Raw genomic sequence first — 72,089 nt, forward strand, 5'->3', positions numbered from 1 at the left:
CTATACCTCTAATATTCCAATATATGCACCTCATTGAGAATATTAGATATTTATTCTGGTTGATGTTGAAAGTCGCATTATTCGTCCCAACCCTTAGTCCTAGATCTTGATCTGGACCTGGTGGTTGGAAGAGTGTGAGACTGTAACTACCATTGTGGTTTGTATCTTTCTTTGCTGATTTGAAGTTGATCATCCACTTCCTCTTCAATCATATCACTCCAGTTCGATGATTGCGGAGAGGTAGGATCAGGAGGCTTAGATTCAAGTTCCCTCACTTGTTGCTTTTGCACCAGTAGGTGCAGCACTTTCTCCGCTTCAGAGTCTGCTATGTTTAGTCCCACTGAAGTCATATGGATACGAGATAGAGACTCTGAAGTAGAGACTCCTTTCTCAAAAACCGGGCTGTCTCCATTGCGCGAGATGATCAAATTCTCCTCTCTCAAATGAGGTGATGGTTCTGCTGCTGCTACACTCTCAGTTTGATGGATCACTTCCTCCTCTCAAGTCTGCCTAGGGACATCGACCTCTAGTCTGCCTAGAGCCACCGACCTCTCGATTCTGCCCAGAGTCACAGACCTCTCGAGTCTGCCTAGAGTCACAGACCTCTCGAGTCTGCCTAGAGACACAGGCCTCATCTCCGGAACCCAGACATGCTTTCCCCATAACTTGATCTGTAGGAGAGTATTCCTCTCTCAAATGAGGTGATGGTTCTGCTGCTGCTACTCTGTCAGATTGATGGATCACTTCCTCCTCTTGAGTCTGCCTAGGGACACCGACCTCTCGAGTCTGCCTAGAGCCACAGACCTCATGATTCTGCCCAGTGTCACAGACCTCTCGAGTCTGCCTAGAGACACAAACCTCTCGATTCTATCTAGAGATACAGGCCTCATCTCCTGAACCCAGACCATCTTTCCCCAGAACTTGATCTGTAGGAGCATTTTCCTGCTCTCTATCATATTGCTGCACATATCCATAATCTACTTGAACACCCTGAGTACCCCGAGTCTCAGCGTGTTGCTCATGACCAGGAGCTTCTTGCTCATGCTGAGAAAATCTAAGATCAGGTGCGGAACGTGTAGGAAACTTTGCTGCCTGGTCAGAGACCATATGTTCCTGATCCTCTATAACATGAACCTCCTCCACTTCTCCTAGCCCGTCAAACCTGTTCTGGACACGTTTCTAGATATATACTACATTAGTGCGAGTTATGCAATGTACCTTCATTAATTACATATTTGGTTTTCCCCATTGCCTCTTCTTCTCTATCTATGGTCTCCTTTTTGCTTTCTTGTATAGAACAAAAAGTATTTATCATTTTTCTCTTTCCTTTCTTGCTTCCTGATAAGAGCCCAAAACTGTAGTTTTAACCCTGTAACAGTCATACTTTTAGACCAATTATGTGAGTAATAATTAAGAGTTAACACTGATTACGTGTTTTTATGCATTTCAGGCTTCAAAGTCCATTATGTGCAGAAATGTGCCACTTTAGCGAGATAAAGAAGCAAAGGTCGGTTGCTAAGGAGTTCTGTGATTAAAGGCCAAGATTCAAGGAGATAAAGCCTTTCTAAAGCCCGGTCAAAAGCTGAAAAGTCAACGCGGGCAAAAACAGCACACAAGTCAGCAGAACTTCCGAAGGCCGTATCTTTGGACTCAGACCTCAGAATGGGGCTTACCTTATGTCAAAACGACCAGCTCGGAAAGAGCTTTCCAATGGTCCAAGCCTTGACCCAATCAGAGGAGCAAAAGTGGACGAAAAGTCTGTTGAAGCCAACTGCAGCTGAAGAGGCCTTTTTGGACTGAAAGAATTGGGTTTTGGGCCTGATTCTCTGGCCCAAAACATGGCTCCAAGCCCATGCACGATTTTTGGATCTGAATGTATAAAAACCAAAGCTTCACTCTTTGTTAATGGTAGATAGTTAGGTTAGAAAATAAAGGTAGCTTAGAATATAAAGTAGCCATTAGAATAGCTTCTAGATCTAGATTTAATTGTTTTTAATTAAGTTTAGTTTCAAATCCAATTCTTGTTTTAGATTAAACTCTTAGAATAATTATTCTTAATTAGTTTGATTAATAAAATAGCTAGTTTGTCAATTTCGATTCTTGTCATTACAATTGTGTAGATCGAAATTCCCTTATTACGTTGATAGCTAGACTTAGATTAGTTAGATTATTAATTTAGTATTTGGATCATTGTTTTATTATTCATTAGATTAATAAAATAGTGTTCTCCATAAGTTAGTTTCATTTCCATTAATTGTTTAGTTTCAATTCGTAGATTTAAGTAATTGTCATTACTAGTTTAATTCAATTATTGCATTAGTAGTTTTGAATTGGGTTTAAACAAGCAAAGTTTCAATCTTTATATCATGTCTTGTTTGAATTCCATTGGGAATGATAGCGTGATGATTCTCGGCTAAACCTCCATTGAGGGGGTTGAGAAGCCTTGATGAAAGCTTGATTCCGATTATCGTAGAGTCGTCGTAATTTCCTTTCCACTCTAGAAACGATTAGTTCACCATGAGAATGGGTTTAATCGTTCACATACTAGTTATAAATTGGTAGGAATGCCATGTGTAATTAGGGATTAGGTGTAACCATATTGTTCTGCGAAGCAGTTCAATTCGGATTACGACGATTCGTCGTTAGTAGAATTAAGTCGAGTTAAGGTGGAATCAATCCCCCTCTAACTCCTTATCATAGAATCAACGTAACATTCCCATAGTTGTTCTAATAGTCGACTAGTTGCATCTTGTGGGTAGTTGCATCGTAGTCTAGTTGTCACTTCGTAAATCTCTCATTAGACTTTAGAGTTAAGAATACTTATCGTAGAGAACACAAATCTTGAAAGGACTAGGAGTGGAACGAATCACTCTACTCCACTATATCTCATAGGATTGAGAGTAGAAATCTTTGATAAAATATAGGCACATAATCTAGTTTTAGTTTACTTACGTTTTGAGTTCATCGTTCATTTCGTAGGTAAACTTTATCTTTTTAACGTTTATCACTTCCTCTCCTCCCCCTTCACTCTTTTCACCATTATAGATGGGCTAATTATGACTTTTCACTTCTGCATTTCCTCTCGAATAAGAGGTTCTTCTGTCGTAATTGGGTGACATTCTGCTTCTTGAAGATGTTGTCGCCCCTCCTCTTGAAGTTGTGGTTCTTCTATCACCGAGGCACCTCCTTGTCGCAGATAATCCACAATTTCGGTGGGTACTTCCACTGGAATCGAGTCTGTACTGAAACATTTAGCACGAGATTCATCTGCGGGAGTATCGAAGTTGGGGCTGTCATGATCCATCAAACCTCCATCTCCCACATTCGCACCTGTTTCACCCAAATAATCTTCTTTCCTCTCATCTTCAATTTCTTGTTCTTTCATCATTGGGTCACTATCATTTTGTTGCAAATTAACCACAATTTGGGTGGATCCTTCCGTCGGTGTGAAGTTTGTACCGGGGAAATCATCGTGAGTATCCGTGACAGGGCTATCATCATCCATTAAACCTCCCTCTTCCATGTGCCCACCTATTTGACCAGAATCATATTCCTTGCTTCATTTTGTTTCAATCAGCTCAAGGTAATTTTTCCAAAGTCGCACATTCTCAGCTCGGGGCTTTACCAGTTTTCTCCTCCATATCTCTAATATAGTCTCAATCTCTTTCGGTTCATACAATCGGGTTAGAAGGATTTGTTCATCATCGGCGATATCTCTGAGCTCCTTACTAACTTTCAAGGGAATTTTGGCCTAAAAGGACACTTAAATTCAATTAAGAAGTTCAAATTACATACTCCACAACTACATCCCATTATTTATCATGACTAACATATAATCCATAATTTTATTGATATATGCCATATTATTGGTATAATAATTTATGTTGCGACTGATCGCAGAAACGTGCAACTACAACTAGATCAACCACCAAAGGCGTGATCTTTCACACAAGACAAAAGTTCTAACAAATAACTCAAGCATTAAACCCAATCAACAATATCAACAAACAAGCTTAAACTAGTGTAGATACTATGTAAAGAACCCACTCACACAAGAGGAGGATTAATTGTGGTTCAGCAATGTGCCTACATCCACACGGTGAGATCAATGATTTACTAGATGAACAAGATCGAGGATTACAAAGAGGAGCTCTCACTTCACTCACTTGGAATGATCTCTCTCACTCACAAAAAATGCTCTCACAAATCTCTCTTTTGTTCTCTCTCAAGGAAACCCTAGAAAAGTTTACTTTAACTTTCTCACATAGAAAAAGTTATTTCACTATCTCTCTCTTTATCCCTTATATAGTGCGTGGGTTAGAAAACTAACTTACAATTTACAATTCAAGTTATCAACTTACATGCTCATCTTTAGGGGCTAACTTATCAAATACAAAACTTACCTTTGCTTTACTCTTTTTGTCCAGCCCCTCACCTACTACTTGTGGGAACTTGTGATTAAGCACACTCAGATCCCACTTTGCGCACCTAGGGTATTGCGTTTCATAATCCTTGACCGGTGAGATGAAGTTCACTGTATGCTCACAGAACCAATACTATCATTGAAAAAAATGAAATAAAAAAAACACAGTTATTATTCAATCACTCAATAATAAAACCTATAATACCACTAAAGTGGGTTAAATACTTACAAGTAGTTGTACCACACATGTAGCAGTGCTCATTGGGCTTTTAGCACTGTGTTTTATAATCTGTTTCATCATGTGGTCGGAGATTGTTGCTGCCTACGACACCTTATTCATTTCTTCGAAACTGTAGACGTAGTACACGTATGTTAAAGCCAAACTAAAATTTGATTTTGTGAAGAAGACGGAGTTGAGAATAAACAACACCATCAACTTGGCAAAGTCAGCTATTGACTCATTATCTTCCTTCTTCACAACTCCTTCTAGTGCACTCCGAATTTTAGAAGTGGTGATGATGCTAGAGTTGAAGTATTTAACTTTAAAATCAAGTGCATCCCCACTCAACAACTTCTTGTCTGGTTTACTTACTACTTCAACAACATTCTCGCCCTGCTTTGGTTGCCCAAAAGTCAGGCTCACATCCTCTGGAGTTAGTCGCACACTAACTCCGTGTATTACGAAACACCCCTCCTCTGCGTTGAATGCTTCAATGATAGTCTTGATGACTTGACTAGACTTGAAACCATCTTCTCAGTCAGCTTCGAATCATAGCAACATTTGAACAGTGGGAAGAAAGGGGTTTTCTTCATCTCTTCCAAGTGACACTCTTTGATTGCACTTTTAAAAGAGTGTTCACCCATAAGCTTCACCAAAGACGACATTCCACTCCGGAATGGAGTTACCTTTCTCTTTTTGTTGCTCACTACCTCTTGCTCTTGCTCATTTGCTTTGTCTTTCCCTCTAGATTTGTCTTTTCTCAGTTCCTGATATAAGATATTTGTTGTGAACAATGTAATGGAAGACATAAGACATGGGATAGTTTTGTAAAAACATTGTATACTACATAGGATAATATATACACATGGCATAATATATACGGTGCATCATCCGTCATACAGCATATAACAAATCGATGACACTTAAATTCACAAATAAAATCTTACAAGCGTGTTGCATTTAACACAACTCATGCTTGCTCTGTGACATGCACAACATATAAAGATGCAACATAAAATAATCAAATGCCGATAAGAATGCATGAAACTAATAATTAAATCAAACAGATGCAAAGACAAAAGAAAGACGGGAATAAAATCCTAATATAAACAAACTAAGTATAATAGAAGCTCACAATCGCGAAATAATTATAACTGGATATCGGTGTAGAATGTTGGGACACACATTAAATGAAGTATAATGCAAGGAGTCAACTGTATGACATTTAAGGGCCACGGAAGATGCTCTTTAGGTAGCACTCGAAAGCAAAATCTTCATGGCTGCTAAGTCCATTAATATAAGGCCAGACGTATAATTGTTACTGGTTTGTGAGAAGTGACTATCGCGTGACAATTTGCCCCAGAATTGCAAATTGCATTTTCCGCTTGTCAATTAAGTTTGAGTGCCTATGAACCTTCCTTTCAAAACGAAGACCGACCAGCACAAAAAGGGATAGTGATCAAAATCATGCACACCCAGTTGTTAGATGCCCTTCAAGGGAGTTCAATGTACTTCTACATTCTGCATTGAGTGTGTCAAATAAGTGGCCTAAATTCTCTGTATATTCAAAAGGAAGCACATAACCCCATTGGCAATCCCGGAAGGTCAACTAAGTAGCATAGTGGAGCAGTCCAATCAAAATTTCTTATCTGGAACCACCTTTTGGATGTGCTGTGAAATGTTAGGAAAATAACGCAAGGATCTAACACTCTAACATATGCTATTTGATTCATTTGCGTAGACCTAACACACATATATATCTTTCCAGAACATGGCATTTCAAGTTGGATTTTGTGAAATTTATATAAAATTTCAACCCATATATGCAACAAAATCTTCAAAGTTTAAAAAAACAACCCATATATACAACAAAATCTTCAAAGTTTAAAAAAACAAGTTTATAAGAGATTTTACCTGTGACCGATGAGATGATTTTGGAGATTTAGAAGTGGATGGTTTCTGTAATTTATCTACTTTAGGACACACCTTCATCCTCACATTTGGATTTCTCTCCACGACACCCTTTCCCATCTCCAAAGTTGCACTTGCTCTTTTGTTTTTACCCATTTTTGTTCAAGGACTTAATTTGATTGAATGGAAGTTTTGTTTTTGAACGTGGGGTTGGACTAAATAGAAGCGTGTCCCGTAAGATTTTGGTTTAAACTAGGGCGGCAAAATACACGTGCAATGCATATGCCAGGGCAGTTTTCGATTTGTTACATTTCGTAAGGAAACTCTTGAAATTTTCAATTTTCGCTTTCTTTTGTGCTCTTTTTTTTCGGTGATAACCCTTTGATATTTTTGATATATAAACCAAGGCCCAAAATACCGTCGAGATTTGAGGTATGTGATTTCATTCGTCTTTATTTGTGATGAGTTATTTAATATATTGGATTATGGAAAATTTTATGTCGAGATTTCCAATTTTTTTCTGTAATTGCACGTGATCATGTGTCTATAGTTCCTTCCGAATCGCCCGACCCACACCGTATCAAAAGTTGTTGACCCAACCCCGTTGATCCGCACAATTTCAAGACTCCACTCTAATATTTTTGAATTTTGTTTATATTTTCTTTTAACTTTTGTAGGAATTTGGGAAATAAAAAACTTATGAGTTCAACATCAATTTAAATATTCAAGTTTGAACATTAGGCAAATATCAAGAGTTCAAATTCAACTTTCGAATTTTGGAGAAGATGAATCATTCATTCTTGTATTAATTTTGAAATCTTTCAGTTTATATTTTATTGTTTTGTACCATAAATCCTCGCTCCCATCTTCATTTTATCATGCTATGGAAAATAATTAATTTACAAATGGTAAATCATGATAAAGAAAATTCAAATTTTAAGATATGGCTTTAGGTTCAAAATTTTTTATTTTTGTTTATTTTTCATTGATCGATTCTATTTTTTTTTCTATATGTTGTGAATTGGAAAGATATTATTACCTGCAGAATTAGAATTATAAAGTTTTTATTTTTGTAAGAAATAAAGATCTTCGTCATGAGAAGTGAGAAATCAAAGCCCGAGCCCATGAGAAGATGGCTATTTAAAGAATCAATAAGTGAGAGCTCATAGAATAAATTGTGCTATCAAGAATGGAAGGAAATCTACAAATTAAGGATAATTGCAACCACCTCCATATTTTATTACCATTTTCACATCATGAAAACGATTATTTTGTAAAAAAATTTATTTTTGTTGATTGACAAGTTCTATACAACATAATTAAATATTCAAACAATTTTGTGTAGCTTTTCAATGTAATAAAGAGCAACAAATTGGTCTATTGTAAGTGCCTTCTAGCTTAGTTGATAAAACCTTTGGGTGGTGACACCATAGGTCTAGGGTTCGAACCCCGCTACACACAATTGAGTTACTGGATCTCTTTAAAAACAGGCTTGCCCACTCATCAAAGGTCTGGGGATCAAACCCTGTCAGCATCAAAGTGTTACTGAACTCATTTAAAACAAGCTTGCCAATAATAAAAAAACAAAACAAATTGGTCTATTTATTTATTTCGAATAAAATAAGATGTCTAGATTTTGGTTAATTTTATGCCTCTGTGTTGTGTTATATTTTATTGCGATGATACATACTATGTAGCATACATTTGTAAGGATGATACATACTATATACCATCCATTATTATAAACGACCCCAGAAGATCGTTTGGCTCTATAGTCCAACGATCTGAGCCGGTCGTTAAGGCCAATTATGTCTGTATTGCCAAAGTATGGATGGTACATACTATATACCATCCATTATATGGAATGCTACATACCATATACCATCCTTGTGAGCACCATTATCACTTGGTTCTCACCATTCTTACTGGAACTTTTAAATTGCCAAAGTAAGGATGATATATACTATATACCATCCATTATTATAAACGACCCCAGAAGATCGTTTGGCTCTATAGTTCAGCGATCTGAGCCAGTCGTTAAGGCTAGTTTCGTCTATATTGCCAAAGTATGGATGGTACATACTATATACCATCCATTATATGGAATGTTACATACCATATACCATCCTTGTGAACACCATTATCACTTGGTTCTCACCATTCTTACTGGAACTTTTAGACTGCCAAAGTAAGGATGATACATACTATATACCATCCATTATTATAAACGACCCCAGAAGATCGTTTGGCTCTATAGTCCAGCGATCTGAGTCGGTCGTTAAGGCTAGTTTCGTCTGTATTGCCAAAGTATGGATGGTACATACTATATACCATCCATTATATGGAATGCTACATACCATATACCATCCTTGTGAGCACCATTATCACTTGGTTCTCACCATTCTAACTGGAACTTTTAGACTGCCAAAGTAAGGATGATACATACTATATACCATCTATTATTATAAACGACCCCAGAAGATCGTTTTGCTCTATAGTCCAGCGATCTGAGCCGATCATTAAGGCCAATTTCGTCTGTATTGCCAAAGTATGGATGGTACATACTATATACCATCCATTATATGTAATGTTACATACCATATACCATCTTTGTGAGCACCATTATCACTTGGTTCTCACCATTCTTACTGGAACTTTTAGACTGCCAAAGTAAGGATGATACATACTATATACCATCTAGGTCATACATAACCATAGAAAACGATCTCCATATATCATTCACTGACGAAACTGGCCTTAACTACCTCCTCAGATCGCTTGTCTATAGAGCCAAACAATCTCACAGGGTCGTTTAGATCAACTTGAAGAAGTCTCAAAAGGTCGTTTAGAGTGACTCTGAGAGGTCTGCCCAGATCGTTTAGAGTGATTCTAAGCGATCTGACATTATCGTTTAGAGTGAAATTCAAATTCAACATCGCAGTATCCTTCAACTTCAAATTCAAATTCAAATGTCATATTCAAATTCAACGTCAAATTCAAATGTCAAATTAGAATTCTTCGTCAAATTCTAATTCAAAAGTCAAATTCAAATTCAAATTCAAATTCAACGATATTTGTAGTGTTGTAACATTGAAGGACTCTAATCCCGAGGGCTTACGTTGCCCAACTCATCAACCCCAAAGGGAAACATGAACTAAATACTCAAAACTTGATATTAACCTAGTAACTAGTTTGATATTTAACCCCATCAAACTTGATACTAGCTTAACATGTCAAACTTGATGGGGTCAAGCACTTTGGTCTGCCAAAGGATGATACAGACAATGTATCATACATACCTGTCATTCGTTTCTACAACATGTGAGAAAAATGTATCTACTTGGGTAGCCGCCTCTAAACTAGGCTTCCTGTCATACAAATCCAGAGACATGGTAATTCAAAGACATAAATCCAACAAGTTATGGCATTCCAAAGACAAATAATTCCAACAATTCAGTAATCCGAAGACACACAATTCCAACAAGTCATTGTCATCCAATGACAAAAATTTCACCAAATTCGTATAGTTAATTACATTAAGCAACAAATAGTGAATTACTTGTCCAATTCTAAATCACGAAGTTGCAGTAACAGGTCGCGGCATGCACTAGCACTTTCCTGGGCAACACAAATGTAGCATGCACACAGGCTTCCAAGTGACATCCCATAAACTTAAACATTTCTTTCTATATCCACTCATAGTTAGTGCCTTAACCTATGCATACAAGTAGTCCAATAACCCATGTACCTTGATTGATACTGCTTTCTTCTCAATGTGTGTCCAGATCCATTTATACTATAACTTGTGTTTATACTGAGATTATGGCATCAATTTGCATATAAACATCAAATACACGGATCTCCAGAAGAAACCCAGATAAATACTATATACTATATTGAAATACTAAAAACAAATGAAAGAAAAAAGTGAAAAAAAAAAAAAAAAAAAAAAAAATTTTAGGCCTGTCGATTTAAAACAAACTAACTTGAAACCAATAAGAAATAAGAAAAATCTAATACCTGTCATGCTGAACCCCCTCCTAAAACTCGATGATTGGAATTAGGGATTTGAGACGAGAGTGTAAAGAAAAGAAAGAAAGAGATGATGATATCTTTATAGAGCTTCTACTATGCGCAGGGTGGTGAAATTGATCAGAGAATGCCGTCGAAATTGAAGTGAACGGTTGGATTTTCTGTTTGACCGAAGGGAGAACGAAAGTAGCGCTAAAGTGGAAAACTTTTTTTTTTCTTGTTTTTTTTGTTAACTTGTTTGACAACTTATTCACTCATTCTTCCGGTTTTTCTAGTAGATAATGCTAAGCTATCACTACTTGTTTAAATCGTTGTTTTGTCCTACTGAAGACCAAAACAAGGAGATAACTAGATAAGACTATGAATTAGTCTAGATCATGACTGCTTCAAAGTAAATACACAACTTGACATACTCATTTGAGGAACTGGAAGAAGTAATGTTCGAGTTATATTCACTAATATTCAACAGTTATTTGGTGATGAACTGATGATAGAACTGGAAGAAAAACTCCTTGAGTACTCGGCCGATTAGGCCCAATTTGTTGATGAGCTGAGTAATTGTGTTCACTATTTCAACTATTTCAATGTTAAACATTGAACTCGACATTTCGCCGATTCGACCAACCCTCGATTCTGTAAAGTTCTACACTTTAATCCTTTTTTTTTTTGTTGATTGATTTGTTTTAATTGTTTATTGATTGATTGGGTTCTTAATTGGCTTCATTATGTTGGTATTTCAAAGTTAAATATATTTAATAATTATTTGTAAAAAAAAATAGTGTTATAAAAAATCGTCCAATTAATCCTGATTAATCCTCGACCGATTACACCTACTCGCTACTCGCTCTTCAAACGAGTAGCGATCGAGTAGTGATTTAACTGCACAGATAATGCCTAAAATGAAGGAAACTAACCAACTGATGGACTATAGATATTAGACCTATGATTCTAGATTATGCACACATAACAGAAACAAACACCCAATCCCAACAACCAAGTAATGCTTAAACCAAAATGAAATCTTAAACCAAACAATCCCCAATCAAACTCATAGTTTCTAAAAGAAATCGACTGAAATAGTAAGTTTAACTAATTGCCACAAAACAAAACAAAAACCAACTGATTCATGAAGAATTTGGGTTAAAGAGAGAGAGAGAGAGAGAGAGAGAGAGAGAGAGTACCTTTTGCGAGCAGACGGTGGGTTGATGTGGCAATAACACTCGTTGATTGGAATTAAGGATTTGAGAATGTAAGAACACTAAACGAAACTAGCGATAAAGTGGACATTTTTGTGTTCTTTCTTTCTTTCTTCGTTAACCTGTTTTGGGCAACTTGTTCACTAATTGTTCCGGTTTTACCCTCGCACAACATGTGGCTGAGAAGGTTGCGCACCACATCTATAGTGCGGCATGCGTACTCTAGAAGCCCTATATAATATATCTAACTACTTTAATGATCGCGCCCCCAATTACAGTATTTTCATACATTGTTTTTCTTTTTTCCGGTTTTGCTCTCTCTTATTTCTCATTGTTTCGATTTTGCCCTCGCCTATTTTTCTTTTTCCAGAAGATATTCTCACGCGGGAGATATAAAGAAAAACAATCACCGACTCTTCCTCAATATCACCCCCTCCTAATGTCACTCCCTCAATATCAGGTGTGTAATTCTTCTTACTATTCTCTCCGCATATGTTTATTGCTCTCCTCATTAATCTTTCTCATTTCGGTATTGATTTTTGTAAATTGTGTGAGTGGTTCTCGATGCACTTAGACTCTTTTCAATTTTCGTGTACATTGATACGTGATTATGTGTTCTTATGTGTGTTCTGTAAATATTGTGGGGTGATTTTTTTAGGTAATCGTATTTTTATCTTTAAAACACCATTTATTGCAAACGTTAATTACTCTCCCCGTAGAGACCATTGAACATGTCAACGACTCAAACGCTATCTGCCAGCCTTGCCAAACACTATTATTACAACCCATGCCACAGCCATGCCATCCGAAATTTCGACAATTTTATCGGAAATTTTGGACAAATTTTCACAATATTATTACAACTCATGCCACAACCTATACCATTTGAAATTTCGACAATTTCAGCAAAAATTCTGGACAAATTTTCAGAATTTATTTTTTTTATAATTTTTTTTAGGGTGAACTAGTATTACCCCCTAGATGAGCCAATTAGAATTTCCTCCCCACTAGATGGGAAATTAGGGTCTTCCCCCTAAATACACACAAAAAAAATTCGGTCAACCCACTTTGACTTTTTTTTTGTGTGTATTTAGGGGGGAGACCCTAATTTCCCATCTAGTGGGGGGGGAAACCCTAATTGGCTCATCTAGTGGGGGGTAATACTAGTTAACCCTTTTTTTTTATCCTGATAAATTTAACATATTTAGTCTAAATTAGTGGGTTAATGGGACCTCTTTACATCTATAGCAACAAATCGGGTCGGGAATTAAAAATTTTAATGATCAATTCAAATTTGAATTTTGGAATCGGGGTTTTTTATTAACCCGATTGATTTCGGTTTCGGATAGATAGCATAAAATAAGTATGAAAAAAAATCATGTCGAATAGGTTTCATTTCGATGAGCGATGAAGTATGCCAGTATATATATATATATATATATATATATATATATATGCTTGGAGATGGAATCAATCATAGTATCAGTGTGATTCTAATGATATCCATGTTAGCTGCAGTCCCAGTTTTGGCTTGTAGGATGAATGATCTTGTTAGAGTAGTTATGCAGTTCAAAGTGGTTCATATTTACGTCGCAAAACGTTGAAACTTTGGGCGGGTTAAGGTACATACTAATTCATTAGTGCCACCCACACTTCCCTATCACATCTGTGACATCAACAGAGTAGTTTCTATCTCAGCAGCACAAGCATTCTTTATCTACTCAAGAGCATTTGAATTTGAAGAAGTTCCATCACGGCTCTACAACAATATCTATGCTTCTAATTTTGTCAATAAAATATAGAAGATTGGTGCAAGACAAAAGCAACAATTTTAATGTTGTGTGCTCCTGCTCCAGCAAACAATTAACAAACTCTGCATAATCCCTAGGACATAAGAGCACGTTAATCTTGTGATCGAACAGATGTACTCAGACATAATACAGAGTACTCAGGCTCACGGGGCTAAAATAGTTTCTATGTCGTTTACAAATAGACAGCACAGTACAGACATAATACAGTAGTTTAGCACATAAGGTGTGTATTTTCCTGTGGTAAATTCGTCCATAAACTAGGTTGAAAACACACTCAATCTAGTTTATGAAGAGACCTGGAAAGATATCATTCTACAACGAAATAATCACCGTCCAACCACAAGATGAAATGACAGGGAGAAACTCTCTAGGACAGATCGGGAAAGAAAGTAACTCGTAAGAGCATTTGCAATGCAGGTGATAGTTTTCCCCCCCCTCTATCACCGCCACCTCATCACTTTTCACCCCCCTTTTCACCAACCCGGTGAAAAACAAGGTGAAGTTATGCAATGCAGAGGTGATAAAAAATATTTCGGACGGGATGTTGGATTCCGTCTGGAGGTTTTTGATACAAGACGGAATGTAACATCCCGTCTGATGGCTCAATATCAACAGACGCAAACAGGCTCCATTTTCACTTCATTTCCAGCCAAAACTCCGATTTTGTAGCCTCCATTAACAACCTTTTAACACAAATTTCCATTCATAATGACTTCTCCACCCCCCAACCCATCCCCACCAACCTCACCACATGAAGAGCATTCCCGATGGTTTGGAAATGTTAAAATTTCCAAAAAAAATGGGCAAAAAGGATCGTCGTCGAGAACACGTAATGTGGGCGAGGAGGACGAAATTGAACTTGGGTTTAATTTTCCACCGCATTGTGAAATCGAGGAACACCCACCATTAAGCGTCAACATCGGTCCGACCGTAGCAAAAATCGAGTGGCGGAGTCTCAAAATAAGTTTTGATTTTTTTTTTTTTTATGTTAATTATTATTATTTATGTTAGTTTATATCAAGTTTGTTGTTGTGTAATTAGTTTGAATTTGTCGCATTATTTTAAAAAAAAATAGTTGTAATTATATCGTATTATGCGTGTTTGTTGAATGTAGGAAGTACACTTATGGAAAGTCGTTGTGCATTTTTCAAATGTTGTGTCGTGGTGGCGTTGTATGAAATCAAAAAACGGATCCTAATTTTGTCACGGTTACCGATATTATATCCGCCACACCATTTGGGAGTTTTTGAATTCTAATTTGGGACAAAATGATTAGGCATTGTTGTTTGGGATAGTTGAGCGGTGGTGGCAAACTACCCACACATTCCATTTCCCATGGGGTGAGCTTGGGATTACCCCTCTTGATTTCACAATGCTCACGGGTATCCCAATTGGTTATGGAGATGCCGTTCCTTTTGATGAAACTTTAGAGGTTTTTACTACGGCGATGAGTTTCTTTGAAGGTTTTGATTTGGTTGAAAATGATGAGCAAGACGAGTTTTTGAGATTATCGGCCGAAAGCGGTTTAAGGGATGAGCTATAAATATGAGTTGGTTTACTTGAGATATTTGAATAGACTCAAGGAGAAGCCGAAAAGACTATCATATTGGTGAGGAGTCGATCCACGAGTATGTCACGTGCCTTCCTCTTCTACTTTGTTGGTGCGGTATTATTTGGATATGCTGATAGTTATTTACGTATCGGGTGGATGGCCACTGTCTCAGACGTAGAGAGGATGTGGGATTATGACTGGGGTCAATCCATCTTGGTATGACTGGGGTCAATCCATCTTGGCATACCTTTACCGCTGGCTAGACCTCGCAGTTGAGACGAAAGCCGCTAAAGGCAATTTATGCGGCTTTGTTTGGATTATACCGGTAAGTCTTATTTATTAAGTTATTGTTTCATTTCATTTATTTATCTAATTATTAATGTTGACATGTTTATATATATATTGATATTGTATTTTATCTATTGATGACAGTATTGGTGGTATGAACATTTTCGTGTGATGCATCCTGTGTTGAAGAGGTTGGAAGAGGATGAGACTCATGACCTGATTCCACGTATTCAAGCATGGGGGCTTCATCGTAGAAGGGGGGTATGGGGACCTATCGCGATAATATTCATAACACTCGTCGCCAGATTGAGCTTTTAGAGCTAGTCGAATTGAGTGGCAACCACGGGCGAGTCCTTCATCTTCGGACCCTTATGTGGATATTCCGGATGTTCCAGAGAACATCGAAAATCGTGAACTATCATATATGTGTCATAGAGCAAGGTTTCTTTCTCAGCGGCGAATGATACTTATAGGGTCAGTCACTGCATGGTACCTTGGGGACAGATGTTGGCGGCAAGTATCTGGAGAGATTGTTATACCTAACCCACCACCTATAGATATGACAGCCTCTGATATTCTTCCTGCTGTTCTTTCACACTATAGAGCAAACCCAAATGAGTGGCCAGACGCATCAGCTTTCAGTTTTACGGGCGACTATGACTTATATTGGAAGAGGGTTAGTCGAGGTCTCTTGCTAGGTGCGTTATACCGGGGCACCAATTTTGAAGGGGTTACTTCTGGAGCATTGAGGCCCGACATTCATTTCCAAGGAGGAGTGGAGTTACCCGCGATCCACCACGCCCGGGGGTGTTTCATGATATTCAGATGCCGCAAAGAACTCCACATATATTTGATGATGATGACCTTTGGCATTGGAGCATTGATTACTTCTCAGGGGCAAGATATGAGAATACCTATTCCACCAATAGATGCCACAGTGGTAGCAGATTTGTCAGTACAGTTCGAGCAGTTAGCCGAGGTTAGTATGATTTGAATTTATTTATGATTTGTTATTATTAGTATTCACTATAACCCCTAACTTGCATTTGTTTTGTTAAACAGGATGAAGTAAGGTCAGAGCTCCTTAACTACAGAACTCTCAGTTATGCCATGCGTGAGTCCTTCATGGAGTCCTCTCGTCGCAGTTTTGAGTACTTACAAGAAGAACGTAATCGAACTTTGCAGCTTCAGAGACATGTGCAAGAGTTGGAGAATACTGGAAGTGGAGTACCTCAAGCTCAAGCTCAACCAGAGAGGCGACAACGACGTAGGGGGGAGAGCTCTTCGACCGAGCCTTCTCGTAGGGGGAGGAGGTCTCAGTAGATATTTTTTTTGTAGTTTGTAATAACTGTGTGCCATTACTTGTCTTATGGCGTTTGGGATTGTTGTTTGTAATGAATTTTTGATTAGCAGGTTTTTCTTTGATGAGTTTTGGATATGAATATGTCATTAAACAAAGGAGGTTATGTCCAATTTTTTAGAAATTATAAGTTAGTTTTTTTACCGAGTTTCTATGTTAGACTTGGGTGTTGTTCATGATTGTTGTTTGTCTTATTTATTATTTTCAAAGTATATTAGCAGGTTTTTTATATGAATATGTCAATAAAACAAATGAGGTTATGGCCAAAAAAAATTAAAAATTTATAAGTTCGTATGTTTCCAAAAATGGAACATTCGTTTCGCTCGTTTCACATTCGTTTCGCTCGTTTCACATTCGTTTCACTCATTTCCTGTCTTTGTTGAAACAAAAAAAATTTAGTTTGGAATATCACTCATTTTTGCAGGTGGTTTGGTTCTGACAGGTTCTGACAGGAATAGTGTATGGGGATACCGAGATGGAATGTAACATCCCGTCTGGTTTTTATAGACCGAGACGGAATGTAATATCCCGTCTGGTTTTTAAGCACTTCTCACTACATTTTACTATTCCAAACAATGGAATTATGGATGGGGATGGTGGCCCATTTGGAATTATTGAGGGTACATTTGGATACACATTTGGATACAATGTGTTGTCACTTGGAGAGTGAACAAAAATCTAATAAAATGTGTTGTCAATTGGTAAGTGGAGCAAAATCGAAGTATCACATGTGACCTTATCATATGTGACCTTACCTTTCATATCTCGTTTTACTCTTCTTTCTTTTAGATCAAACAAACAACACAGCCATCTTCTTCCCCACAACCAAGCTAAAAATAGGAAAAATGTCTAGAGAAGAAAGAATTGCATATAACCAAAGGTTATGGGGAGGATCTAGTAGTAATAGTTAGATCTTACGGTTTCACCGTCGCCTTCCTCGTACTTCTTGGCAAGATGACTACATGGAAAGAGTAAGAGATGAGCATAATGATATGATGAGGCGAAGGAGGAGGAGGAGGTTGCGGTTATTATCCATTCTTTGGGGCATTAATGACTCAAGCAGCCATTGAAATTGAAGATGTGGATCTGGACAAACGCGGTGGATCTGTGAAGGGCAGAAAGTACACGTTTAGAGATGGTGGTGATTTCAGTAAACAAAAGATAATGAGGGATTACTTCACAACACCTTGTAGGTGGCCTCCTCATAAGTTTAGACGAAGGTACAGGATGACAAGAGAGCTTTTTATGTATATGTTGCATCTTTGTTGCATCATTCGACGATTACTTTAAAGACAAGGTGGATGGATTGGGTTGGCAAGCAATTTACGGGTTACAAAAGGGACTAGCTTGCGGTTGCACAATTAGCAACCCCGGTTGTTCTTCTGATTCAACGGATGAGTATTTACAAATTGGAGATTCCACAGCAAATGTATCTATGAAGCGTTGGTGCAAGGCAATTATCACGGCATTTGAGGAAGAGTACTTGAGACGACCAACTGAAGCAGACACTGCTAGGATATTAGCTGAAAATGCGGCAAGGGATTTTCCAGGAATGCTTGGATCAATCGACTGTATGCATTGGGTGTGGAAGAATTGTCCAAGTGGATGGGCTGGAACACATGTAGGGTACAAGAAGGAACCAACTTTGATACTTGAAGCCGTTGCAGACAAACATTGTTGGATCTGGCATTGCTTCTTCGGCCTACCAGGTTCGCATAATGACATTAACGTGCTTCATCGTTCTCATGTTTTTGAATCATTAGAGCAAGGTGAGGCTCCTGCTGTTGCATTTAATGTGAATGGTAATGGCTATGATATGGGATATTATCTTGCTGATGGTATTTACCCAAAATGGGGCACATTTGTTCAAGCCATTCGTTATCCAAGAAATAAGCATGAAAAGATCTTTACTCAACGTCAAGAAGCTGCAAGAAAGGATGTTGAAAGGACGTTTGGAGTTTTGCGGTGCGACGATGGCATATTGTTAAGGCTTCGCGTTGTCATAGTGTTGTTGTTCTTGGAGATATAATGAAGGCATGCATTATAATGCATAATATGATTGTTGAGAATGAACGTGAAAGTGGAGTTTGGAATTGGAAAGGTCGAGGAAAAAGAATCAATACCTGCTCTTTTCGGAAGATGATGGTTTTCATTTTGTCTATCGATGATTGAAGCAAGAAATAAAATCAGAAATGAAGTTACACATACTAATCTTCAAAAGGACTTAGTTGAACATGTTTTTAATTGGACCGGCATTGAAGAAACAAAGGAGATCCGGTACCAATTTATGATCCAAATTGGTCGGATCCGATATGAGGGAGAAGGAGGCTAAAATTTAAATGGAAATGAAAGTGTATTTTCTATGTATTTCCTAACATGAACTATTAAGTTCCAACGTATTTCCTATGTATTTCCTAATGTATTTCCTATGTAATTCCTATAAGTTCTTATGTGTTTAATGAGTTGTGTTTTAATGAACTATATTACAATGTATTTTAATTTTATTGGTAATTGTATTTCTATGAAAATAATTATATTGGACGAGAACATACATAGTGCATTAATTTTTTAAAAAAAAATTAGATAAAAATACATAGTTCATTAATTAAAAATACAATGAAATTAAAATACATAGTGCATTAATTAAAAACAAGAAAAAATTAAAATACATAGTGCATTAATTAAAATATATAGTGCTTTAATTAAAATAAAATACTAGATATTACATAAGCTTAGTTAGAGCTAGAACCACCTCTAGCCCTTGCCCATTCAGCACATATTTCAGCTTGTTGTTGCTCGATTATAAAAGCCGTATCGGGATGGAGGACACTTGTATCGGTCGCTAAAATCTTAGCTTCATATTGCATCTTTTGAAGCCGATTTTTTTCCAATTGAACCTGATTTTTTTCTGCTTGAATCCGATTTTTTTCTTCTCTTGCCATCACAGTTCTTTGACCATATGCAAGTTCCCTTTCCCTAAGTTCTAAGCATTTTTGTGTTTCATTTGCATCCTGTGAAAATGTATCCTCTAAACGTGTAAAGTAACCCTCCAACATACCAAATGATTTTTCTTGGTTCCTTTTGGACTTGGCTTTCTTCGATCCAAGAGGACGCTCCATTTCTTTTGGACGCTCTATTTCTTGAGAACCCTCCAATTCAACTCCACCAACACTTGGTGAATTAGAAGTTGAATCTTCACCATCATTTTTGCGACCTTTTCCCTTTGGGTGGGGCTTTTGACCTTGCCTCAAAAACGTTACTCCACTTTGGATTATCCTTGAGTATAACGTAACAATGATCAAGTGAAAAAGCCGATTTTTCTTGTAGTTGGTACGTCGTCCTTGCCTCGGACAACTAAAAAATAAAATGGTGGTAATTAGACTAAAATAATCACTAAGACTAAGATAATTAAACTAAAATAATAATTAGACTAAAATAATAATTAGACTAAGACTAAAATGGAAATAATAAATACACTAAGATAATTAGACTAAGACGGAAATAATTAGACTAAGACTAAGATAATCAATAAATTCCAAATTGACAACGTTATAATTACCCGGCTTTGTATTGTTGTACCACTTGCATGTCGAGCCTCCACCGCATTCACAATTGCAACAAATTTGTTCATCATTTTTGAAATATATTTCCACCTACCGCTAATTGAATCGGGAGACCTATCCGACCCACGTGCTTGATTGAACTCGTTTGTTACACGATTCCAAAATCCTTTTGCATTTTGGAAAGCACCAACAATAGAGTCTTCACTAGTTTTTATCCAAGCAAGACATAGAGCTTGATCATCGGACATGCTAAAGTGAGCTCTCGCTTTTGCTTGAGTGCTACCACTTGCTTGAGATGCTTGAGTTGATGTCATTTGATATTTGGTTTTTTTAAGAACTGATTTTAAAGAAGAAGAAATATGATATATGATTGTTGGAAGTGTGAGTTGAAATGAAACAAATGTTGTATATATACCAAAGTTTTTTATTTTGACCGTTCTGACTTTTTGACCGTTGGTAAACTAGCCGTTAGGACTCCGGACGGGATGTTGGATTCCGTCTGGTGAGTTTTGTAATCCAGACGGAATCCAACATCCCGTCCGGTTAACAAGTCGATGAAAAACTTCGGTGGAAGGTTTCACCTTGTTTTGAACTGGGGAAAATTATCACCAAGTTTATCACCCTGCATTGCACAGCACTTTTGGACCCAAGTAGGTGATAGTTTTCACTTCCCCCCCTCTATCACCTGCATTGCAAATGCTCTAAGGACACCTTTTGTTTTTTAATCACTCTGGCAAGTACCAGATAGATGAAAGTTCAAGAATACCCTTGATGTGAAATTAAAAACGGCTTGGGTAGATGAAATGTCAAGTATACCCCTAATGCGAAGGGGTATAAACAATCACCTATTTAGGATTTGAACAATCACTATTCATATCTCAATATAATGTATGATCAGTAAGAACACATATTAGAGTATCAACAACCATTGTTCATATCAACAATCATTGTTCATATCTATTTGGGGTATGAACAATCAATGTTCATACCTCAATATAATGTATAATCATCAGTAAGAACACCTATTGGAGTATGAACAATCATTGTTCATATCTCAACATGAGCTATGAACACTCATTATTCATATGAACAATCATTGTTCTTACTAATCATACATTATTCATATCTCAATGTTCATACCTCAACATGATGTAAGATCAATAAGAACACAATGTTCATACCCCAATATGAGCTATGAACATTCATTATTCATATCTATTTGAAGTATGAACAATCAATGTTCATACCTCAATATAATGTATGATCAGTAAGAACACCTATTGAAATATGAACAATCATTGTTCATATCTATTTAGGGTATGAACAATTATTGTTCATCTCTCAACATGAGCTATGAACACTCATTGTTCATATAAACAATCATTATTCATATTATTTATACCTATTTGGGGTATGAACAATCAATGTTCATACTTCAACATGAGCTATGAACAATCATTATTCATACCTATTTGGATATGAACAATCAATGTTCATGTTCATACCTCGACATAATGTACGATCAGTAAAAACACTTATTAGAGTGTTAACACTTATAGAAGATCTTCAACTAGAACACTCTGTATTTGTAAAATTTTATCTGACCAAGCGATTGCTCTTCAAAAAACATAAAAAATAACCATTAGTCAAAAAAGATATTTACTCAAAACAGATATGAACAATAAATGTTCATACCCAAAACAGATATGAACATTAATTGTTCATACCTACTACGTGTTCATACCTAAAAAAAATATAAATCCAAAACAGATGTGAACATTGATTATTCATACCCAAACAGATATAGATATGAACAATAAATGTTTATACCCAAAACAGATATAAACAATATGTGTTCATACTTAAAATAGGTATGAACAATACGTGTTCAACAGTAAAAAATGAACAGTCATTGTTCATACTTATTGGACTATGAAGAATCATTGTTCACACTGAACAATCATTGTTCATACCCTTATTGGACTATGAACAATCATTGTTCATACATCAACAATATGAAGAATGATCAATTAGAATACCTATTGGACTATGAACAATGATTGTTCATACCTTAACAACTATGAACTTTTTTTGGACACTTCTTTTGGAACTGAATTACACACTTGATATTTTATTCCCTGTTTGATTAACATTAAAAATTTAGAGAATCTTGGTGGATTTGAACCACCATCTCCTTTGGATATCTCCAAAATGCTCGACCATTTGAGCTAAAGATCCACCTTGTAGATGTATTGATTGTTAGATTTACACGTCCGACTTCATGATTTACACGATCTACATACCTTCCAGACCCTATAATCAAAATTTCTGAAAGAGAAAAGAAAGATGATTGGTTATTAACAAGTAACCTAAAGCGATCAATAACTTAAAGATGACGAATTGGTAATCGAAATGAGTACCGTTGAAGAGATTCAATTTGTAGTTTGATGAGGTGCGTCATGAATCAAAAAGTCTGGTCAGTTGGAGAAGAAAGGGGTTTTGGGTTTTCTCACTCATAATTTTGTTTATTAATAGGAAAGGGTAAAAGTGGTATTTAAGAAATATAAAATAAACCTAGCCAACTTATTTTGTCCTTGAGGGTTATTAAAATCAAGAAATTGGATTTGTGAGCTATTTCATTGATGAAAATGGTTTTATGAGTCATTATACAAAAAACTCTATCTTCTAGAATTGTTTTGAATCCAAAATGAGCCTTGGGACCAATTTCTTGATGAAATGATTTACTGGATCTTGAATTTTATTAGTCTCAGGCTCTCAGCCGACTGAACATACCCTACCCTGGCCAATCGGCACCAATTCCCATCATTACCTGCCACCTGGGAACAAATATTCCACTTATTGGTTTACTAAGGTGCCAACTAGCAAAGTCAATAAAATCTTTGGGTGATGATACTAGAGGTCTAGGGCTCGAACCCCGCCAGCATCAAAGAGTTACTAATCTCATTTAAAACAGGCTTGCCAACCAAAAAAAAAAAATCTTGCATAGGGCCACTAGACAACCGTAATTACTCCGGCATTGAGGTTGTGATCCTTCAAAGGTGGCAATCTTTGTCCCAACTAACGGTTAATCTTATGCACTGGCTGTTATTGTAGAGTGGTACAATCCAGGCATAAAGATCCACTCCTTCCAGACTAAACAGCTGGAGCCGCTCACTGCTCAGATCTTATGACCATAAATAGAAAGAAGCAAACAAGTCTGAAGGCAATGAAAAAATCCAAAACTGGTTCAAAGTTCATATGGTTGACTTCTCACAATCACAAAACTGATCAAATCTATAGATAGTGTCAAACTTATATTACGGTAAAGCATAGTCTTTGGTTACTAACAGCGGACAATAGCATAGAAATGCTTGAGAAGAATGGCCAGAAAAGTTGTAAGATAGTAAGAAACACACAACCGGACTGTACAAGGCTCCTCTAACAAGTATATATTGGCCATTCCTCTAACATTTTGCATTGCAAGGTCTTCTTGTCAAGCAATCGCTTACATCACTCATACGGATTCCTGAAATTCTTAAGGAGCTCTGGGATGTCGTAGCCCAACATATCATCAACAGCTTGTACCATCTTCGGCTTTAACTTCTCAAATTTATCAATGCTGTAACCACTCAAAACCTCTCTGAAGTGGTCAACACTTGGAAAGTCCCCCAGTGGTAGATGGTACTCCCTCTGGACCTGTTAAGAAATAAAGCGGGGAATGTAATACTTTTAAGCTTCAAAAACAAATTGCCAGATAAAAAATTACATCAAATACAATAAACACAAGGTACCTTTGCAAATTCATCTTCAAGATTATCAACGAGTCTCTGTTGGGCCTTAGCCTTGCCCATCATTGAAGGCATCTCCTTTTTCAGATGGCTCATTATGTAAGCATGAATCTTAGCAGCTCTAGCACGTTTCACAAATTCATTTATCTGCATTACAAAAAACAGCAATTATTCTGATATAAATCAAGAAGAGGGTAAGTCGGTAAAAGTAAGACCAAGTAGTTTGCCAGAAAGAGAGGATGGTAAACATACTCTGCGATCACAAGCCTTCTTTGGAATATCTTTCAGATCAGAAAGAAGGTCATCTTGCTCTTTCTCAAAAAGCTCTTTTCCAATCGGACCAACTACTGCTTCATTTACAGGTTTGTCATTGAATGAACTATATCAAAACAAAAGAAAATATGTCAGTAAATGAACTGGAAAACCTAAATCTCCTCCTTCGGTAAGCAAAAATTATTACACTGTCCTGAGTGAATACCACAGTCAAGATGATTAACCATAACCAAAATTTACTTGTAGTGGCTTAAGGAGTAGGTCTTAGGAAAGTAATTTGTTATTTTAAATCATAATTCACGTTAAGGGTAGATTCTAGGTCTTAAAATTCTTTAAACAATCCCCACCCAAATTTGCAATGAAACACGAACAGAAACAAAATAAATTAAACAATCCTAAAAGAAAAGAAAAGAAAAAAAAATGTTATGCTTGATGCTTCTAATCAGGTGAAACTATTGACAGCAGTAGCTATCAAATCATGTCTTCGCAAACTTGACATGGAACAATACAACATCGAATTCTTTTCAGAAATAGCCAATAGGAGATATCGCCACCTCATACATTCACACTTTTCATACATACCAGATTTTTTTAGTTGTGAACACATGGCAACTAGAAATTCACTTACAGAAATCAAGATCATACCCAATATAAACACGCATGACCTCTGGTGTGTTCAGAACTTTCCCTAGTGACCACATCAATGCCCCATAAACTCTCATCAGCTGCAGTGAAATGCCGACCAATAAACAGATCAGATCTTTTCACCACTACTCGAAATTAAGCTAAACAAACAGATATATAGACAATTTCTTTACTTGTTGTGTATCAATTTGATCTGCTTTATTCAGAACTACACGGATCTTGTCATCATGACCACGTAAAGATCCAATGACACGCTTGAACTCGTCACTTATATCCAATTTGTGAGGATCAAATAGAAGAAGTATGAGGTCACACTTTGCTGCAAACCAAGATGTCACTCCAGTAAAATCATAGCTACGCTGTGTACGTTGTTTTTCACCAGATAATACTCCAGGTGTATCCACAAATGTGATGTGCTCGAGAAGCTTCACAAAAAAGAAAAATGAGAATCAACAGAAACATAAGAGGAAGCTACTCATGTTTCAATTTTTCAAGTCAAAAAAATAAAAAACTTACTTGATGTGGCATTTGGGAACACTGAAATTTCGATAGAAAGGCAGATCCAAAAGTTGTGAGACCACTAAATGGCATGTCTGCTTGAACAGCAATAGTATTACCTGGTATACTCCTCTCATCAGGTCCCGACTGGTTAAGGTAGCAAGATTAGCAGTCACCACCATGAAGACAATTTTCAGTGAAATACATAACAAAATAGAAAGATATACATTAACAAATAGAACGGCGTCGAACTGTATGTCTCACAATCTTTAAGTGTGTGAACCATCCACACTCTTGTCCCATTCACTAGACAGGAAAAACATAACAATCAAACTTCAAAACCCAAAAGAGAGGGACAACTGGACAACAGTGTGGATAGTTCACTCAGAGAGTGGAACAACATCAAACTCATTTGTCTCACTCATAACTTCACACGTCTTTGCCTAAGAAAACATATAAAATCACAGATTTATTCTGTGCCTTAGTACTCTAAAACTTCATATGAAGACAAAGTATAAATATAATCTTTTACAATGTAAGAAGGATACGGTCCCACCCTAAAATGGTTACTACATTTCAAAGAGTATATACAAAGCTAAAGTTTCCACCCACCCTAAAATGGCTACTCAATTAAGTGCTAGCTTAGCCCTTTATGTATAACACTAATTCTGGATTATCGGGAAAAACAAATAACACTAATTCCGACCCCGTGGTTGAAAATGACAACAGTTTTTACCATACATTTGTACTATTGTACGTGATACAACTTTATTTGTGGATCTTTGTACATAAAACTTACATACACATGCACAAACACAAACACAAATAATATTATAAAAGTTTGTCTTAAGCGTATATCATACAATACACGATACAATTCGATACTCAATATGCTAAAAATGAAAAACGACAGATGATATGACATGCGTTTTGATAACTATGCACCCACCAACAACTAAAGGAAAGATCAAGCAAAACAACCACTATATACCGATAGACCAATCAGTTGAAATATAGGTTATATCCCAGAACAAATATTGCGAATAAGTCAATGACAACGTAGTACGTAGACTGGAGTCATGCCATACACAAATAAATAGTTAATTTCGGCCTGCCTCCTTCATTCTAGAATCTAGAAGCAGTATCCCCACGTGCCTACAGGCTAGAACCTTCACTTTTAGCCTGTAGTGAGGTGTGTCGTACGCAATTCTTTTGCATGGTTGAAATTGATTGCTAATGTCATAGGCACTGTTCAAAAAGGTAAATTCCTGTGAAAAGTACCTACAGGTGCCCACATGTCTCAAATCACAGGACGCGCGGAGGCATGCATACATTTCTCAATGTTCCATGGGTGGAATCAATGGGAAGTGTGCATGCACATGTGAGTCAACTAAGATATTATAACTGATGTACTTGATTTTTAGATGTATTCTAGATAATTTCCGCTCAATCATGAATGCATTTAAAAGATAAAAAGAGCAAAGAAAAGCTGGTATACCATAACAACAACAAATCTGTCGGTTGTAGGCTCTGGTCCGATGTGAGCTCCTTTTGAAACAAAATTAAAGGTTATTATGCTGTCATATAAAAAAAGAAATGAAAGGAATTAATACAGTCCAACTAACCTGGATAACTAGTTCTCAAAAGATGTTTGATAAATGTTGTTTTTCCAGTAGAATACTGGCCTAATAGCATAACCATAGGCTTAGAATCAAAGTCACTGTTCGCCTGCAGAAGAACAGTATAAAAATAATTTAAAGCAATCTAACTTACATTCTGAAGAAAAGACATTGATCCATTATCCTAATTTCAAGGTGAGCAAAACCAAATTTACATGCATAGGTCACCAACCAGTGTAGGAGAGACAAAATCATTAAAACGGTATGCAACTTCCAACGGCTTTAGCTTTTCAATGTATAACCTTTTCAAGCCATCCACTATTGATGTAACAGAGCTTAAAGGTATCTGCATAGTGAATACACAAAGCGTTAAGATACAGAGTACCTATTAGAATTGTATGGAAGTATGCTCTCTCTACATATAGTCATATACCAATAAAAAAAAAACAATAACTCTCTCCATATATTTGTGTGTTCATCAAAAGCAAACACCATTGTTAGGGTTTGGTTGCAACCACAATGCTGGTATGAAATTTAAGTCTTAACACAGCATAGTCATAACGATTTACAGCTCAAAAGAAAGAAGAAAATATATTATAAACAGAGTAGTTAATAAATGGGCCACAGGAGAATGAACAAAAGAGGAAAAAAAAATATAAGGACAAATAAATTGTAAAACAATAAAAATGATGGTAAAATACACACGATAGCTACCTTCTTCACAGATTTAGACGTAAACCAATTAGCTGGCACTGATGATTGGGGCTGAGTTGTAACTGCACCATAGCAATTGGCTTCATTGAGAATTGAGTTAAGAAAAGGAAAAAGTGCACAATGATATAACATGAATTTCTTACTGCTTAACTCAGGCTCAATCTTTTTAGGTGAACGCTTTTTCTGAAAAGAAATTCAAGAAAATCAATTCAGAAGTCTACACATAAAATTCTTCCCATATTTAAAAACTTACAATAAATACTTACTGCTAACAATGCATCCAAATTTTCCATTACTGGAGGTTCTAAATTTTCCAAGTCAACTACAGAAGAAAGCTCACATGTTACAGAGTGAGCATCATCCATCCGACTCATGAACGCAGAAACGTTCAATGACAATTTCATTCTTACATACCTGTAGAGCTGAGCAGGCCTTCTGTAATTTCATGTCCGGCTTGTGCCAGCGTAACTAACTGTCCATTGCCAAAAAAATTGCCCATAATCAAATCTTTCTGAAATCAATTTTTCTAAATGATAAAGGCATGACACGAGTACAACTCACATGAGTTGTCAACCGGGGGGGGGTGGGGGTTGTTGTCTTTTTTCTTTTGTTAAACAGTCTTATTGTTTTGCCCATGATTTAATTATAAGTTATTTAGTTATAGAACTTAAAACGCAGAGAGAATATTATGAACCAAAGAAGTAGAATTTAAAAAGCAGAGGGAGAGAATATTAGTCGGTATGTAATGAAGTAAGTGGTGAAAAATTTGCTAGTTTAAAATATAATCAAACTTTAATTGATATTACTAACAAATTTTCAAAAGGGCAGATATTGTTTTATTAGTTTCAAGATCGAAAGAATATGGTTATGGGTCTGCCTAGAGCCCTAGATAATTATCATTTCTCTAAGACAGTTTCAGCGATGTTCGGGTGATATTTATCATTGGTAAAATGGTAAACATGGAAAATAAGAGATAAAACTTAAACCCAATAGCAACAATTCAGAAAATAAAAAAATGGATCAATTTAATTTTCCATGCACCAAAGAAGCAGTGCCTAGAACATGAGGTATTCACACCTGGTGCGTGGACCCATTGGCCAATGCCTTCAAAATATTTTTCTTTATCTATCCCGCTTTGGTGTGTCTTACAAAATTTCAATATCATATTTCTAATCACAAAAAAAATAGAGATCCGAACCTGCATTGCAGCAATAAACTCTTTGAAACCAAGAAATCCTTGTCTTTTGGAATCTGAGATAGCCCACACCTACAGAACCAAACAGCTGCTAATCTAGTTATGACCATACTAGAAGGATAAAAGGAACACAGCAAAAAATCATAACATAACTCCTTTTGCTCAAGTCCTAATGCATTTACCATATATAAGAATTAATCACAAGAATAAGAAAGAAGAGGCAGAAAGCACCCCTTAGGCCCTTACTATATATAATTCACACTTTTTTCCCCAAAAAAGGGGGGTTAAATTGGTAAGCATAAAAAATGTCAAATAACTTTGCAGTGTAAACGAAAAGAAAACTATTTTACACATGGGTCACCATTTAGAACGAATTGCAAATTCATCACACAAGTGTAGCCACTAAGGCCGAGTCCAATGGTTTGCAGCACCAAAACATTAAATCACAATAACATACTGTATAGTGTTGGCGTTTGTTGACCCCAACGGTTATTTAACTGCCCACCAGTGGGTATGGCGTGTTGGCAAAATCCACAGACACAAATTAACCAAAATTGTTGGCCACCAGTGCAAGTGGCATCTACCTCTCTCCCTAATTTGCCCCTTTCTCCTAACTCTCTCTCTCTCTTGTTGGCTGCCACTAACAGAGGCGTGCAGCACAATGTCTTCTACCCACCATTCCAAGTGGCATGTAGAGTATACGCCATTCCGCTAAAATTAGACCTACATATAGGTAAGTTTTTGGCGATTGCGTTGACGGGTTGGCGCACCATTGGATCACAATTATCGTCATATTTGGTGTTTTGGTGCACCATTGGACTTAGCATAATGACTTCGAACTTGAGGCTCTTCAGTAAAAAACAAAATACATGGGCTCCCTATAAAACCATGAGCCGTCTTGCCATAATTGGCAAGTGTAATTGTCACATTATGCACATGTTTTTTAGTTGTATATTTCCATATTTGGTTTGTAAAGATCTTTTATACCTCAGGAGAGAAGATTAGAATCAACATACTTTATTCTCGAAATCTCACAAGGTAACAAAAGCAATAAGTTTTAGCCTTGAGTTTGAATTTTTCAAATCACCACCAGCAGCCGCTGCAACCACCACTAGGCCTACTTCTAGTCACAGTCTTCCAACTGCAGTTTTTCTACTCCCCGCTGCAGATCTTACATGCTGCCACACAATCAACTGGCTCCCTCCATAACAGCCCCTACCTGCTGTTTTTCTTCTAAGTAATCAGCGGCATCCCTACTTCATAATAGTCTTCCTCCTAGTGCTTTTTCTCCTCCCTGCCTACAACTTCCTCGACTGAATTCAGTCGTCACTATCTTCACAGACAACTACTATCTTCCCAGTCGTCACAATCACTCACTAGTTCCCGCCGGTTTCATGTCTAAAGAAGACAAAGTAGGGTTTAGGAATTACAGTTTCACGTTTGGAATTTCCTTTGTCGGCTTTTTAAGAAGAAGTTGACTTATAATAGAAAAAGGTAATTCATGTGGCCAAGCCCACTAAATAAAGGCAAGGATGTTGATGATGATATGCCATTTTCCATCTTTCATATTGAGGAATAATTTAACCTCCTGAAATATATTTGGCACAATAAGCTTTTAGTGTTACTCCTAACAATGCCTCTTAATTCGTAAACCACTAACCCACCATTACTCCTCCTACTAAATCAGAGTAGCAAGCAATAAATCAAAGAAGACAAAATATACAAAACAAAAACCTTAACCTGTTTAAGTTCAGGGCGAGATAGATTAGATAAAGCGAAGAACTTGGTAGCATCATTTCCAGTAATACGACCGTCACCATCTGAATAAAACCCACAAATTATTATTAGTCAAAGATCTTAAATAATAATAATAATAAGTCAAATAAATAAAAAAATTAAACCTGCATCGGCATAGTTAAACCATTCTTGGTAAATCTTTTGATGTTCTTTTGAACACGAACTAATCGGACCTGAAATTATCTCCATCCAAATCAAATAAAATGAAAAGAGAGAGAGCGGTGGGAGCGGAGATTTTAAATTTTGAAAATGAGTGTTTGAGTGAAACAGCAAAAGTAGGCTTTGTTTAGATTTCACTACTACAGTTTTTGGCGCTTTTGACTGGTGACGACACGAATTATTATTAATTTCAAATTTACATTACTACCCTCACCACATGACATGCTGGCCAACTCCGGGTCTCGTCCGTCAGTTTAGGCCGAACTTTGGTTTTCGCCTCCTCACGAGGTGGTTCTAGCCATGTACTTTCTCGCACAGCAATCTCCATAAATTTCCTAACCATAACCCTGTGCTCTTCTTCATAAGTCATTTCATACTTTTTCATAAACATATCCATCAAAGGTCTACAATCAGGACCAACACCCACCGACACACTTGGAAAAACAGACAGAGTTTTCCAAAAGAGATCAATAGTACTCAAAGATATGGAACGTTCTTGCTTTTGAAGTTCAATGATTTCGTGAGCACATGGCAATTCATGACTGGTGCGCAAATAACACCCACAAATGAACTCAGAGTCCTTAGCAGCACGGCTTACACGGGTATCTAGTTCTTCATAAAGCAAGTCCAAACATTTTCTTGAGACCAAGTTTCTGAGTTCACGAAATAAAGGAATCCGGTGGTGGTCTTTGGGTTACAATCGGACTCTTCTCAAACGTACCTCTAATCTCGGGCAATTTGATCTCTAAAATCGGGTGGATCAAGTAAAACATACTTAGAAAATCATAATCCGCTTTTGTTTTCTATAACATGTTTCACGAGCATGAGACCGCCGACTCTATTGGTCGTTGTACTCCCAAAGTGAATGTGTTGATCTATCCAACAACATACGAATCGATCCTTGTAAGGCAACCAAATCTCTCGCAGATAACTAACAAAATTGGAGTACTCAACCCTATACTATTTTTCCAAAGCAACAATTTTACAGTTGAAGATATCCTCAGTCCTCGATTTCACTACAGTGTTCCACGAGAACTGGCCTTTATCTACAAATTCTGTGTTGGGAAAAAAATCATTGCATTTTTTAAGGACGCACATAGAGATATGTCATCTATAGAGATGCTTGTGCGCGTCAGGAAACACAATATCAGCGGCACTCATCAAGGCCAAGTCCCTGTCAGACACGATCATAGATGGCCTTTCTTCACCCAGCAAGCCGTTAAACTGACGCAAAGCCCACTCATAGTCTATCACTATTTCGGACAGGAGCAACACTTGACAGACCGTGAAAGACTTCTAGGTTGAAGTCACCCCCACAAACTGTACAAAATGCCACCGATACTTATTGGTTTTGTAGGTTGCATCTATGATGAAAACTTTTGGAAAAGTCCGAGCCATTTTAACACCATCCGGATAGGCCCATAACAATTCTGTTATCTCATCCGTATTCGTATCCTCTCTCACCTCCTCGAAATAATAGTTTTCTGCTAACAACTCACGCAATTTCTGCATTTGCAAGCGATCGTTCATATCCAATGTCCTCACCTTGTGCCTGGCATTGTAGACTTGACATATGCTAGATAGGTTATCAGGAAACCTATGTCTGATGGACTTCAAAACTTTTTTAGGCTTAACTCCATTTTGAGTCATTTCTGACAAGAACTCGAATTATGGAACAGTCAATCGAGTAGCAAATGCATGTCCTTCAAGGGTCTTCGCCAAATGGATAGTTGTGAACACCATTAAGAACGATAATTTTCCAACTATCGACAGTGCCGCATTGGAAAATACATCTTAACTTAAATGGACATCCACGTTTCTTGGTTCCCATATTTCTCTTATTAGTTTTCTCTGCTTTTTTGTGTGAACGATACACGCCCGAACTCTCGCAAGCTAAATCCAACCTTGGTACTCGGTTCCCGTTAGCATTCTGTGACTTCCCAATTACCACAACCACATTACATTATTTTCCCCGAACAGTTGCCCAACCAATTACGTCATTACGTGTATGAAATACCTAAAGATATGAAAGAAAACAACAATCAATAAACTAATATAATTTCATTTAGAAAATAAAAACAAGTGAAAACAATGCCTACTATGTACCTCTTCCGTAGTAAATATTTTTGTTGTATCCATTGAAAGCGGTTGAACATCATCCACGTCATTCGAATTTCCAAAGTTCTCGAAACACACCGAAGGATCCTAAATGAAGAACAGTTGTTAATTAATGTTTGGCTATGTACCAAATGTCATGTGTTTTTCTATGTTCAAATCATAAAACAGAACTTCATATCCCAAACGACATGGATACACCGTTTGGACGGAGTCCCAAATGGTGTGACTAAGTCGTTTGGGACTTAGTCCAAACGGTGTGGCCACACCGGTCAAGAGGCCAAAAAACAGAACTTCATATTTTTCAAAGTTCAAATCCCAAACGACATGGCCACACCGCTTGGGACTCAATCCAAACGGTGTGGCCACACCGGTAAGTTTTTTTTTTCAAAGTCCAAATCCCAAACGACATGGCCACATCGTTTGGGACTCAATCCCAACGGTGTGGCCAGACCGTTTGATGTGCAATACGAACGACCTAGCCGAGTCGTAAGCCTTCGAATTTTCCCTATACATCACTGTACACATGAATAATTACTACATGCATAATTACTACATACATAATTACGTTTAATTTAGATTTACCTTATTCTTATTAAATACATCATCATCCATTCTTCTATTTTCTTCACTTGGAACTTGTTATACATTTTCTTCTTGAATGGGGTCATGATGCATTACATTTTCTTCTTCATTTTCATGTTCTAAAATAGGGTTGGACTCTTCCATTAGTGTTTAGTGTTAGTGTTAATTTTCTTTAGAGTTTAAGGTTTTTTGATGGTGGAAGAGAAGAGAATATAAGAGAAGGGCTGAAAAGGTTGCAACAAGTCAAATTCACTTTGATATGAGAGGTGTCCAACACAAAACAACTTTTAGGGCCAATAGCACATTTGTAATGATTGTTTTTTTTTTTGGGTGGGATATGGGGTCCGGCAGTAACAAACACCATAATAAATGGTCACTCTTCTAAGCCTTCGGTTCAAATGTTGGTATGAAAAATTGAAAATCAGGGTTCAAATACAAGAAGAGTTCGAGTGGGGAAAGTCTCGATAGATTCTAGGTATTCCTGTGTGGATCGGATCTTATCAAATGATGATCAAAGCAAGTTACAAGACCCAGTATTAATAAATGACAAACAGTTACAACCTATGAAAAACACAAAAAAATCAAAATTTAGTGTGTTCTCTAGTTCTCTACATATTTAAAACACTCAAATCAGCAAAGTTTTACATACAGTCAAATAGTTAGCAACTCTTTCTATTTTTTAACAAAACCGGTATTCTTCTGCTACAATGAAACCTCTGAAGTAACACAAACACTAACAGGCACCGCAGCTTCTACAGTTAAGTTAAACCCTTTCCAGCTGTCTTAAATTTTACATCTAGCCACCTGCTAGTTTAGGACTGAAAATTAGTAAAATCTCTCGGAAACCAATTTAATGAAGACAGCTTCCACTGTTCGTCCATGTCTGCATAGGAACAAGAGGCCCTGAGCTTTCTGCATACATAACAGCAGATTTACTCCTGCATTTTGTCTTCATCCTCTGGGCCATCTTTGTTCTCCTTATTTGAACTGCCCTGTAATGGTACATCTTCCTCAGCAGTACCTTTAAGGCCATCTTCTTGAGTTTCAACCTCAACAACTCTTTCAGGTATATCCCCATTTGGGACAGTTACAGGAGAGTTCTCAAAAGTGTCTTCTGCATGCTGCGATGATGGGAGACTTTGCTGGTTGTCTACTCCATCAGGTGCATCAAAGTCTGCTGGTACTTGACTTGGATAAGCAGAATATTGATTAAAATGATGGGTCATGGCTGCTGCCTAATAAAGAGAATGAAGATTATCATGGTCAATTCAAGGTTCAGAGAGAGAGAGAGATAGAAAGGCTCAAAATTATGTTGGAGATTGCATACCTGGTATATTTGAAGCCACTTATACCTAACGACCTCAGCCATATCCTCAACCCCACTTACATAGTGGACCTCAGTACCAACGTTGCCAACAGGACGTTCGGTGTAAGGATAAACTTCATCATCAAAGTTTAGAGCAAGTAAATCAGGCCTCTGCAGTAAGAGTTTAAATGTAGGTTGTAGCTCATAGCACTGTTCAAATAGTGAACGCCGACAAAATACATATACCCCTAGTCGAGCTCGAGACATAGCAACAATCAATCTTCTGACATCACGAAGATGACCCACAAAGCGCGAACGAACAAGAGACAGTAAAATGAAGTCATTTTGCTGACCTTGAAATTTGTCTACAGTGGCGACCTGTCGGGAAGAAATATATGGAGTCCTTAATAATTGGAACTAGTCAACAGTAATGGAAGCAAATTAGGAGAAAACAGAACTGAACATATGCTTGTCTTCTTTCTTAGGATATAAAAACTTAAGTGGTTCCTTCCCAACACTATTTCTCACAGTAGGAAGAGGGGAAAGGGAGAAGAGGGAGGGAAGAGTTTTTTGAGCCATTCAAAAGTAAACAGATTTACAAAAACAAAAAATTACCTTGCTGGGTGGACCAATGAATTCATATGGCACACATCTTCGCTTAATGACGTCACGGATAAGAAGCTTCTGGCCATTGTAAGTGGTCAAGATTGAAATCTTACTTGCAGGATAGCCCAGCAAACGCATGTAAATATAGACACTAACAATATATTCTGCCTCTCCTTCATTTTGATAAAACCACGGAGAAGGAGCACTTTCCCCTCTACCACGGTAATCAGGAACATCAACCACCTGATACTCATAGCAGAATCCAGGATTAGCTCTATGGAAGATAGCCTGCTCCCTTACATATGGAAGGTCTCCTAGATCTCTGTATCTCCAGTTGTAAAGCTTCGCTATATCTGGCCTGGCTCTACCCTGGGCATTAAGCTCAATATAAGGGATACCAAGACGAACAAATCTGGTAAATAGACTCTGATCCATATGGCTGTACTTTTGAAAAGCCATGTTCTTCACAACAGGGGGTAACTGGTGGTGGTCACCAATCAATATGCAGCGTTTGAGCCTTGCATAACCATCTTCCTGCCTCTGAAGTAACATAGGAATAAAGGTCTCAATCTCCAAAATCTGAGCACTTTCTTCCATTAGCAAGTTGTCATACTTAAACCCTAATTGAAGGAAATCCTTTCTTTTGAGAGCAGCATGAGTACAGGTCATTGCCACAATCTTTGCCTGCTTGGTCATAAGATAATTTGCTCTATCAGCAGTAGTTTTCAGCAATTCAAATGCTCTACACTCTTCCAGCTCTTGAAACATTGTTTTAAGGTGACTAAAGCACCCTTTGGCTGCTCGCATGTCTCTCTCGAAGGACTGGCTTGTGAAAACTGGTTGAGGGGTGTTATAAAAGAACTCAGTGAAGGGAAACCGATCTTTAACAAATGACGGTTTATCTTGATTCTGAGAGCAAGCAGCAAGAAACTGCTCCCAGCGAGAGTACACATGCAGCAACCAAAAGTATCCAGCAGTTTCACAAGTGTAGCCTACATCTTCTGGTAATTGGAGCGATCTTGCAAGCCTCTCAACTTCCTGAAGCAGCTCTAACCGCCGCACAAGCATAGCGTTTACACGGCCTTGGCGACTGAAATCAAGGTCAGTTGCTAGTTCTTGCTCCCCTTGACCAAGACGAAGAAGGTAGCGAGCAGGAACATCCCTCTGAAACAAATACCAATTATAGTAATTAGAAAGTTATTGACATCAAGAAAGTTTCTACTAAAAAATTAAAAATTCATCTCAACAGCCAAGATTTTGTTAGATAACGCAAAGACTTTGCTTTAGAGATTGTGCTACTAAAAGAAAGACTTTAAGGCACTCAGGTGAATTATACAGATGAAGTTGTTACAGCTAAGGTTCAAGATGACACAAATACAGGGTAAATAGTCTTTTAAAAAACTTTGTTTCCAGCAGGTAAGTAAATATCTTTATACTTACCTTGAATAAGAAAATAGTAATTAGAAAGTGTTAAAAGCTTGTAATATAAGACCCTTCCAAGGCTCTTGGAGTGATATGCAAGACTTGGGGGAAGTTGTTCTTCTCTTCATTCAATGAACCTTGGAATTTTCCAGAGAATGTAACCTTGGTGGGGATATTGTCATTGAGGACCTTGCACCAAAAGCTAAATGGATTGCAGAGCACCTTCCGAAGGTAATAGAATGTGGTTTATGGAATGAGCGCAATCGGAGAGTGTTTGGAAACAAGGAGAAAGAATCTCATAAGATCATGGTGGACATCAAGGAGCTTCTATATGACTAGTCAAGGGGCGTCAATCTCTTTACGGAACTTAGATATCAAGATTACATGTGTAATTGGGATACTCTAGTCTTGTAAGATAATTTAATTGAGGTGTCCAGTGGGGATTGTAATTAGTTATCGTTAGCATCTTGCTAAGGTTTAGCTACAATGTAACACTATTTGGTATGAATTTATAACTTCTATTGATCCAAAAAAAAGACAACACCTATGTGTACACTAATAAATAGACATTCCTCCAGCAATCAATATCAAGTCAGGTAATCCTTATAATAATCACTCACTATCCATAGATTTCAACTTCCAAAATGTAACACATTTATGTATCCAGGCAAAGAAAACTACGTAAAAGACTATAATACCATTAGAAGACCCAGTTTCATGTGTAACAGGATTACAGCACAAAGCAGATCATGTCGAGACACATCTATATATCATGTCCAAGCATACCATTTACACAACCATGGCGACTAAAACTAAGGTCACTTGCTAGTTCTTGTTCCCCTTGACCAAGACGAAGAACGTAGCAAGCAGGAACCTCACTCCGAAACATGTACCAGGAATGAGGATCTTACTGACATCAAGAAATTATCTATTACAAACCCATCTTCACTGCCAAGATTTTCTCAGTTGAAGCAAATATTTATCTTCAATAAGAAATTAATAATCAAAAAGTGTAAAAACGCTTTTGAAACTTGTAATATCAGAAGTCAGAACCTTGGAGGCTCTTGGAGTGTCATGAAATACTTTATAATGTCCATGTATACATAGATAGATAGATAGATAGATAGATAAATAGGCATTCCTCCAGCAATCAATATCTGCTAGCTAGTGCAAATTCTTTTACTAATCACCCACAATCCCTAGATTTCAATTCTCAATATGCAACACTTTAATGTATTCAGGTAAAGAAGACTACTACCCGAAATTTATCTCTTAGAAATCCCACTTGTTGAAGCTTTTTCAGGGTAGTTTTGGCATCTAAGGAGTGGACTTTTTCTATATACCTTTGTGCCATTAAAACTAAAAATCAAAACGAAAAAATGATTAAGCCTTAAAGGCCCTTGCTGTCATGGGCTGCGCCGGAGGCCAGGGTATGAGGGTACCCACTATACATAACAAAAAGAAAAGAATAGACAAAAAACAGTTGTTTAGTACCTGCATAATCTTCTCAAAAAGATCATTCAAAGCCTGATTTGAGTGAGTAATTATTAATGTTCGCTGGGAAGGACAATTATGATATAGAACGTTCAAGATCTGGACAGCAGTATCAGTCTTTCCTGTACCAGGTGGACCTACAACCATCGTGAGGCCTGGCTGAATACCTGAGATTATTGCTCCAGTCTGGTATGTAGAAAAAACATAAGAGCAAAATCAAGGAAAGTCAAATAGTATATAAAGCATTCGAAAGAATACATCCGATGGTCTAAGCACCAGGTTATATACTTGCATCAAAATAGTACACAACAAGAAAAACAAGGATTACAGCTCATGCAGCTGCACAAGGTCACTGCTCACAAAACCGGATAAAAGAAAGCATTTTGGAGAGATATAGAAAAGATATCTAGCAAAATTTTAAAGAAAGCACAACTCAGATGTTGACATGATCCTTCTTGCCCCCAGGATCGATTTTTGGTAAAACGTTTGCATGTATTCATAGTTATACCATTAGTAGCATTTAAAGATTTCAAATGAGGTAAAGTAGATACAGCAAGTAATGCAACCAACTGTGAGGTTCAGGACTCGGCACTCTATGAACGGATTGTCACAAACTCACATAGGTTTAACTTTCCCTGTTTTCAGTATGGTCTACAGAGTACTGATTCAATGAGAAGAAGAGAAAAGCTTCGAAAGAAAGATGCAATTCAATAACTTGTCATTTACCAAATCAATTTAGAACAACAATGTATACCAGCTACAGAAAACGAACAGACTTAACAAAATTTATATTGCAAAGGCCACAAAGGGTAAGTTAGAGAGTGTAAATGGTACGCCATAAACAGAATAATATCTAAGTTGTGGCCCAATTACCTGCGTAGGTGTAAATCTAACTGAGTTCTGCTTTGGCTGATCTTGGGGATAAGGACCAGGATCTGGAGGAACGTATGCCTCAACAATAAGCCTTTCATGCTCTAAACCTCCATCCACCATATTCACATCATCCATTGTAGCTGAGGCAGACTTCTTATTTCCTGAAAGAGCATGAGTGTTGCCTTTGAGAGTCTTCGGAAACTTTATGCGGAAAGGGGGTCCTGGATGCAAGTTCTCAGTGCCATCTGGACTAAGAAAGCAAACCTGAAATGATTGAAAAATAAGTTGAAATATAGAGTGCAAGAATTGTTATCCACATAATAATTGTGAAAGGTAGAAAAATAAATACCTGATAATCTGGAAAACACTCCTTCAAATGATCGGCATCAAGAAAGGTGTCTTTAAAATCTACTGTCTCCAGAAGATCGGGCATGTTTGTCCATTGTGCAGCAGCAGGATTTCCATACCCCAAAAATATATTGTGCAACCAATCAGGAACAATACAAGATTCATTCATTAGGTCTCTTATGGATTCTAAAATTGCTTTGAAATTGTTTTCTTTTGGTTTCCTTCTCATTAGTATATTGAATGTCCCATAAACATCTTCTGCACCTTTCTCCGCAATGTCGCTGACATCCATGTAGTACTGAGCAGTATCCAGTGCAACAGTTACAGTCCTTAATTCACCTTTAGGAGGTTTCCATTCATCCCGCTTAATTCGTCCAGTGAAATCGTTCATGAGTGTTCCATCCTCATCACGCATATCAATTACTTCACATCCACGTACAAACTTTAACCCAAGTCTTTCCGGTACACTTGACTTTGCACCTTCCTCTGCACTGAGAGGCTCAAATGAGGGATGAATAGAAAGTAAAAATAAGACATCATGCTCTTTGAGAGAATTCCATTCTGATCTCATCTGTGCCTTATAACTTGAAATGCTGAATGTAACCTCCGCTGTAACAGAAGATGGTTTTACTTCTCCGATATTCGGCTGTTTTACCTCGCTAATCCTAAATTCCTTAATTGGCACAGCCATTCTTGACCAACCACGAAAAGCAGTTTCTCCCTCATTATTAATCTGGGCAAGAAGATGTGGTACAGCTTCCTGAATATCCTCACGAATTTCATAAGTTGATTCAAGACGGAATAGGTTGAAGTTTCTTAATAGGTAATCGTGAAGTGTTAAAAACTGAAGATTAAGTTTTGGCAGAGCCAAGCAACCTTCTCCAGAGTAGTTGATACTCGGTACAAGGCTTTCATCCCACATTATCTGTTCGTTTGGGTAGAGTGGAAGAGCATTTATAGCTTCCTTTTGGGACTGACGCTTTTCGAAAAAAGAGACCATGACTTCAATAAGGAAATCAACCCTTTTTGCCCAGGGATCATCATCTGATACTAATTTGAGCTGTAAGGAGAAGTATATTGTTAATTAGTGGATATAAAAGTATAACCTACATGGAAACTTAAACAGTGGTAGTAATATAAATCATGATTATTGTTTCCTTAGAAAAAGTAAAATTACAATACTTAACCAGCTATTCAGAACCCATAAGCAATTGGTATAATCCATCACAACCTTGGTCAACTTCATCACAGTAAAGATTAATATATAGTACATATACACCTGCCTAGTAGTTTTATTAATACGCAGGATTGTGAACATGTGTTGGTCCCTAAATCAATGCATCAAGAGGTGAGAGAAGTTTATGTGTTCACATATAATATATATACACCTGCCTAATAGTTTTATTAATACGCAGATTTGTGAACATGTGTTTTGGGTCCCTAAATCAATGCATCGAGAGGCAAGACAAGCTTATGCGTTCTTGACATTCTGCCTGGTAGAGTCACTCTGAAATACATGAAAAATAAAACAAATAAAGTAAGCATTGTGACAATTTGAGACCTATACAATATGCTAACACACCAATTTAAAAAGAAATATGAGCACAACAGTTACCCATTTGTAGCACTTCGCAAGTTTGGATCCGAGCAGACTTTTAAGTCTTCGCATTCCAGTTACCAGACCCATTTTGAAGTGTGATAGCAAACAGTATAACTTTAAAAGATTTAGCATCATAATTTCGGGGCAAGAATTAACAAAGTACGTAACCAAAACAAAAAATTATTTCCCTTTTCTTTTCCTTTTTTTTTCTTTTTGTGACAAAAGTGGCATATGTCCAAGTAGGACAAGGAAGAATGCACAGGTTCCAAGTTTGCATGAATAACTCAAAAGCAGATGTAGTAGAACGTTAGAAAAAGTCAACATTTAAGCCAGACTTGGCAGAGTGATATAGCTATAAAAGAATTACTGTTTTGAGTGCTCAATGATTATGGCTTGTGGGTGATTTCAAACTTTCAAAGGCATTAAGTTGACAGGTTTCCATTCAGATTGGAATTGGTTCTCGATGGCAGATCTTATTGTTGACTTCCTTTGTATTTCTTCTATCACTGAATTTGTTTATAGCATTGGTTTTCTTCTTCTATTTGATAACACATTTTACTTTGCTGATTAACAAATGAGTAGGTAAGTGAAAAATGTCAGTATGGTTTGGTTCAAATGTAATTTTCCTTGACTACTTCCTAAAAATAGTTAAAAAGGTTTCTGTAAAAGACAACTTCTTCCATTAATGTGTCAGTCTATATCAAAAGCAATATGTATATTAAAAGTGCTCAGTGTAAATATGATACAAACCTTATTGCAGACCAAGTCCTGTAGTTCTTCAGGAGAAAGGGCAGACAACTTCTTTGAGAGATCAGCACGTTTGTGAATCGAACCGATATTTGCTAATGCTAGATCTCGCAACTACAATGATAAATGTGAAAGTAAGGAAATTGAAAGAGTTCTCCAATCTACCCATTTAACAATATGGTTTCTTATGAACATACCTTGGGAATTTTCTTAAATAGTAATAACTGGAAAGCCTGAAGGCGATAATAATGAGTGAGAAGCACATTATCATCACTCAATTGAGTTCCAACATGGTCATCAATCTCAAAACCTTCATAAAACTGTAGCAGGTCTACTAATTGCGCAAAAAGTTTTCCTTTCTCATGATCATAAAGAGCACTTAAATGACACTTAGAAACGACAGCAACATCGGCAACAATTGGCCTAAGAAACCTGCACAGTGATAATAACATCAAAATGTCAGTGATACAATAAATCACGCATAATGGTGTTAATATGTCACTATAACTCTCCCTGTTTTTCACACTGTAAAGGGTATGATTGGATTAATAGCAATAAACAGGCTATCGCGAAGGTCCAAAAAACTGTGCAACTGCTAATGAGATAATTGAAGTTCTTACAATGATAACAAATTCAAGTGCTACACTGCTACTTAGGCCGGACCATAAAACTCTTAACGGGAATTCATGTGAACAACAGGCAAATACGCTACATTGCTACTCAGGCCAGAAGATGAAACTCTAACAATAAAAAAGAAAAGTAGAAAACCAAATTCTGGCATGTGAACTAGTGAGCAAAAAGGTCAATGCCATGGAGCGACAAGTAGATACTAATGATTTGATATGCATGCATACCAAATGTGTTACCAGGATGAGATCATTCCTTCAAATAAGTGTCAGCAAATCAAGGTTTGGTAATACGGGACCAGACAGACAGCTAGATCCATAAGAAACAACTCAGCTGTCACACTCGCATATTTCGTTTTGATAATGATGATTATGCTATCCAATTTCTACCAATATTTAGCAATGTCAATTATGGCACTCAACGTTTTCTGAACTGAATAGGGCGCAAGTCTGGGTCAGTTAAGGAAACCATCTAATATCAAATTTAGAAGTTCAAACTTCGAAGTGATTTACAGTGTTAAAAGAGAAAGAGCACTCTGGAGCATTTCGATAAAAATTATTGAAAACGAAAATTAATGAATTGAAGGAAAGAAGAAGAAGAAACGAAATAGATCATAGGCAACAATAAACAGAAATATAATAGTATACCTTCTGGTTGGGAGTTGACTTAATAAATCAATGAGAAACTCCATAAACCTTTCGCAATACAGGATTGAAGCATCGTTGACTTTCTTAGTTCCATAGGGCTCGTCAAGTTTACCATCTTCATGGTCACTCTGTGTGTGGATGAAAACCTCTGAATCTAGTATCTGGAAACCATAAACAACATGGCGATTAGCTTACAATCTTCTTCTAAAACAAATTAACACACCAAGGTTGAGGTACCTCATAGAGCTATATATATGGACAAAAGATGTGATTTTATGATGTTATAGAGTTACCTCTAAAAATTCTTCAATAAGACTTTTCAAAAATTTCACTTCAAGCATGTTTGAGGGCTCAAAAGGCTCTCCTCGTTTCTTGGCTTCCTTAGCTTCTTTCTTTGTCATATTTTTCCATTTCTTGATAAGATTAGGGTTAAGACACAGCTCCATCTAAAAGTAAAACGTTATAAACAAATAGAGTGTTCAACCAAATACATGGTAATGAGTGGAAAAAGACAACCTACTATATTCTGCAAAGCAACACTCTTACCTGAAACCGACCATATGAAAGGCAATGCCATGACTGCAAACTTACTAACTTTAGAACAGTTCCACTGACTATCTCATCCTCCAAACTCTGTCAACAAGCGTCCAAGTATATAATAGATATTAATATAAAGAAACTATGTATAGTCATCAACGGAAACCTTGTGTATTTAAAAGACTGAAGCCAAACAAACCTCTGAAGTACCAAGCCACTAACAGCCACCACGACAGCATATATACACTAGCAGCTATGATGCACGGATACGGGTATGGGTACCGATACGGCGACACCGGTACAGTGTACGATAAGACTTATTTGAAATATTAGGATGCGGGTACGGCCTAAGGGTATGGCTAATTAATATGAATATTTTAAAATATATGTGTATTCTGAAAATTATGTTAGTAGTTCTTTGAGTAAAGTTAGTCAGGAACATGTGAAAAACTATTATAACACATGTCAAAGTCAATACAGCTTGAAGCCTCAAGAACAATTTACATTTCAATGGAAGAACCTCAATCGGATCAGCGCCGAACAATTTAAGTATCCTAAAAGTATTTCAATGGAGTAGAACTAATGGCATTTTAGGATCAGCATCATAGACTAGCAGTAACCGGTGTTTTGGCATTTTTAGGGATTCCAAAAGTTCGATCGTCAATTATTAGAAGTATCCTAATACTTTTAAATATTCGTCCAATAAAACGCTCCGGTAAAAATACGATATACCATAAACGGGTATAATCTAATATATTTTTTTAAAATTGGCCGATTTTACATTTAAAATTTTGATATATAAGTATATAACGCATTTTACAATTTTATTCATGAAAAAATAATACAAATGTCATTTTATTCGCCAAACCTTATAATTATAATATAGACTAATTTCAAAAATTAAACCAATTAACCCGGCATTCGAAACAAATCAATAATTAGTGAATAATTCACCTTCAGACAATCAATTCAGCACAATTCCGTGCACATGGAGCATTTGTGCTCTCGGTTCAACGGAATTTGGTTTTCATCACTGGTCAATTTCTTTTATATTCTCAAGAGCGTTCAAAAGAACACAATTTTTTTTTATGTCAACAGTCAAAACTCGAAACAGACTTGAGAATCAAAAGTATTGACCTCTTTGAATTTTGAAAATTAAAAGCAACAACTCTCTTTCTCTCTCCACCACATCTACACCAAATCCTATTCAGCATAGCCAATTTGATTTTTGTCTCCTTTCTTCTTTACCCTTTCTCATGTGGTGTGTTTCCACACCACACCAGGATAAAAAATTAATGTGTGGCTCAACAAATCTCCACGCGAATAAGTTGTTCCCAACCTTCAGAAAGAATTCAATAAGCTTCTGGTTTTCACTCAAAACTGCTCTAGTTTGTGGCTATACAAACAACATATACATATAAATAGGAAAGCTAATCTATGCTAGCTCCTAAATCACATTGGAGGAAGGACTGACAATCTTCTTATCAATTAGTTTTAACTAGCTTGTTGATAATATACAGCAAATGATAAATACAATGAATGAAACTACATCCAGGAAGTACACATTATTTCCAGTTTCAGCTTTCTAAAATGAGGGTCAGATTACACTCCAAAAACAAATAGAATACAACCAGGACATCTGGAAAATTTGCAATTAACAACTTGATAGTTGATACAACACACTTAAACATGTTTTGATTAAATACCAGCATACCTGGAAGATATTTATCATGAAGAGCAAGTAATTTGTCTTCTCTGCTATACTTAATGCTCTTCCCTGCAAACACAAACAAACATAACAAGACAATTAGAATGAAAGTTCCAATCCCGAAACTTTATTGGTACGCATTATCCGTAGGAAGTTGTATACGCATTTCTTGGTAGTTATGCCACAAGACAACAGACTCAAACTATCCATGAAACAAAACACAGATGAGGGAAGTATACTGTTCAAAGGACAAACATGAGCGCCTGGTCAAGTTTACGTGAAATAAATTGGGCAAATAAAAGCAAGTGGTTCCAAGAAGATATTTAATTAGATGCATGATTAATGAGACTAACCTCATTCCACAATTAGTACATAACCACTTCTTTTTCTTAAGTTAATTATGATTCTCGGTAATTCAAACTAATCTCGGGAACGACACCTAATCTAGTGCAACATTCAATATTTAGAGTTTCTTTCATTGCAACACATTTACCCAACCTTATTTAAAACCATTAATTAATTCATTAACATAAAAATAACAAGAGTTATTCGAAACCAAACCTCCTTAAGTCGAAGAACCCTCTCTAAGAACCCTCGAAACACATCTTTCCTATCGTAAAAACACATCCACGCCGCCACATTCTCTCGAAACTAGAAAAAAAAAAAATTTCAAAACACAAAATAATCACTCAAAAAAATAAAAAAAATAACCACAGAACAATACCTTTTCATTAATCATAAGAATCATAGACATAACATGTTCAAAACCGGAAGTGTCCTGATGAAAATTGGGCCACAAATAATTCTCCAAATACTGACTAACTTCCAAAATCATAACCCGTTGTAACGGAACAGTCTTCCCAGTTGTAACTAACAATTCGGTTTGGTAAATCTGTTTAACTAGTTCCCCACTAAAGTCCTTAACTTTCCTTTTCACATCACCCCAGTTTTCTTCAGCTATTTTAGTTAATCTATCTCTTTGTATTTCTAGTAAAGTAATTGATGAGGTGGAGGGTATATTTGTCAATTGCTTTTGTTGTTCTGTTTCATTGACCGGATATTCTGCTACTCTATGTCGTTTGAAATCGTATGTTCCTGTTCCGTAAACGGTTGGCATTGTTTTTTTTTTTTTTTTTTTTTTCTGTCGAAGATGATGGAGAGTAATGGGAAGGGAGGTGGGGTTTGAGTAGTCGGGTGGGTCATTGGGCTGGGCCTATTAATTTTCAATTCCAAAACGGAATCTACAATATCACCCTTGAAAAAGCCCACCCATATACATCTTCCAAATCAACACTTGTAATCTTGTGTACTGCTATGCAGTGGGGGCGTGAGTTGAGAGTGGAGAGTGGAGAGGAGAGAGGGGAGAGGGCGTGGAAAGGAAGAAGGACTAAGAGAAGAAATGAGGACAGACAAACATAAACCAACCAAATTACTTTTTGTCCACAGACCCCTCAGCACAGAACGTTCACTTGATTATTCTTGAAATTTGTTTTTGAATCTTCCTAAGTGACTAATTGCAACGGATGATAAAAATAATAATTACAATAGCACTACTGTAAGGGAGTAATATTCTCATTGAGGAATATTAAACACGCATTGAGCATAAGCAGAAATTGTAACAAACTCATATCATCGACCTCCAAGATCGATTCGTAAGCAGCTCGCTTCATGTAGGTGGTATGCTTCAGCTCGCTCTAGAGAACCTCAAGTCGAATAGACAACCTCAGGCATAATGCTTCGAGTGATTACGCCATCCCTTATCCAGATGTAATCATCACGAGCCATACCTGTACTTCCAATCACCGTGATATGAACTACTGCACCTACTCCCAATCATCACACAATTCCTACAAAAACCAACCTAACACTCATTCTCAATCTCCACCCTACATATGTACATGTCAGTACACGTGTCTCGTAGATTTACACCTCCTAATGTCTATAAATACCACTTACATGAACTATGTGAGACCTGATTCTTCTCTCCCCCCATAATCAAGAGAAGATACGTAAGCAATTCGCTCATCAGCAAACTCGGTCTTTCCTAAACCCAATCCCATTCTCCTTCCTCCCTTGTATGTAAAGGAACGCTAAAACGCACCTTTACATTTACGCCGTCTGTGGTCTCAATCTCTTGAGAAACCACTTAACAAATCCTTAAACCAAAAAGAAAAAACACTAAAGCCCACAAAACATGGCAAGCCTCGAAGCTCAAATCCAGAGTTTGGCAGGTCAGTTAGGAACGATGAATGAGCAAATCACCCTACTCAGGCAGGAGAATGTCACTCTCCGCGCGCAAGTAGACACGCAGAATCCACCTGCTACTTTAGTAGAGGACGACATCAACGAGGTTAATCCAACAGATTAACGAATTGTCACAAAGAATCGACCAGAGTGCAGTAAAAAAAGACGCTTCCCAGATCGTTCAAAAGATGTTGAAGACATACTAGGCGTCTCCGTTCACTGCTGAGGTACTTAGTAAAGCTTCTCCTCCAGATTTCATTCAACCTCGTTTTCCAATGTATGATGGTAGCACGTGTCCTGGTCAACACGTGGCTCGCTATATTCAAAGCATGGCACTATATAGTGCACCAGAGTTCGATCACCTTCACTATCGTTTGTTTCCCGCCAGTTTCAAATATGGCGCACTCGATTGGTTTTTTTCACTTGAGCCAAACTCGATAAAGACCTTCGAGCAACTCACCGATTCGTTTGCTAGTTAGTACTAGGGGTGGGAATTTGGCCCTAACGACCCTAACCCGGCCCTGACCGACCCGACCCTAAGCCCTATAAAGCCCTCACAGAGTTTAGGGTCGGGCCGGGCCGGCCCTAATGCCTTCTAGGGCAGGGCTAGGGCTAAGATTCTAAAACATAGGCCCGACCCTAACCAAGCCCTAACCAAGCCCTAACCGGCCCTGTTTCATACTTTCACTATAAATACACATACCATAATTGTCCAACTCTTTGTTAAATATTTTCAATTAAAATAACATTGTCCTTTGTAATTTATCACTTACACCCAAGGGTACTTCCAATAACTTGTCTTATATAACAAAAACTTGTCAACTTAATGTACCATGAAGAACAATGAGCACTAGCCTAATAAAAATAAGACTTTATTCCTTTGATCATCAAGTCAAAGTCCATAACTTATTATTCTCAATTTCTTTTCTCACTTATTTCTTATAAATTATATTTTTATTCACATCCAAGCCAAGTCTAAAACTAAAGATTTCCTTCCACACCATTAAAGCAAAATACAGAGTAGACATTTGTAACATAGAAACCAAAAAACAACCTTTGTCAGAAAAATGACATTTTTAATCTCAAACCTTTCTCCATCACTTGTTCAAAAGCCAATATTTTCATTTCCATATACAAAGCTTGAATCACTTTTAAATTAGAAGAAAGGTAATATTATATTTGTTTGAATCTATTATAGAAATAATTTATGATATTACAAATAGTTTAACAACTTCCATGACCCTTAACCAAAACTATTATGTTTATTCTTTATATCTATTACCTCTTCCTTTAAAATGATAATATAATTATTTGTCTATGTATTTCAATTTAAAATGTAATTTTAGTGAGGTTTGAGTACAAGAAAGAACAAATTCCGAACTCTCGATATACTTCAGTTCATTATATTGTGGATGTGCATTTTAAATTTTTGGACTTATACAAGATTATTACTAGATTGGTTGGACTTTGAGTTTGTAGATTATTGTACATTTTTGTAATATAAATGAGTTTTAAAATTGATGTAGTAAAAAAAAAGAAAATATATAGGCCCGGCCCTAAAGCCTTTAAAGAGGGCTTAGGGTAGGGTAAGGGCTTGAGGTTTAGACTTGTGACCCGGCCCGACCCGGCCCTATGCTGACTTTCGGGCCGACCCGGCCCTAATATTTGAAGGGCTTTAAATGTTTAGGGCCTGGCTAGCCCGACCCGGCCCATTGCCCACCCCTAGTTAGTACGTCCATAACAGGCGTAAAAAAGCTGATCTTGATTCACTGTTCCAGCTTTCACTTGGCGAAGACAAAACAATTCGTGAATTTCTAGGTCGGTTTAAAGCTGAACTACTATGCATGGGAACAGGTCTGAAAGAGTCCTTCGCCACCCTAGCATTCTCCAACGCCTGCCGTGTGCGCAACACGGCACTCACCAGATCGCTGATGAAAGAGCGCCCCGAGACTTTATCAAAGCTATATGCTTGAGTCGACAAGTACATTAAGCTGCAGGAAGGCCTAAAGCGCCAAGGCTTACCAGAAAAAGAAGAGGTCGCAGCAATATCCGACGATCCCCCAACTTCAAAAAAGCGACCCCGACAGCAAGAACGGGAGTCGGAAACAGAATGAACAACGACCGTGAGTTCGCTGTTCTCACACGATCTCCCAGTTACATACTAGAAAAGATCAAGAAAGCTACCTATTACCGACCTATTATACGACAACCAGAAGATCGATCAGGTAGGCCTTATTGTGCCTTTCACCGAGTCAAATGTCACGAGACCGATGCGTGTTGGGGGCTAAAGCATTACCTTCAGGAACTCATCGAAGTATGACATATCAAGCAGTACACCAACATTGCTGATGGCGATCTACTCCATAAGCTCATAGCTCGCAGAGTGCGCAGTCGATATCCACCTTGCCATGATTGTCACAATGTCCAAGCTCGCTCCCGTAGTAGAGGACGACCAAGAGATCGCTCCTGTAGCAGAGGACGACCAAGAGATCGCTCCCGCCACGAGCGTCGTCAGCATTCGTCAGATCGAGACAATGACAGAACCATTCACATGATAACGTTTCCAGATGATTCAGTAACATCGTGCAGAGAGAAAAGACGGCGTGTAGGCGCCCTTTAAGAAGTTTACCATTTTTCTTCCCAGGTCGCACCTACCCCACGCAGTTCCGGTCGCAGTTCAGGTGATATCACTTTTACAGAGGCCGACCTCAACAAGGTTTGCCTCCCACACAATGACGCACTTGTAGTCCACGTCAAAATCAACGACTGGACAGTCAAGCGCATCTTGATAGATCTCGGTAGTTCATGTGACATTCTGTTCTACCATACTATTCAAGAGATGAATTTGCCCAAGTCAGTCTTCATTGACCCCATCGCTCCTCTCTACGGGTTCAATGGCTCCAGAGCTGACCCAATCGGTGACATCATACTCCCAGTTTCGGTGGGATCTAGAGAGGACAAAGTCATCTTCAATATATACGTGCTTCAGCATTCTAGACATCAAGTCGTCCTACAATGTCATTCTAGGACGGCGTTGGATTCATCAAATGCAAGTTATACCGTCAACATTACATCAAGTTCTCCGCTTCCCAGGCCCTAGGGGCATGATGAAGCTTCGAAGCAATTAGCTCGAGGCTTATCATTGTAACCAAATCATCTCAGCGAATAAGACCGCCGACCTACCTATCAACATAAGGACCGAGCCCACCAGCTATACAATGGCCAAAGACTTGGTCGCTGAGGTCAGAGCCAAAACACCAACACAGAACGCTGGGGGCTCCAGCAAGAAGGTCTATTCATCTGTTCTGACCCCAGAAGTCACTCAAGCCGTTGTTGATCCACCAGTTAGGACCTCAGAGGTCACTCCAGTAGTTGTTGTTCCACCAATCAAAACCCTCGAGGTCGCTCCGTCATTTGTTACTCCGCTCGTCAAAACTCCAGAGGTCGCACCATCATGTGTCACACAACCAGCACCGATTCCAGAGGTCACTCCAACCCCTGTTGTCGTCGCCACAGAGGTCGCTCCAATCCCAGCTGTCAAATACACCGTCCCTCAGAACAGCAAAGCGTCGCCAGAAATCAATCCCTTGGAAGACGTATCATCGTCAAAGGCAACATCTCAACCTGCAAACAGAGAGCGAGTGAACCTAGGAATAGAAGATGACCCTAAGTTTGTATACGTAGGGGCTAACTTAGACCCTACACTCAAGGCTCAACTTGTAAACTTTTTAGCAATGAATAAAAATATTTTCGCTTAGTCGTATATCGATGTACCGGGTATAGATCCTAATGTTACATGTCATAGACTAAATGTAATTCCTAATGCTAGGCCAGTTCATCAACGACCTAGAAGGTTATCTCTGAGATTTCAAAAAGTAATCAATGATGAGGTCGACAAACTCATGCAAGTCGGTTTCATCAGAAAGGTTGATTACCCAGACTGGATCGCTAACATAGTAGTAGTTCCAAAAAAGAATGACATATTTCGTCTTTGCGTTGATTTTACCAATGTTAACCAAGAAACACCTAAGAATAACTTCCCTTTGCCTAGAATTGACCGACTTGTGGACCAGACCTGTGGCTAGGGGTGGGCAATGGGCCGGGTCGAGCTAGCCCGGCCCTAAACATTTAAAGCCCTTCAGATATTAGGGCCGGGTCGGCCCGGCCCTAAAGTCAAAGATAGACCGGTCGGGCCGGGTCACAAGTCTAAATCTCAAGCCCTGACCCTGACCCTAGCCCTCCTTAAGGGCTTTAGGGTCGGGCTTTAGGGCGGGCCTATATATTTTCTTTTTTTTTACTACATCAGTTTTAAAACTCATTTATATTACAAAAATGTACAATAATCTACAAACTCAAAGTCCAACCAATCTAGTAATAATCCTGTATAAATCCAAAAATTTAAAATGCACATCCACAATCTAATGAACTGAAGTACATCGAGAGTTCGGAATTTGTTCTTCCTTGTACTCAAACCTCACTAAAATTACATTTAACATTGAAATACATAGACAAATAATTATATTATCATTTTAAAGGAAGAAGTAATAGATATAAAGAAGAAACATAATAGTTTTGATTAAGGGTCATGGAAGTTGTTAAACTATTTGTAATATCATAAATTATTTCTATAATAGATTCAAACAAATATAATATTACCTTTCTTCTAATTTAAAAGTGATTCAAGCTTTGTATATGGAAATGAAAATATTGGCTTTTGAACAAGTGATGGAGAAAGGTTTGAGATTACAGATGTCATTTTTCTGACAAAGGGTGTTTTTGGTTTCTATGTTACAAATGTCCGCTCTCAGATTTTGCTTTAATGGTGTGGAAGGAAACCTTTAGTTTTAGACTTGGCTTGGATGTGAATAAAAATATAATTTATAAGAAATAAGTGAGAAAAAGAAATTGAGAATAATAAGTTATGGACTTTGACTTGATGATCAAAGGAATAAAGTCTTATTTTTTATTAGGCTAGTGCTCATTGTTCTTCATGGTCGCTAAGTTGACAAGTTTTGTTATATAAAACAAGTTATTGAAAAGTACCCTTGGGTGTAAGTGATAAATTACAAAGGACAATGTTATTTTAATTGAAAATATTTAACAAAGAGTTGGACAATTATGGTATGTGTATTTATAGTGAAAGTATGAAACAAGGGCGGTTTGGTTAGGAGCTTGGTTAGGGTCGGGCCTATGTTTTAGAATCTTAGCCCTAGCCCCCCGCCTAGAAGGCATTAGGGCGGGCGGCCCGCCCTAAACTCGTGGAGGGCTTTAGTTGTGAGGGCTTTATAGGGCTTAGGGTCGGGTCGGTCAGGGCCGGGTTAGGTCGTTAGGGCCAAATTCCCACCCCTACCTGTGGCCACGAGCTCCTGTCATTTATGGATGCGTACAATAGATACAATCAAATCCCACTTGCTAAAGAATACCAGGAGAAAACATCATTCATCACTGAACAAGGAATTTATTGCTACAACGTCCTACCATTCGGCCTCAAGAACGATGGAGCGACTTATCAACGGCTGGTCACTGACATGTTCCAGGACATGTAAGGGGATACCATGGAAGTCTATATCGACGACATGGTCGCCAAGAGCAAGAAAACAGGTGACCACCTACTCATCTTGAGAAAGCGTTCTCCAGGTTACGCCGGACTCGAATGAAGATGAATCCAGAAAAGTGCCTTTTTGGAGCGTCCTCAGGGAAATTTCTAGGGTACCAAGTATCACAAAGAGGGATCGAGGCTAATCCAGACCAAATCAGAGCGTTCTTGGACATGCCCGATCCACAGACGAAAAAGCAAATACATAAGCTATCAGGAATGGTTGCATCACCAAACTGATTTATATCCAGGGCGTTAGACAAATGCCGACCGTTCTTGCAACTTCTTGAAAAAGGTGAGAAATTCTCGTGGAACGATCAGTGCCACCAAGTGTTCTCCACCCTCAAGGAGTACCTGACTATACCTCCCGTCCTGGCAAAACCAACAGATGGCAAAACGCTGGGGCTGTATCTAGCAATCTCAGACTTTGCCATCAGCTCGGTTCTCTTCAAAGAGGAAAACAACTCCGAGAAACTGATCTATTTTATAAGTAAGACGCTCACTCCAGCTGAAAAAAATTACTCTTATATTGAAAGAGCAGTACTCGCATTGTTATATTCTGCACGAAAGTCCATGCCTTACTTCCAAGCACATCCAATCAAAGTACTCACCAACCTTCCATTGAAGAAAATCCTTCACAAGGAAAATAAGACAACTCGCATGGCAGTATGGGCTGAAGAGCTCGGGGATCACCACATCGAGTTCGTCCCATGTACCTCACAGAAAGAACAAGTCGTTGCAGATTTCCTAACAGATTTTCCTGTCGATGACCTAAATTGGGAACCATAAATAGATATTCTATCCACAAAGAAGAATGACAAGACCGTCTGGTCTCTCTTTGTAGATGGATCTAGCAATCCCGGAGGAAGCAGAATCAGAGTTGTCCTAGTATCCCCAGATGGAGCAATGATGGAGAAATCAGTTCACATCAACTTTGCGACCTCCAACAACGAAGCGGAGTACGAGGCATTAATCATGGGGCTCCGCATGGCGCTGCAACTTGGTGTACAAGAGCTCCAAGTCTTTAGTGACTCGCAACTGGTTGTTCGCCAGGTTGCTAAAGAGTACAATATCCACGAAGGTAACCTTTCTAAGTACCTTCAAGTTATTTATCAGTTACTTTCGGCTTTCAAAAAAGCCACCATACATCACTTTTTGCGTGACGAGAATCGTCACGCAGACAATTTAGCTTACTTGGCTACTCAAACACCGAACTACGCCCCTAGACAATTACTCATTGAGGTAATTGACCGACCTGCTTACCAAGTGGAACACGTCTTAGAAATCAGCGACCTGTGCCCACTCTCTGATAATTAGATGAGTCAAACATGGATGCAGCCCATCATAGAATACATCCAACACAGCACGCTCCTATAAGAATGTACCAAAGCCAGGCAAATCCCATATCAGGCGCGCCATTACTGCTTGGTCAATAACAAGTTATTCAGAAAATCCGTTGGCGGTCCTCACTTGAGGTGCATAATCCCAGAACAAGGTCAATTGATTTTTGCTGAGATTCATGAGGGATAATGTGGAAACCATGTTGGAGGTCACTTTTTGGCTTACAAAGCGATCTCCCAAGGATACTTTTGGCCTCGAATGCAGATTGATGCCAAAACATATGTCCTCAAGTGCGTCAAATGTCAGACCTTTGGCCACAACATCATACAACCAGCTCGTGAGTTGATCAACATCGCGAGCCCTTGACCATTTCACATGTGGGGCACGGACATCATGGGATCATTCATCCCACAAAAGAGTATCGGTTTTTGCTTCGTCTTAGTCGCAACTGATTACTTCACTAAGTAGATCGAAGCAATTCCTTTAGCTCATGTCAAGGAATCACACGTCAGAAACTTCATTTGGACTCATATCATTACCAGATTCGGCTTACCACACACTTTGGTGATGGACAATGGTTCCCAATTCAAGGGAAAAACAGTCAAGGAGTTTCTGGCCAAGTGGAAGATCGTTCATGCATTATCCACTCCTCAGTACGCTCAAAACAATGGCCAAGCAGAGGCTAGCAACAAAGCAATATTAGAAAATCTGAAGAAAAAGATTAAAAAGAACAAAAGCCAATGGCCAAATCAATTAGAGAACATATTATGGGCTCATCGCACCATAGCTCGCTCCTACACAGATGAATCTCCATTCTCCTTGTGCTATGGCACAGAAGTCGTTATCCCCACCAAATTGACAGTCACTACGACTCGATCAGAATTCGTCAAGTCTGGACATAATGACTCTGTCCTAGCACGAGAGGTCGATTTGCTATAAGAACGGCGTGACCTAGCCACCATCAGAATGACATCTTATCAACAAACTCCGAAGAAGTCTTACAACAAGCAAGTACATCCTCAATCTTTTCAACACGGTGATCTAGTTTTGAAAAAGACTCAAGATGACTCCAAACTAGCACCAACATGGGAAATACCATACATAGTGGAACAAGTTGTAGGCAATGGAGCGTACTGGATCAAAACCCAAGGGGGGAAATTATTGCCACGCCCTTGGAACACATATTTGCTAAAGAAATTTAATCAATAAAAATACATTGTTGTATATTCCATATTTTCATTTACTGTAAATTTAAGTTTAGTTTACTTATGTATTGCAACCTACCTAATCTCGTCGATAAAGTACCGAACTCACAATAAGAGCATTACCAGTATATGCGCACTTCCAGCACTCTCTTGAGTTTCAACGCTCTCTGTGAGCATTACTCTTTCATAAGCTAACACGCTCTCCGTGAGCAGCACGCTCTCTTGAGCTAACAAGTTCCAGAGCCTCTCCAATTCTCACTAGTTGAGGACCTATACTTCTAAGATCAACTCAGTGAACGATACGCTTTCTTTCATAAGCTAACCCACTCTCCGTGAGTAGCACGCTCTCTTGAGCTTACAGGCTCCAGAGCCTCTCCAATTCTCATTACGCTTACACACACACTACCCTCTCAACGAGCCTCTCGCTCTATTTAGATCATAGGCTTTATAGCCTCTCAAATTCTCCTTAGTTGAATACCTTTAACTTTAGGATTAACTCAACGAGAACACTCTCAGCGAGCCTTACGCCATAGTAAGCTAGCACGCTCACCTAAGATACCAGGGTTCACAACCTATACGGTTCTTACGGGTGGGCAACTTACATATAAAAACGTTAGCTACAAGCAATTGAGAATAAGCAAAAACATGCATTCCATACACATTCATCAATGGAACTGCCCGACTAATGCCAGGAAACCAGTTCACGAGTTCACCGATCTGCTGGGTCTACCCAGGAAATCCAGATCGGTATTCCTTACAATTTTAGCAAAATGTCGAATTGCCATTTTCGTGGAAACCAGTTCACTACGTCTCTATACCAAAAAGGTGAATTGCTTAGGCAAACTTGAGAACTCAGCTCTATTGTTTAACTCTCATACAGAGAGGAGAACAAACAAAGTACTTACAAATTTTCAACACTTACAAAGACAAGATCGGAAATCACCATCAAGGAGCAGCAACAACATGTTTATCCTTCTGGCAAAGATCGTCGGGGAGTGTGCCTTGCAGCTCTCAGCACCACGCGTATACCCGTACCCTGAGCCCCACAATCACACACCTTTTTCAATTGGAAATACTTCTCATCCAGTTCAGCATATTGGATACAGGCCACGTCGTACGCATCTTGTGCTTTGCGCACAACCCCCTGACATTGTTTGGCATACTTCGTAACTTCAGCCAACTTCCCCTGCAGATCCTTCATCGCATTAACTAGCACAAAATTCTCATCAGCAGCATTCTGGCACTTTTTGGTCATTACTTCCAGTTTCTTCTTGTCAACTCCCCATGCAGCTCGCATACATCCCAACTTCGCCTTAAGGCTATCGACATCGAGGACCAAAGACGCGTTGCCGCAAATAAGGTTCTTCAACTTGTTGTACCCCGCAAGAAACTACAAGTACAATACCAAAATTAGAGTCGCCCGATAAACAAAAGAAAAACATAACAGATGAAAAGCTCACCAAACAACAAGCCATATCCATGGTCCCCAACAGTGTCCCCATATATTCGTCTCAACCTCAACCTTATCACCATCCAGTATGATCCCTTTTAGAAGGTTGGTCGCTATGGGTGCGGAGTGAAAACTACAGTCAGAACGTTTCACAGCACGCTTCTTCCCCGTTTTCCCCACATAGAAGAATTCGCTCCCTACGTCGCTACGTTCCTCAGCAGCCAGATCGACCTCATCACTCTGACAGGGAGACATGAACTCCTAGGTCCCTTGTTACCTTTAGCTTCTGAAGCAACAAATTTCCTCTTGCCACGATCACCATGCCGATGAGGGTGGAGCTCCATCTCTTCCATTATAAGGGGGGAGGTTTCCCTCAAACTCCCTTCACCCTTAGTATATCTACGACACCTTGCCATAATGAAGTCTACAAACGAGGCCAACATTAAGCGAGTTAGCAACCAAGACACAGTTTTTCTTTTCAAAAGGAATAGCTAAACACGGAAGCAAACATACCTGAGTGAGCAACAGAGAAAATGGCGCACAAAAGTTTGGAGAATAATGGATGCAGCAAGAAGAAGAGCAAATGTCTTTGGTCTTCCCTAGGCACGCCATAATTACATCGAGACGCCAAACGTCAGGCCACCTGGCAGCCATCATTTCATATTTCCAACCGCTCATATTCCTACACGTGTCACGCAAGTGCAGAAATACTTCAGCTTTCCAGAATGAAAAGCACGACATACGTCCTACTATATACACAGTTCGTATAGAGTCACCAATTCTCATCAAACGCAACCTACAACGCTAAAGACAAAAAAGGATAGGACGCTCACTCAGGACCACAAGTTACTTAACCGCATCCACTCTTATAAGGAGTTGCCTACTCAACTAAGCAAATATAACAATATCAAGACTCATACATTCAATCATACGGGCGATAAAACAGAATGGAGAAGCAAACAACAAACATGACATATAAGCAAAAAGACGAACTGGTCGGACAAACCCAGACCACAACTCGCATTTTAGCCGAGCTGCTAAGTCTACTCAGGAAATCCAACTCAGCTAACCACCATTCATCATCATATTGGCACCTTAGACCAATACGGGGCACCAGGTCGTTCAGTGTGTTAACAAACAGAAACAAGAAAAGTGAATTGCCCAGGTTACCCCGGGAAACCAGCTCTATTGTATCACAACTTACAAATAGCAAAATCAACAGACTACTCTCACAACTCGCCAGCTCCAAGTAGAATAGCCAAATTTTCAGCCGCCTGCGAGTCCTCAACCTCGGCATCCCTTTCCTCGATCACAATCGACACACCATCCACATCTAAGTTCACAAACACATCTGACATAACAGCTTAAGTTCGGCTGAGGTACTAGGAGCCTCGCGTTCATGCTCCTCTTTCAAAGCTTTATAATCAGCTTCTAGCTCAACGAAATCAGCATCCAAATCGTCATACGCTTTAGTAGCGTCCTGAGCAACTCCCTTGCAGTGTATGTCATAGTCATTCAACCTACCAATTTCTACAGTAGCAGCGTTAACGTTCTCCTCAGCAGCCTGTAGTTTCAGCTTCAGTTCTTCCACCTCACTATCCTTCAACAACTTCGCTAACTTAAGCTCCTGGTGCTCCTTCTTCACCTCATCAAGCTCACGACGATCTATGTCATACGCATCCTGAACCCCCTTCAGCTCATCTTTCAGCTTCACCACGATCTCTCTATCTGATTCAGCGAACTGGGCAATCTCTTTAAGCTTCTGAAATCCACTTACAAGCTGTAATCGCACACATACAATAGCAATCAGTTCGCAACAATTCTCATAAACGAACAAGCAAACCAAATCTGGACAGTTTCACTTACCAGACATTGCGCGATCTCCATTCGTTTCAGGTTATCAGCCAGCCCCTTGGCATCCAGCTCCTTATGGTTGCCATCCAGAGCTATATGTTCAAGCAAGCACGCCGATATCTTACTTGACTTGAAGCTGACATCAGTTCGCTTCACGGTCCGCTGCACCCCTGCTCATCCAAGTACACTATTTGCGACTCCAAGTCCTAAGCAGTCATAGTTGACTTCCCACCAGCTTTACTTGGACCATTCGCCTTAGCCAGCAGGGTAGGCTCTCGAAGCACAAAAGACAAGCTCTACCTGACCCCAAAAGTTGGCAAGTCCATAACTGGTTCCGGCCTCGACCGGGTACTGCGAGTAGCCTTACCGCCAACTCGACCACAACCAGACCCGCCCCCTGTACTAGAACTCTCCCCAAGCACACGCTTCGCAACTTTGGTAGCCTTTTCAGCGTCCTGCTTTCCTCTTCCCTGGTTACCAAATCGCTTGTTCGTTTCTCCATCACTTTTTCAACTGGCTTGACCCGAGCCCTTTTCTTTTGATCTCTCATTTTCTCCCTGATTGTTGGACCTCCTTTTTCTACAAAGAAATGAGCTACTTCAGGTAGTTTTGATTGTTTTTGGGCCTGAGTCAACCTTGCGAACCTCTCTATCTCCTGCCGGTTAGTTGGTGTCTTTACAGCGAACTCTACAAGCATAACAAAAGCACAAGTCAGTTAAAATAACCGCAACCCAGCCATCAAAACAACATGAGCAAGACACTCCCACCCACCGGAGATATTGCAAATCCTAGTTTGCAACTTACACCCACTAGCACAATAGTTGCCAACTAACAGCAACAACCTCTTTTTCCAAGCCTCGTTGCTTACACCATCCATTACACTGGATGCTTCATCATAGTTTGCAAGCTAAAATTGAAATTACGAGATCACTTTACAACGAAATGCTCAGTAATATCAGATACCCCTATGTGGTATTCACCACTAATATTCAATAGATCAAACACCTTGAACAGCCGCCAAGTGTTACCAACAAACTGACAAGGGGATTTCCAACAGTGAGCTAAAAAGTCACAGACCAACTTCGAGAACGGTATTTGCATATGCGTTCTTAGCTGACCCTCACAAATTATTACCCCACCGTTCGGCGGGTTGTATTCCTCACTCCGCACATTTTTCACTCGGCCCTAGTTCGTATATCTCCAGGTCGGGTACATTTATCCCATAAGCTACCCTCAGTTTGGGGAACGCACTCGTCACATGTCGATCCACCGTCCTAGGAGGCAACCCACTCAAGGACGACCCCTTATCACGACCTGACGTGCTAGCCACAGAACCAGATCGTATACTACCCTCATCTTCCCTAACTTCAACCTCACCATACTCATAACGACTTTCAAGACTCACCGACTCTTCATTGTCCTCCTCATATTCACCATAACTTAAAGATACTTCCTGAACCTCTTCCAATCGCGTATCGTCAGAGTCAGACATTTTTGTGTTTTCTTCTTATCAAATACACAAACCTAAGCAACAAAACCTGACACCGACCTACTTATTAGACACACAACACTTGCACAAGCAGAAAGAAAACTGAAAATGGAAAAGCAGCGGTAGCGAAAGCACTCACCTGAGAAACCCTAGCCTGCGGTTTTGCGGAAGAAGAAAACAGAAAATAGCTTTTCAATTCTCCCAAATTTGATTTTGTGCAACCGCCCGTTCAGTTCCCAAGGCGTTATGATTATAACCTACGCCCTAGCCTGCACACGTGTCTTAAGGACCTGTCTTTTCTAGATTCCAGAAAATGCGGCAACACGTTTCCTCGCCAACTGCTATGATTCTGTCACGTGCCAACTTCCACCTCACATCAAGTCGTTATACAACACGAATCGACCCTTACGGTGCTAGTCAGGTCCGTGCACACTAGCCCGCTCTTCCACTCATGCTCAACACGTATTATCATTTTCTCTCAACAGATCGCTTCAAGGTACAACACAATCTACTGAGAGGGGGCTGTGTATGGGAGTAATATTCTCATTGAGGAATATTAAACACGCATTGAGCATAAACAGATATTGTAACGAACTCATATTATCAACCTCCAAGATTGATTCGTAAGCAGCTCGCTTCATGTAGGTGGTACGCTTCAGCTCGCTCCAGAGAACCTCAAGTCGAATAGACGACCTCAGGCAGAGCGCTTCGAGTGATTACGTCATCCCTTATCCAGATGTAATCATCACCATAGTCATACATGTACTTCCAATCACCGTGATATATGAATTACTGCACCCACTCCCAATCATCACACAATTTCTACCAAAACCAACCTAACACTCATTCTCAATCTCCACCCTACATATGTACATGTCAGTACACGTGTCTCGTAGATCTACACCTCCCAATGTCTATAAATATCACTCTCAATCATCACACAATTCCTACCAAAACCAACCTAACACTCATTCTCAATCTCCACCCTACATATGTACATGTCAGTACACGTGTCTCGTAGATCTACACCTCCCAATGTCTATAAATACCACCTACATGAACTACGTGAGACCTGATTCTTTTCTCTCCCCAGAATCAAGAGAAGATATGTAGGCAGTTTGCTCATCAGCGAACTCGGTCTTTCCTAAACCCAATCCCATTCTCCTTCCTCCCTTGTATGTAAAGGAACGCTAAAACGCACCTTTACAACTACTAATGTCATGCATGGAAAAAAATTAAGAAAAAATTGGGAGAATAAGCTCAAGAGTTTGATACATAATCGTGTAGCAGAATCATATAGCAGTATGACACACAAGTGGTTGGACAATAACGGATTCCATGATTCATCAAAAGATCTCCCTTCCTAAATGACTGCTAAATGTGCCTATGGCTTGCCAAACAATGGGTGTGCAAGGGCTTCTTTAGCTATAAGTCTCTCAGATGGTTCGTGTTCGAGGAGGCCTTGCAACTGTAAATACCAGATTCTAAATTGGTCTCTTCTACATTAGGGGTGGAGTAGGATGTCCATGTTCAAACCTACTATGTATTTTCTCAGTTGCAGCTCTGGAGTGATTTGCCCCTTCTTGTTCAGAATGCAACTGCTTGGGTTAGCTGCATCTGCTCCAGATTCGGTTATCCATCTGCAAGTACTCTTTTAGAGCTTTGACATTAGCCAGTTATCATTCCATAGCTTCATGCTTTTGCCTTTACCTATTAACCAGAGGTAATCCATTTACTTCAGAGCCCATTAACTCCTTCCCAAGCAGTTTGAGTATTTGTAGTTGCTTTTGAGTCTACCTGATCGTATTTTAGTATTACTGTTCAGATCGTATTTTCCACACATGTCAAGTTTGGCAAGTCAAGTTCTAGACAAAAATAACTTGCATGTATGCTAAGTTCGTCAGTCTGGTGCTGACTTGCTGATAAAGCACTTCAGACTCAGTATGGTGTTTCCCAAAACCCGAAATTCCAACTTATACTATTTATCAGTGCATGACCACTTTTTTTTTTCCCGCTAATCCACACCCATCTTATATATTAAAAACTCCAAGGAAATAAGTTATGTTTTAACATACAATTTGGAAGAGGTCTGATTCCTTGGCCATGGCTAGCCCATTGTGCCAGGTCATGCGCCTCCCCATTAAACTGCCAGTTAATCCACTTAAACTGACAACACCTAAACACAGCTGAGGATCTCAAAATACAGCAGCAAGACCCCAGCTACATGGACAATCAGAACTTTGCAGAGCCTGTATGATAAAGGCATTATCACCTTCAAACTGATACTGAACTCCACCCAGTGCCTTGGCCAGTTTCACTGCTACTTCCACTGCAATCAACTCTGCCTCCTCCGCACTGCGTGTTTTGTACCTTCTGATAGCTGCTCCTACTGCCCTGTCCTGCCCATTCCAAGCTATTACTCCTGCTCCAGCCCATCCCGTACTCCTGTCATAAGCTACATCCATTTTGATATAAGTACTTCTGACATGATTAAAAGGAAAATATACCGTTGCATTTACAAGTTCAGAACTAGAAATAGAAATAGAGTGTGAAGTGCATGACCACTTGCAAGTTTGACTTTAACATCTTCCCCGTAAACACCAAAAGTTAATAATTGAGGTATTAACTACAAAATAATCAACCATCGCCACTTAATATACGAGTTCAAACATAATTTTAAAACAATTATTAATATACAAGTTCAAACAGAATTTTAAAACAATTATCATTGTTCTAATCAAACAACTGGGCAAGCTTCAAGAAAAATTCCTTCAGTTGTGGGGCAATTCAAGTCAACTCCCAGCAGTCTAGCCTGAAATGCTCCATCCCCAAGCACAATACACCAGTACCCACATAGATGCCAGGCCTGCATCAAGTATTCGAGACAGTGAGATCCAACATAGTTATGGCACATCAATCAATCATGTTAGTACAATTGTACCTATATGCAACAAAGCCAGAGTGATAAAGGCCATGATGATCCAGCTTGTACAGTTCACAACAGCAGCAGGAGACATGTCTACAGTATTTCAGTGGCACCGAGAAGTACAGGCTTGTTAATCAAACGGAGCCATTTCTTGTCTGGGAAAGCCTTGTGTTTGGAATAAGATGAGGAACAATTGCTCCAACTAAGATGAGCCAATTGATAGATGAGTACAAGCCTAAAATCTAAATCTCCAAACAAATCTACAAGGCCTGCTCACGCCCTAAATCACAGAGGCATCATAGAATACATGGTCACCTGGGGAAGTCCAGCGATGGTAGCAAGGGACTGTCACAACTCACAATGTGGTATAGTCATTGTCACAAAGTACGGTACGGGTTTAAAACGGTGTACTTGAAAAAAACTTAGTTCGTGTTTTAAACGGAACGTCTTGAGAAAAAAAAAAAAAAAAACGTAAAAAAACGTGGGGCATAAAAAACCGGTTTAAAACGGTAAAACGGGTTTAAAACGTATAATACGTAAAAGAAATGGTAAAAACCGATGATAAAGAATATAATAGATAAGGAGTTTGATTTTTTATAAGAGTGCAAAAAAGAATAGGCACATAAAATAAAATAAAAAAATAATACAAATGAAAGAAAATTCAAATACATGAAAGTATCAAATTATCATTACTCATCCAAATACTAGAAGTTTTAGATTCAGTATCAAAACACGACTCTAAATAAGATACTACTAATTACCAACCATAATGGCATAATCAAGTACTACAAATAAGTTAATAACTTTAAAATTTCCAATTATTAATAGTCCAAAGCAAAATAGAACTGTCTCAATAAGTCAATCTAACGCCCACTCTTCAAAAAAGTAAACTCCAAAACCCCTTTTTCTTCTCCCGTTTTCTTTTAGATTATTATTAAAATAATAATAATAATAATAATAATAAAGTTTTAAACAGGAGATTTTCAAAATCTCGGGTTTTAAACGTTTTTTAAGTTTAAAACGCGTTTTTTTTTAAAACCTTGGTTTTAAACTGGAACAAAACGTCTTGCCAATATCTTGGGTTTTAAACGCGTTTTTTTCAAAAAAAAAACGCCGAATTTGGTGACAATGGGTATAGTATCCATGAGCCACCATGCTGGTCCCAAGTGAACAAACACCGCTATGAGAGTTTGAACAACCTGATCATACACCAAATGAATCTAAACTAAATGTGAGTATCATATCCCAGTTATAAAAAAAACAAAAAAAAATTGTATGTGCCCATGAACATTGTTCTAGTAGGAATCTTCATGTAATGATCGATAAGCTTGAAATCAAGAACACACAGTCAAACTTTTCATGCCTCAGGTTATCTTACTAGTAAGAGGCGATAGCCACTAGTATATCCTACATCTCCTTTTTCAATTGCAGGGGATAAATGATCGCATCCTTTTCAATCAAAATATTTCTTGGATACTAATGAGAAAAGTTTGTTGCTAATAATCAGTAAGCTTACATGAGTATGCAAAACGGTAAGGGCAATCAAAAACAAACTTGAACTAGGTAAGCTCTTAGTGAGATATGGAAAACAATATAGAATGGACTGAATGGACTGTCACTGGAGCAGGAAAATATAGAAAAAACATACATTTAAACTAAGTGAAAAGAGTACAAGGCAGGGACGCTATGTTTACAAACCTGTAAACTGCATAAATCCTTGACTGGTGAAATTGGCTGTGCAAACAGCAGATGACAATAAATGCATTGGCAGAGAGTGTGGCTGAGTGTCTTGCAAATAATAAGGACTCCTTTGTAGCCAAGACTGTCCCCTTTCAAAAACTGTAAAAATGATTACAACAACATAGCATGTTAAATCTTGTAAAATAATGCTTCTGGAAACAATGTAATGAATGTATCATGTTTTGCTTTCCAAAATCTGTCTCATGTTGACAATTGTTATTTCTATCTTATTTATCCAATATCCCTAATACCCTTCTCGTCTAAAGTTTGGTTTCTAATTGTAGCAACTTTATCATAAATAAATGACAATGTTTTCTGCGACATTTCAATGCATACAAACTGCAACAGCTATTTCTTGATTTTCTTTTTCTTTTTCTTTTTCTTTTTCCTTTTCTTTTAATTTTTAATGGTTATGCTGTAGATATTATAAATTACAATTAAAGAATAGAACAAAGACAGAAAATAGATGTGTACGATGAGATATCCCCTGGTTTTCAGGTTGCACAACGTTCATCAAATTCAATCATGAAACAAGCTAGCAATCTGCGAGATAAGCATACAACCAACACTGTAGAGGGGGGACTCGTGGTATAACAAACTAAATATAATCATGCAGAGACTTTAAGTTAAAATTTGTTAAGGATAAACTAAAATTCAACTTACGGAAGGAGTAAGATATCCGCCTAACTCGCTTTTGTCCTTGCAGTTAATAGTCACATTATTCTTCACATGCAATGAGATGTGGATTCTCCTTCCAAAAGCTCTCCCCAATTATGTCACAATGTTCTATAATCACTTTCATCTGCATTTTATTAATAGGATCACAACCACTCTCCCTATGCTGCACAATCTCTTCCGCCTTGTCCCTAAATATGAAGGATCCTTTGCGAAACATGGCTGGTAATGTGTTGTAATCGATGCCAAATTGTTTGTAAAGCAGGTCATTTTTATCTAGTGTTTGAGTACCTTTCAAGATAGACTGAGCTTCACTCTTAGTCTTTCCAGATTTAACCAGCATCCAGAAGCAAGTATTGTATTGGTTGTTGATGTGACAATCTACTTGCCTCCAAGCCAGATAATCTCGGAGAATCTTATTCGACGGATAGCATATGGCCCTACCATCAAAAGAAGGCATAGACCTCAATTCTTTGTGGGGGAAGAATTCATCCCATTTCAAAACATATGAGGAGGAGAAGAATGATACAATCATAGACACAATGTTGCTGCCGTGCCTTTGTTGGAAATGAGATGTCTTGCTGAATACAAAGCTGTACTCGTCACTGACTCCATAAGCAATAACTACATCTGTGAACTTTTCTAACACGGCTACCGCACAAGCATTCATCAAACCCAAAGCTTTAGAATCATTTGGCTTATCAAAATCATGCATATCAGAAAATTGGTGAAAATGCCGACCGTCAATCCTAACAACAATCCATGTGTATGGGAGCAGTTTGTTTTTAACTTGGGTTTCATCCTTCATGTACTCATAGACATTGCTAGAATGTCCACTTCTCAACTTGTTCAAATCTTCACTCCCAATGAGGCTTGGATGCTCTCTCCAAAAGCTCTCCCCAATTATATCACAATGTTCAACAAACACTTTTTCCCGCAATCTTACAACAGGATCACCATTCTCCCTATTCTTCACAACAACCTCAACCTTATCCCTAAACACACTAGACCCTTTGCGGAACATCATTGGTAGTGTATTGTAGTTAATACCAAACTGCTTGAAAAGCAATTCGTTTCTACATTGCGTTCGAGTACCCTTTAACATATCTTGAGCATCTGTCTCAGTCTTTCCAGACTTAACAAGCTCCCATAAACAAGTATTATACTGATTAATATTATGACAATCATCTTGCCTCTTGGCCAAATAACCGCGAAGAGTCTCAGTCCACGAAAAATACATAACTTGGGCAACAAAAAAAGGTGTACACCTCAAATCATTTTGTGAAAAAAACTGATCCCATTTACTAACATATAAAGATGAGAAGAATGATACCAGAGTAGACAGTATTTTGCTTGCACGCCTCTGATAAAACTGGGATGACTTGGTGAACACGAAGCTGTACTCAACTCCAAAGCCATATGCAAAGACTATATCTTTGAACTCATGGAACATTGCGACTGCACACGCGTTCATTAAACTCATTAAAGCTTGAGGGTCATTTGGTTTGTCAAAGTGTTGTTGTTGAGAAAAGTGGTGGGCGTCGATTCTGATAACTATATAAGTGGAGGGAAGTAGTTTGGTTTCGAAATAAGGTTCGAATTCTGTCTTCACATATTCATACTTGCTGTTCGCCATTCCTCAAATGCGAATGGAAGACAGAGCCGTCAGACGGACACCCTTTTTTTTTTTTTATGCGTCCTCGTGTCTATGTTTGTGGATATATCTAAAATATCCGGATATTGTGGATATTATAGATATTTCTTTATATATCACGATATATCTTTTATATTTATTTGAAATATAATTGTAAATACTAAATATTTATTTTTTTTGCATAACAAATGATCTTGAAGTTGGATAGGAGAGGAAAGAGTGGAGAGAGGATTACAGACCCATGATCCACTTCAATACCTACTAGAGAGAGATGAGGACGACATATAAACCAACCAAATCACATTTTGTTCACATAACCCCTCCGCCCAGAATGTTCACTCTGATTAAATAAAATTGTTACCTACACAAAATATCGCTAAATATCCCCAAATATCACAATATATCTCCAAATATCGTAAATATCGTCAAAAATATTGAAATATCACCGATATTTGCAATCTCATATATCTCTACATATCACGATATTTTTTGTATCCATTGCTAAAATCTCAATAGATATCGTGATATTTTGTACTGTGATACAAAGTTACAAGCAATACCGGCTCAAAGAACTTTGGTCAGTTTAGAGAAAAATGTAGCAAATAAAGCAATTGTTTGGATAAGAGAACTATAATCAAAGGACTACAAGTTTGGGTAACGGGTAGCTAGTATTTTTGTTTGTATTTGATTAGCCTTTGTATTTGTTAGTCATATGCTCTTATACCTTTATTTAACGAGTCTCCCTAATTTTAAGGGGTCCTACTATTGATACCTCCCAAATTGTGTTGGGCAGACTCCGCCTAACTCGGCTCAATTTGGGGTATATACTTATGTTGGGTACTACACAAGGTCTCGTACACCCCCACCCAATTCACCAAAAATCAAGAAACTGGTACTAATTAACCAGTTTCAGCCTTCGTGTATTTCTTCTCTTTGTGTCTTTTTTCTCTCTTCGATCACTCTCTAACTGTATTCACCAAATTAGCATATAGAAATCGAAGCCAAAATGAAATAGAGTAGAATAATAAAGGAGTAATTCGGGTCACGGTGGCACGTCTGAGAAAAATAGAGAAAGGGGAACAAACACGTAGGCATCCGTCCGTAGAGAAGATTTTCATGTTCTAAAATGTTAGGGTCTTCCATTTTATTGTTTTGATTATGTTTGATTAAGTAGTTTAGGACTTGGGGTATAGTTTTTAGGGATTAGGGTTTAAGATTGGTTTAGTTATTACTCATGAGTTTAATGTAGGGAGTAAAAGTGGGGGGGTTACAAGAGGTTGTCAACAAGTTAACTTAATGTATTTGGTGGTTGCCCAACACAAAACATGTTTTTTAGGTCGATGACAAACTTGTAATTTTATTTATTTTTTTAATCTGCCCAACACAAAATGAAAGGTACCCATAACGAAAGCCAATTAATTATAATTTTGTTGGCTTAGCAACAAACAATCATGATCACCTAGATAACAAACCACCATGTGATCTAATTCTTTGATGCACACAGAAAATTCTTGATCCACTAGTTGTAACATATTAAATAGCCCTCACTCTATGAAACAAAGACTATACTGACTATTGATAATGATATTCATATAGCCATGTTAAAATATTTTAGTTTGATCTCCTATTTCATCCACTCTATTTCGTTTATATAGCTCCAATGTTTTAAAAGCATACGTTGGAGGCATATGCCTTGTGGCAAGACGTCATCACGCCATCTAAAACACCCTAAAAGCATTGAGCAACATGGTTTGGCATTATAGGTGTACCTTGTAGTGAAAGCCTCCATTGCAAAGAAACACTAGTCTACAACTCAATATTGTTTTAAATTTTTTAAAATATATGGTTGTTTTAAAGCATACATCAAGCAAGAGAATCTTCCTTTTTTTTATATAGATTTATTTAAATTAGCTTCAAAACATTATTTGGGCTTGTTCGATCTTCTTTCTTTTTCATTTTGAGATTTTTCAAATAAAGAGACTTGGATCTTATATACCTTTTTTTGCTTGTTAATTTTGAATAAATCTTTCTCGTTTGCTTTTGTGATTTTCGAGTATGATGAGACTTATCAATTTTGAACTCTCTCTCTCTCTCCATAATTAACATGGCCTTTTAAATTAGACCGACCTTTTTTATACCACTAAGGGTGTGTGTTGTTAACTGGCAAATGGGGGTGGCTAATTGTATTTTCCCACTATAAACACCATTTTGCCAGTGTTTGAATATATTTTTCTCTCTTTCTCACTACCGCCTCTCTCGCTCGATCAACTCGTTCTCTTTTAAGGTATTCTCTCTTGCTCTCATCTCTCTTTCTCTCTCAAACTATCAGTCTCTCTTTCTCTCAATCTCTCAATCATTCTTTCTCTCTCAAACTCTCAAACTCTCAAACTCTCGGTCTCTCTTTCTCTCAATCTCTCTGTCTCACATTTTTTAACTATTTTTTTTTTTTTTTTTTTTTCTATCTTTATCATATTTAATATTCGTTCCCCAGCTCCACCTCCAGCTCTCACCGTGCGCCATCTGGTAAGTTTTGGTTTTAATTTCGTTTTTTGGGTTTTAATTTAGTTTGCTTTCATCTTGGTTTTGATTTTAAAGGCCCCCACTAATGTTTGAGAGATTGAGAACCAATGCAAAGTGATAAAATCTCGAATGGGTTGTTGTTAAAGCCTTTTTTTTATTGTAAGTGTAGTTCACCACTGTTAAACCGATGATTATTGGTTGTTTTTTGTTCTTGTTTGATTTTTGGACTTATTTTTTTATCAGTGATTTTTGGAAGTCGTTTAGTCATATTTCTTCAATGTGAAATCGGTTCCATTGTAAACCTGATGTGTATGCTTATAATACGATTATATGTGCACTTTGTCGCATGGGGAAGTTTAAGAAGTCGAGGTTTTTGTTGGAACAGATCGATGGAGTTGTCGGGGTAGGTTTAGGAGTCCTTCAGATACTTATACATATACGATATTTTAGTTTGTAAATTTTCAAGTTATGGTTATGGAAAGTGATGTATACTTCTTTACTACTACTTAGAGGTTTGAACTCTCTAAATTGATGCAAAAGCAACTCAAGGTCCTTACTCACGATCTTCGATTTCGTAGAGTTGGAATAAGGATTCGAACCAACCTAAAGTCTAGGACAACTATAAATTGGTTGTTACAATAAAGGGAACTAAGGAGTAAGATTATAATACTAATGATAGGTTTTTTTTTCCTACACAACATTAAGAAAAACATTAAAGTTTGAATCATGCACTTAATACAAAAGACAATTTACTAAAGAAAGAAAAGTGGAGAGCTAATCCTCCTGATGTGATACTAACGTTTAGTTGTTGATTTGAAAAGTTTATTTATTCTTCCTAGACTCATAGACAAGCCCCTAATGGAAGAAAACTTGATCCCTAGCATATATGGCTCACTTAAGAGCTCATACATGCTAGCAAGTGAAACCAAGCAATGACTTATCTCTAAGCTCATTGCTTTGATTCCTAACTAGACTCTACACCAACTATCATTTTGGGATAGGATGTAGAGTTAATTGTTCTTCCTAAAAACCTACCAAACCAACAACAATTGTTTTTCCCTCACATGAGTTGGATTAACTCCCCAAAAGGGAAGTTAGCTCATGATCCTTGAGACAAGGAATTTAAACTAGAGAAACAAAGAAAGAGAGAAAAAGGAAGAAGATAAACAATCAAACTCACTTCTATTTATTTTCTAGAAGAAAACAAGTGTTTCCTCCATTAAAACTATTACAAGCTTCTTACCAAAACTAAAAACTAACTTATGATTTTTTTTCACTAAGGAACTAAAATAATGCCATGTAAGGAAAATAAGTCAAGGGAGTAAATGGAGTGTCCCCCACCCTTGTCTAATTTCTTCTCCATTTGAGAGAAATCTCATTTCCTCCAACGTGAATCATCAAACCACATTAATTTATTTTTATCCACCACATTAAAACAAAGTGACACCTTGCCTTTTTTTCACTATTAACACCTAATCTAATTTATTACATGCAAGGTGTCAACTTTGCACCAATAATTTGTTATTTTTTCTTGACATGCTCTATGATTGATGACTCATCCAATCTTGTGGCCCCCAAGATAGTGGGTCCATGTGCAGATCGATGTTGGCAACCGATATTTGGGCGGTTTTACAACTCCCCTATCGTAGAGTTCATCACCCTGATTGTCCGAAAGAGCTCTCTTGTCGATTCGAGTCCCGGTTCGAGAGGTAGGAGCTTTGGAAGTTTGATGCTTC

The 72,089-nt window shown here is 38.1% G+C and overlaps 2 protein-coding genes and 1 pseudogene across 4 annotated transcripts; all 3 read right to left on the minus strand.

Moving 5' to 3' along the window:
- Window positions 1-23,574: 23,574 nt before the first annotated feature.
- LOC147503621 (EH domain-containing protein 1-like) lies at window positions 23,575-31,193 on the minus strand. The gene is made up of 16 exons (XM_086556887.1): window positions 30,990-31,193; window positions 30,829-30,908; window positions 29,092-29,160; window positions 28,308-28,365; window positions 28,160-28,215; window positions 28,037-28,076; window positions 27,894-27,955; window positions 27,412-27,525; window positions 27,186-27,288; window positions 27,059-27,108; window positions 25,579-25,707; window positions 25,236-25,487; window positions 25,063-25,142; window positions 24,397-24,523; window positions 24,148-24,291; window positions 23,575-24,052 (listed from the first exon to the last, which is right to left on the minus strand). Exons 1-16 carry the CDS (start codon window positions 31,072-31,074, stop codon window positions 23,867-23,869), a joined length of 1,635 nt encoding a protein of 544 aa, XP_086413013.1. The 5' UTR covers window positions 31,075-31,193; the 3' UTR covers window positions 23,575-23,866.
- Window positions 31,194-34,263: 3,070 nt separating this feature from the next.
- EMB2765 (P-loop containing nucleoside triphosphate hydrolases superfamily protein) lies at window positions 34,264-46,817 on the minus strand. Its single transcript, XM_086556888.1, has 14 exons — window positions 46,384-46,817; window positions 46,221-46,310; window positions 45,666-45,728; window positions 43,961-44,047; window positions 43,708-43,860; window positions 43,415-43,575; window positions 42,338-42,572; window positions 42,144-42,254; window positions 39,795-40,853; window positions 39,446-39,709; window positions 38,573-38,758; window positions 35,666-36,820; window positions 35,072-35,428; window positions 34,264-34,979 (listed from the first exon to the last, which is right to left on the minus strand). The coding sequence occupies exons 1-14, from the start codon at window positions 46,774-46,776 to the stop codon at window positions 34,677-34,679; spliced, it is 4,617 nt and encodes a 1,538-aa protein (XP_086413014.1). The 5' UTR covers window positions 46,777-46,817; the 3' UTR covers window positions 34,264-34,676.
- A 15,970-nt stretch (window positions 46,818-62,787) lies between these two features.
- Window positions 62,788-67,905, minus strand: LOC147503623 (tRNA(His) guanylyltransferase 1 pseudogene; annotated as a pseudogene). Of its 2 annotated transcripts, XR_015192786.1 has the most exons (3): window positions 66,168-67,905; window positions 65,463-65,603; window positions 62,788-63,293 (listed from the first exon to the last, which is right to left on the minus strand). The product of XR_015192786.1 is annotated as a tRNA(His) guanylyltransferase 1 pseudogene, transcript variant X1 (transcript). The 2 variants fall into 2 exon arrangements; XR_015192787.1 differs by lacking the exons at window positions 62,788-63,293; window positions 65,463-65,603 and adding an exon at window positions 65,615-66,047.
- Between the last annotated feature and the right edge of the window lie 4,184 nt (window positions 67,906-72,089).

Source organism: Coptis chinensis, chromosome 4 (genome assembly GCF_015680905.1).
Source record: "Coptis chinensis isolate HL-2020 chromosome 4, ASM1568090v1, whole genome shotgun sequence".
NCBI classification, from domain to species: domain Eukaryota; kingdom Viridiplantae; phylum Streptophyta; class Magnoliopsida; order Ranunculales; family Ranunculaceae; genus Coptis; species Coptis chinensis.

Bases quoted from the DNA above. Each gene is read 5' to 3' on its own strand.
- LOC147503621 (XM_086556887.1), bottom strand. From the start codon at position 31,074: ATGGAGATAATTTCAGGTCCGATTAGTTCGTGTTCAAAAGAACATCAA. The intron at 27,956-28,036 runs GTAAGAAATTCA...GCTATGGTGCAG, and splicing joins GATTGAGCCTGAGTTAAGCA to TTACAACTCAGCCCCAATCA. The intron at 24,053-24,147 runs GTACCTTGTGTT...ATTTCTTAACAG, and splicing joins TTGAAGATGAATTTGCAAAG to GTCCAGAGGGAGTACCATCT.
- EMB2765 (XM_086556888.1), bottom strand. From the start codon at position 46,776: ATGCCAACCGTTTACGGAACAGGAACATACGATTTCAAACGACATAGA. The intron at 39,710-39,794 runs GTATTTATTTTT...CAATCATTTCAG, and splicing joins AGTGTTTTCCAGATTATCAG to GTTTGCTTTCTTAGTCCAGA. The intron at 34,980-35,071 runs GTATGCAATCTC...TCTCTTTATTAG, and splicing joins AGTGGCTTCAAATATACCAG to GCAGCAGCCATGACCCATCA.